At 37.6% G+C, this 62,879-nt stretch overlaps 2 protein-coding genes and 1 pseudogene across 4 annotated transcripts; 1 reads left to right on the top strand and 2 right to left on the bottom strand.

Moving 5' to 3' along the window:
• Window positions 1-11,969: 11,969 nt before the first annotated feature.
• On the top strand, window positions 11,970-13,425 carry LOC137709380 (RING-H2 finger protein ATL3 pseudogene; annotated as a pseudogene). Its single transcript, XR_015958196.1, has one exon. The product of XR_015958196.1 is annotated as an RING-H2 finger protein ATL3 pseudogene (transcript).
• Window positions 13,426-14,616: 1,191 nt separating this feature from the next.
• LOC137709062 (uncharacterized) lies at window positions 14,617-16,153 on the bottom strand. 2 transcript variants are annotated; one of them, XM_088688642.1, is made up of 3 exons: window positions 15,860-16,153; window positions 15,610-15,703; window positions 14,617-15,369 (listed from the first exon to the last, which is right to left on the bottom strand). In XM_088688642.1, the coding sequence occupies exons 2-3, from the start codon at window positions 15,691-15,693 to the stop codon at window positions 14,971-14,973; spliced, it is 483 nt and encodes a 160-aa protein (XP_088544768.1). In that variant the 5' UTR covers window positions 15,694-15,703; window positions 15,860-16,153; the 3' UTR covers window positions 14,617-14,970. The 2 variants fall into 2 exon arrangements, with proteins under 2 accessions (XP_088544768.1, XP_068304303.2); XM_068448202.2 differs by having other exon boundaries at window positions 15,610-15,699.
• Window positions 16,154-19,045: 2,892 nt separating this feature from the next.
• Window positions 19,046-22,743, bottom strand: LOC137707639 (ubiquitin-conjugating enzyme E2 34). Its single transcript, XM_068446554.2, has 10 exons — window positions 22,562-22,743; window positions 21,992-22,123; window positions 21,554-21,608; window positions 21,210-21,248; window positions 21,029-21,092; window positions 20,833-20,894; window positions 20,714-20,753; window positions 20,541-20,568; window positions 20,021-20,112; window positions 19,046-19,584 (listed from the first exon to the last, which is right to left on the bottom strand). The coding sequence occupies exons 2-10, from the start codon at window positions 22,046-22,048 to the stop codon at window positions 19,314-19,316; spliced, it is 708 nt and encodes a 235-aa protein (XP_068302655.2). The 5' UTR covers window positions 22,049-22,123; window positions 22,562-22,743; the 3' UTR covers window positions 19,046-19,313.
• Between the last annotated feature and the right edge of the window lie 40,136 nt (window positions 22,744-62,879).

Here is a 62,879-nt window from a genome sequence, read left to right as displayed (position 1 = left end):
AAAACTCCTATGGCAGCCAAGACCCTAATTGCAAACCGTGCTTTAAATGCACAACAATATGAAGGACTTGGGCAAAGGGACCCCCCGCAGCAACAAGTGAATGAGGTAAGTGCAATTTCTGAAATTCAATCTCAATTAGCTAATCTCACTATGCTTGTGTCTCAGGTGGTCGATGGATCCAAAATGCAAGGTGCGGCCATTTGTGGAGTGTGCTCCATTCAAGGGCATCTCAATGATCAATGTCCTCAATTGATAGAGAATGGAGGATGGGAAAGCGCCAATGCCATAGGTTATCAAGGCCAAAATCAGCAAAGAAATGATCCATACCCAAATACATACAATCCAGGTTGGAGAGATCATCCAAACTTCATATGGAGGGAACTTCAACAACCTCAACAACAAGGAGGATATAGACAGCCACCCCCCTGGGCTCTATCAAAGGCCATACGTACCACCACAACTTCCACCACAATCTGCCCAACCAAACTCAGGTACGTCTTTGGACAATGATACACTTATTAAGTTACTTACCAAGTTGTCTCAAGGGCAAGAGAATCAAAACAAAGCGATGCAAAATCAAGAAAAAAGGGTGGACCAGTTGGAGAAACAAATTGGGCAGATAACGGAGTTTGTAGGACAATTCCGAGACCAAGGCAAATTGCCTAGTTCAACAATTGTCAATCCGAAGGGAGGCTTTGAAACCGCCAATGCAATCACCTTAAGAAGTGGCAAGGAAGTTGGAACCACCCCACAACCACCAAAATCAAGCCAAGAAGAGGATGAAAAGCTGCTGCAAAAGGAAGAGAGCAAGGGCAAAGCCACGGCAAGGGTGGAGCAACCTTTGCCGCAACCACTTCAAGCTCCTAGGCCGTCCAACAAATGTAAGGTAGGTCCAAACTCAATTGTTTCTAATGTGATTCCACCAAATGTGCCTTTCCCTAGCAGGTTTAGGCAATCAAAGGTAGAGGAGGATGAAAACGACATCCTGGAGACGTTTAGGAAGGTGCATGTCAATATCCCCCTCCTTGATGCAATAAAGCAAATTCCAAAGTACGCTAAGTTTTTGAAGAAGATTTGTACAACAAGGAAACGGATTCGGGAGAAAGAGGTCGTACATGTAAGTGAGAATGTCTCTGCAATATTGCAAAGAAAGCTATCACCTAAATGCAAAGATCCAGGTAGTTTCACTATCCCTTGTGTAATTGGTAATACAAGGTTCGAACATGCTATGCTAGATTTAGGTGCATCAATTAATGTCATGCCATACTCTGTTTATGCATCTATGAATCTAGGAGAGCTTAAAAATGATGGTGTTAGTATTCAATTAGCCGATCGATCTAATGCATGCCCGAGAGGAGTTTTGGAAGATGTTTTGGTGCAGGTAGACCACTTGATTTTTCCTGCAGATTTCTATGTGCTTGACATGGAGGATTCAACCCACTCTCCACCATCGCCACTCTTACTTGAACGACCTTTCATGAAAACAGCCTACACCAAGATTGACGTGGCCAAGGGAGCCTTAACTATGGAGTTTGGTGGTGATATGATTAACTTTAAAGTTTCTGAATCTATTAAGAATACTAATGATGTTCGTTCTCGTTTTGCCATTGGTATAATTAAAAATTTAGGGCAGGAACGTTCAGCACCAATCAAGAAGGATGCATCTAGAACCACCATCAAGGAAGGAATTGGAGTGGAGCACAAGGAGCACGCCACTACCCTAAAAACACCCGATATGGCCGTGCCTAGTGATAAAATTGGCGAGATGGTGGCTGCCCTAGGGGCATTGCCACAACATCCTAGTAAGTCTCCAATCCCAATTCCAATTCCTATTTCAACTAATAGGTTGCTACCTTCTTTGGTGCAGGTACCCAATCAATTTCAAGGTGGTGAGAGCATTTACATGGGCTTTAGGAACCCAAACACCACAATCAGGGAGGATCACTATCCCCTCCCATTCATTGAGCCATACTACGAGAATTTCAAGGAGCATACCGTGGAGGACATACCACTCCATGCCGTGAGCCCTAGTGAAGATTAAAAGGAGGTATCGTCCGGCTGGAAGACGTTAAAGCAAGCGCTTCTTGGGAGGCAACCCATGTGTTCGAACAAGGAGATGATGGAATTCTAGCTCCACAACCAGATTTGCGTTCCTAAACCCTACTCTTTATTGCTTTTACCTTGCCATGCTTGTCATGTGTTAGTTGCGTTATTTGTTTATTTGCTTGTGAGTCTATACTTAAAACATTGAGGACAATGTTTGGTTTAAGTGTGGGGGGGGGGTAAACAAGTTGTTTTTGCATGAAAATTCGTTGGATTTTATCAACTATACTTCTAAAGTTGTTTTTCACTGTTTTTAAGTGTTTTTAGTGTGTTTTGAAGTATTTTTATGTGTCTTAATCAGAAAATCCGAAAAATTTGAAAAAAAATCGGAAAAAGTGCTTGAAAAACCCAAAAAGAGTTGTTTTTAGAGTCGTTTTTGTTTTTATGTTTGTTTGTGTCTTAGGGTACCTTCCAACACAATGATGAGGATTTGGTTTTTAATTGCATGACTATTAAAGAAAGTTACAAACATGGATGGAAGTTTGATATGCTATTTAGTTCATGCTTAGTTGTAGTTGACATTTACGAATTCACATGTAATCACAATGAAAAAATCAGTTTGTGTAACATGCTTGAAGGAAGAAACTCAAACTAACGCTACAACCCTGAGAGACTTGAGCCCTAAACGTTCTTTGGAGAGTTATTAATCTTGATTTCTTGTTTTCTAAAGTCGTTGCATGATCTCATTATTCTTTGCTTGGTTGCTACTTAGAATGCGTTTTATCACTGTAGTTCCAAATACTATAACTCATACCCGTTTCATTCAAAACATGAAATTGATTAGCATAACAAATAACAAGATGAAGTTGTTTAGTAGTCACCACCATAGCCGAATAGTCAAATCCACCCTTGTCATTTGTATTGTAGGATTAAACCCCTTTGAGCCTTATTCAGCCTATTTTCTTTGTTAACCACATCACCCTTACCTAGCTTAGAGTAGAACTTTCCCATACCCTTGTTCTTGAAGTATAGTGGAGCATGACTTAGAAGGAATTCTTTTTGAGTGACATTATTGCAGAAAACAAGTGTGGGGGAAGGGATTTTTGTTTGTATGTGTGTGCCTAAGTCTTAAAGGAGGCACGGGAAAAAGAAAAAAAGAAGAAAAAAAAATGTGTGAAAAAGAAGAAAAAGAAGAAGAAAAGAAAGAAAATGAGTGAAAATAAGTGAGAATGAACTCACAAGCGTTGATGGTTAAAGAAAGGGTCCAAAAAGTTGAATATGGCCCTAAGTTTTGTGACTTCCCCTTAGGTGTTCAAAGTTGATTCCTGCATTCTAAAGGGAATTCTAAGTGCCTAATTCATTACTTTGCTCACTATTACTTTAAGAACGTTTGTTTCCTCTCCCTTTCCTTGTTAGCCAATACCTTAGCCCCATTACAACCCTTAGACTTCTATCTTGATTGTTATGTGTTTCAATATGTGGAGTTTAAAAAGGGTTTGAGCATATGGTATCCTTGGTTCTCGCATCTAAGTAGTAGCATTCCATTCATGAGATCATATACATGTCATTGTCATAATTCCAGACAATGCTTTCCTTGTTATAACTTATGTGAGTGTTCGTCTACATGTTTACATCAATCTTCTCACATATACCTAGTGTAGGGAGTGTAGTCAGAAAATCTGTGTGAAAATAGAGAGTATATCTTGTGAGGAATTGAGGGATTCTCTAAGGCATGTTACTACATTCAAAATCATGTTTTAATTGATGAAATGCGAGCTAGTGAGTGGTAACTATGATTAAGTATGTGCTCGAGGGTAGGGATAACTAAAATCTATGGGAGTGATGATCATTAATATGTCATGTTGCATTGGAAATCCTTGAGGTAATGTTGGAAGGTTTAGGTTGTGTTTTGTTTGTTTTGTTTATTTCGTTTTGCTCGAGGACTAGCAAAAGCTAAGTGTGGGGGAATTTGATAGGAGCATATTTATGCTACTTAGTTATGTTATTTCCTTACATTTAGTGAGCTAATTACTACTTATTATAGTGTTTTGAGCTATTTTCGTTTGTTTGTAGATCCTAATGACAAACTTGGCAAGAAAAGGCAATTTTGAGCCTTTTAGAGCAGTTTTGGGCTTATTTTGGATAGCTTGTATATGGAGCAACATGGATGGACGAATTTGGAGTCAAAAGAGGTTAGAAACATGCTACAAATCAGAAAAGGAAAGTTCATGACAAGGAAGATAAGGAAAGTGCAAGAAAAGAGGAAACATTATCCAAAACCTTATCCAACCTTATCTTATCCAAACCTTATCCTATCTTATCCTAACCTAATCTTGTTCCACCTTAATCCTAGCTGCAAGTGGACATAAAAACCTAATTTCTAGAAGCCCTATCTGACCCTAAAAGGGTGCCACACCTTCCCCCCTTTTTAGGCCTTCTAGAACACCCAAAATCAGCCATAAAACACTTAGTTTCTAGAAGGCCCAATTTTGGACGAAAATTCTTAAACCTATTTCTGATTGGATTCTGATTTTATTTGGCCCTTTTTCTCTTGGATTTGGATTGTATAAGTCCATATCTGAGATTGATTGGGCTAGGATTTAATTCCCCAAACCCATGCCACAACTTAGGGGCCTAAACACTTATATTGGCTAGGTTCAACCCTAAATCTGATTGCTAGGGTTTTGCCATGCTATATATATATTAAACCTAAAGTTGCCGCACCCTTGGAGACACCCTAGGCAGCCATTCAACATTCAATTCATTCATCCATTCACATCAGCCATCATTCATTCAGAAATCACATCTTGTGCCGCAAGTCCTAGGGAGAAGAAGGAGTGTCGTGGCTTCCATAGGAGGTTTCCATAGGAGGTTTCCATAGGAGGAAGAGACCTTGTGCCGCAAGAAATCTGCATCCATTGGAGACTTTGGGAGTTCTTTCTTCCCTCGTTTCATTTCCATGTTTATTTTAATTTGCTTCTCAATTGTTATGAACATGTGTAACTAAGTTTTTCTTAGTTAGGGGTGAATTCGAAACCATGGGCATATGTTTTATATGAATTGATTTCCTCCAGATTTTGTTTCTTGAATTGTGGATGTGATTTACTTAATTGATTTATTGAGAACTTGTTCTTGTGTGTTGATTAAGGATGCATACTTAGTTTGCATACATGAATTTGATGCTAGGATATAAGGAAATTTCACCTAATCGTTATGACCTTATATTCATAAGTAGTGGAAATCACTAGTCATGATTGTATTAAGTAAATTCTAGGCAAGCGTATCATGCAATTCATAGTTACGAATGCCTAGTCAATGCTTAGGGTTTTCAAAAAGCTTAATGATCTTTGATTTTATCTCTATTATGCAGTTCATGTAGGGAATTTGATAAGAATAATTTGATTGTCGATGCGTATTCCATCCAATTCAATGAAACTAGGAAAATCTGAGAGTTAATTTGTGCTTTTCACAATTAATTTGGGGCATTGTCATTCATGATTTAAAAGGAATAAAATCTGGAAATCAATTTATGTTACATATGTGCATGTGTGGAGAAGAACCCCCTAACTAGCATTTTTCCCATTCAATTCACCTAGTTTAGTGCCTAATCTGTTTAAATTGCAATCTGTCCATTTTAATTAATTTCGTCCAAATCAATTCCCCATTTTATTAAGTGTGTTAGATTAGTTAGAAAAGTGTTTGAATCTGTCCAGATTAGTGTTTTGAGTCTAAGTTAGTTAAATTTCGTCCAAATCACCCTTTAGAGTCTAGTTTGAGTCTATTTGAGTGTTTTGGGCTGTTTTGAGTCTTTTTAAGTTGTTTTGAGTCATATAGGTCTAGGTAAGTGTTTTAAAGTTTAATTTTGTGTTTTTAAGTCAGTTTAGAGTTGATTAGCATCCTTAGTTAATCCCCGGTTAGAACGATCCCTACTTGCATATATACTACAATTGTCACAAATAGGGTTTAATTTGTGTGTTAACATAATTTTCACACCACTTGCCGCCTCTGAAATTCAAAGGGCTTAGATTTTGACTGCCTGCGCTTTCTCGCAAACCACACCATAAACCCTAAAATAATCAACTGAAAGAAAACCTTAGAAGAAAAAATTCACAACCGACTTCGCTCGATGTTCACCCTCTCGAACGAAAAACCAAAACCCAGATCACAAAACCTAAAACCCAGAAAGAAAAATCAACCGAAATCATATTCCAAAATTCACGAGTGGCTTTGCTCGATCGTTACATGTTTTGAATGAAAAAACAAAACCCAGAAGTCCCTTAATTACTCGCTTAGTCGTCGTTGTGATTGCAAAGAGACAGAGAGATGCCTCAGCCTCACCAGCCTCGTTGCATCAGCTCGAATAATCTCCAAAAAGCCATTTTCTGAGCCTTGGTTAATCCGGCGCGTAGGCGTGCCTCCGACAGAGCTTTCTTATCCAAAACCCAGACGTAGACGGTGGGGTACTGCTGCGCACGCGTGGAATCGCGAGCCTCCTTGGCCCAGTAAAGCTTCCAGAGCAGGGTTGGTCTGGTTGACCCAATCTAAGACACAGAGAGAGAGAGAGACAGAGAGACAGAGAGACAGAGGGGGAGGAAAGTGAAATCGTTTCACAAAAAGAGAAGGGTTTGGTGGGTGGGTGGGTGGAGTCAAAGATGGAGGGGGAAGGGTGGATGTATGACGAGTCAAAGAGGAGAAAATGGAGGGATAAGGGAGGAAGGGATGGTCGGGGGAGGTAGAAGACGACCAATTTTTTTTTTGAATTTCCATGTGGACGTGGCGCCCAATCATTGTTCACATGGACGCCACATCATTAGTTAACGGGAAACTTAACAGCCAGACTAACGGATGTATGAGACCATCCCAAAATTAACACTTTAGGTATGACTCTGGGGCGAAAAAAACTTCATGTACCTAATGTTGAAAATCACGAAACTTGAGGGTAGTAAACTGAGATTTACCCATTTTTCTTTCATATCTAACAAAAAAATTAATAACAAAATAGTTATCAAATCCTTCCAGATTTTTTAACTTTTTTAGTAATATGTGTATGACTAAGCCCTAGTTTGGCATTGAGGTGATTCTGAAAAAAGTAGCTATCAAAAAAAGTTGGGAGCTTTTTTATGTTTGGTAAATATTCAATTTTAGCTTTTTTTCACAGTTTTGGGTGAAAAGAAAGCCAAAAACACAAAGCTGCAAAATCTAGCTTTGAAAAACTAGTTTTTTTTCACATCTGTTTTACATAAAAGTTTATCAAATACTATAATACTACTTTTTTTTTTCTTTTTCAAAAAGCACTTTTACAAAAAGGTTTACCAAACACTCTGCTGCTTTATTTCACAGTTGCTTATTCTTACAATACAACAGAAGTAATTTTTTTTTAAAACACATCAATAACAAACCAGCCCTAAAATCATGACCCCTCAAGCTATCAAATAAAGCCATGCGGCCCGGTGTCAAACTGCTTTGGCCTCTCCCTATGACAGTGATAGTAGAAGCAGCAGCAGCAGGAACTTTTGTAGGCATATATATTCCTGAGTAGTCTTTTTAGATACATATGCTTTGTGAACAAAGTTACGAGTGTGGTACTCATTTCTCTCTGTGTGTTTCTGCTTTCACCAATGAATGACATGAATGGCTATCATTAGTTACTAACAAAAATCATTTCATTTCAATTATTATGTCCATCGATCCCATTTATTTCTTGCTCAAGCGATCATCACTATTAATCATACTCTAAACTCTGATTAAAAGCCTAAAATTATGGCTGCCCTACATTCCTATTGGCATGCTATCTATCGATTTTATCTTAAGTGGATCAATTGCAGGAGCTAGATTGTTGAGTTTTTGTTACTAAGATTATAGCTCAGCTTCTCAAGTAGTTAAAAACTACAAATTTCAACATAATTGTAAAAACAACAACCCGTAATACTAAAAGTAGTTGATTTCACATACCCTATTTAGTCTTGTACATATCTCTCTTATTTCTAGCAATCGGATTAAATAAATTAGACAAAAATAAGCGATAGAGTTGAACAAGGGTGTGTGCATGAGAGGAGCAAATAAGTGTGTGTGTATCGTATCCCATACTAAAATCTTGCATAACTCGTATCTGAGGTCACATAGCTGAAAACAACCAAAATCCTAAATCATACTACCACCGAGAATCAAAGCCGCTCGGCCATATGATTCACACCGCATCTAGTAAAAAAGAATCTGTTAGAACTAATGAGAGGAATTTTATATAGGAAAACGAAAGAGTACAGAAAATTTTTTTTTTGACGGTTCAGATCAATGCAGGGATTCCACCTGGGCAGCTCACATCCCTTTGTTACATGCACGCGTACGAGATTTATTGACAAACTTTTATAAACAAATTAAGCACATAGTATGCCCACAGCCATGACAACTCAACTGCATCGTGCAACTTACCCAAGAATGATGCGAGTTTGCTCTTTTATCTCGTACCTAAACACCAATTAGGATGACTAATTAATTTTTTTTATATTTAACGATATTTCTCTTTCTAATGTTAAAAGAAGTCGCCGCTCATTATTCATTTTAAACAAAAGCATTACCAAGGACGAAAGAGAAAATAAGGGGAACAAAAAGTTGTAAAACATTTGACTCCGACATCAAAAGCAGCTGGTATTGAGCTAACTTTCCGGATTAGAGATTAGGGTTTAGGTGTAATTAGTTGCTTGGAGATTTGCGTTAAGACTTAAAACATTGCTTAGAAACAGAACATATGAATAAATCATGTGATAATGCTGGGGCAGACCCCACACCAGTATTTTTCCCAATAATCTAACAATTCGAAAAATAGACGTGTTGACATTTGAAGTAAAGATGCACTGCTGATGTGGTGTATTATATACACCACGGTAGGCGCGTTATAATATTGTTTCGAACCAATTTACGTAATGTTATGTGAGTTAACTTTTTCATTTGACGATCTATAAGATGTTTGGATATTGACACCTTGAAGTCCTTTCGTATTGTAATTTCTTCTCTCTTGCGACTCAATAATGTCGAACCAAGTTCTTCATTCCAAAGAGAAGGTGCTGAACAGACAAACATAATCCACCAAAGTGGTTGAAAAAGCACAGCTTTGGACGTAAAATTTACACTAACCACCAACTTAGCCACTATTGCAGCATTGACCAGACCTATTTTGCTTCTCAAATGTTCATCAAATTCAAATCTACAAACCTAAGCTTAAGCGGTCAAGTTAATTATTAGTGCTCTCCAACCGATGGTCAAATGGCTATAGGGTCAAACATAATTTATTATTTAAATTTAAAAACTACAAGAACTTAAATTTAAAATTATAACAAATTAAATTTAAAAACTACAACAACTTAATTTTAAAAACTACAACTATAAAAAAAAAAAAAAAATAAACAACTTAAATTTAAAGTTCATAATCAATATCATCTTCATCATCCGCCATTGTAGGAGTATAGTCGGAGGTAAACAACTGCCGCCGGGCCATAATTTTCCTCTTTTTTTTATTTATAATATTTATATCAAAATATGCCTTACTCATTGGACTGTAATCCTAAGCGTTCCTTTGCATATTCCTATCACCCATCTCTTCTGTATTTGTTTGGCCCAATTTTGCTTCGCCATTAATTGCAATGAGGCCACCACTTCCCTTTGAGCGGCGTAATCATCATTTGCCTTGCCCTTTTCCTTCAACCTGCCTTGTTTCGTCCTATAGCCCTAGGTATGGAACCTTCACCCGAAGATGGATTTTCTATCCTTGTTTGTTGAATGGTAGGAGATCCATCTTCATCCCCATCTATAGATGAGGATTGAGTTCCGAACACCGGCGTAGAAGCTACTCTATGTTGAGGTGGATCTTCAAATACACCCACCCTTTACAAAGTTCCCAACAACCGTGAAACTGAAAGGGTTTGGAGCTGCCATCTATATACAATTCCTCTGCTTGGCGTACCCAGAAAATATAATTACAAAAATTAAAGAAAATTAATTTATGAACTTAAATATAATACAATTACATATAATTACAAAAATTAAAAGAAATTAATTTATGAAATTAAATGTAATATAATTAAATATTTAAAATAAATTGTGAAAACACTTACTTTGTCGTAGTAATTGGCGCCGCTTTCATGTCTACTTGTGGCTGCTAACAGTGCTTGATGCCATTTATTCAAACTTGGATGAAGATGTTTCTTCCATCTTGAAGAACAACTTTCGTGGTTTCGGGTATTCGGTGGAGTGGTGCCTTCGTAGAACTCATAGTATTTTTTGGACACACAAGTCCAAACAACTTCACTTGTTTGAGAACTCCCCCTCACACTATCTTCCAAGACCCATCTATAAGCCCTGCAAAGAGGTTCATCTTCTTTTCAGGTCCAAGCCCTACCTTTTATTGCAGATGAGGGCATTTAAAAATTATTGAAAAAATTGAAAGAAAGATTATTAGAAGAGGTAAGAAAATATGAGAATTGAAATGGTGTAGGAATGGTGAAAATTATGTGACAAAATGGTGTAAGAATGACTTAGATATTTATAGGAAAAAATGAGAATTTTTCCAAAAAAAAAAAATTGGCCCAAAAAAAAAAAAAATTCAAATCCAACGATAATTGATGTCAGCTAGCCGTTGTGTTTAAATTTTGTGGCCTAGCCCCAGCTAGCAGGCTGATTCATTTGGGCCAGCCAGTTGGTCATTTGGCTCTTTTTTATCCAGTGGGGCCCACGAGCCCTTTGGCCTGGTCCTCGTTTGGAGACGGTTATCGAACTATTTTCAGCTCTCTGGACCCTTCGGTTGAAGATGACCTTAGTATGACATGAAAAGTTAATACTTGTTGTGAATGAAAAATAAATCCTCAGTTGCAAATCTGACGCCATTTTAATTTATTTATGCTAAAAAACATGAGAGATGTGATGTCACAACCAAGTTTCCTAATAGTGATTAAAGAAGAAACTCACATATTGTGACGATATCTTCGTCGCATGAAAGTTCTTTGTCAGTACAAGTCTACAAGGGTTTATTTTAAAGAAAACTAATGAAAATGACTTGAAAACTTTAAGTTTTAACGTTAAGGACAAAATAAAAGGTAAAGTGAATAGTATTAGGATTGATATTTTAGTGTAAAAATGTGGTTTTTCGTTAAAGTGAACAATACCGAGAGCTTTTCGTTAAAGTTCTCCTTATTTTAACTTGAAAGTGAAACAATGGGAGTAGGATTCTCTCATTTTTTAATCTCTCTCCCCTTTCATCCACTCCTATTTAAACAGTTACGATTACGTTACGTCTATATCTTTTTTATATAGACAAAAAGATGAAAAGAAGAATGTAAGAGGAGGAAATGGAAGATGATGGGTAATAGGACGGGTAAAAATCCTTCTCCGTAAAAATGAAGTCTCAAAGTGAGAAAGTGCCAGAAATGGCGTCAGAGAGGTGGAAAGCACGGAGAAATGGACATTGAGTTGAGAGGTGGGGTTCGAAGTTGGTCCTTTCTTTCGGAAAATGATCCTCGCCAGATCTTTTTTTTAGAGATCTTAGGAATTCCGTAATTGTGATTATTTATTGTAAATCGTGCGATCATTTTTTGTTATATACTATTTATATTTAATTTTTAATTTTTAATTTTGTAATAATTTTTAACTGCACGATGTATGATCATGATTATGAGATCCCTAAGATCCCAAGATCCGGCGAGCATCCTTCTCCCTTTCTTTCTACCGTCTGTTCTCGTATTTGGACCCAATGGATAGGTTGCAGTCGTCTTCCATATTTTCTCGCCGTCCAGTCTTCCCCACTAAAAAGTCAAGTCTTCTGAGTCATCCTGAAACCTGAAAAGTACAGGTGTAAATTACAAATGCAACTCTCTCTGTCTCTCTGTCTCTCTGTCTCTCCACCTACGTCGCTTTCGCGAGTTTCAGAACAAAGATACTTCATCCTTCCTAGTCCTCCCATAGAACAAGTCCAACCTCCTTTCCCATTTTGCCTCTTCAACTCTCTCTCTCTCTCTCTCTCTCTCTCTCTCTCTCTCCTCACATATTTAAGCCCCTGATTCATAGAAAATTGAATTCCAAGCAAAACACAAATATTTCTCATCTGGGTTCTCCTCATTTCTTTAGAATCTCACTACCCTTCTTCAATTTTTTCAATTTTTCAAGTAAAGCTCTCACCTTTAGGTTCAAACAGAAACAATGGGAGACTCCACTTTGCGTCGAACACTCGACGACTCGAACGCCGTAGAACTCACCGGAAAAATCATGATGATCGCCGTGTTGGTTCTCTTTCTGGTAGTCGTCTTCGTCCTCTGCCTCCACCTCTACGCCAAATGGTACTTGTGGCCGGCAGACGATGACCTCACCTCATCAGTTCGCGGCCAGTCCCGACGCCGTCGCCGCCGCTTCGTTTTCGCTCCCGGGCAGGATCCAGTTGCCGCAGTGCGGAAAGGGCTCGACCCTTTAGTCCTCAGGTCCTTAACATTAGTAGTGTTTCCTTCCGATGACTTCAAAGACGGTCTCGAATGCGCGGTTTGTCTCTCCGAGCTCGTCCACGGCGAGAAAGCAAGGCTGCTTCCGAAATGCAGCCATGGATTCCATGTCGATTGTATCGACATGTGGTTTCAGTCTCACTCCACGTGTCCACTCTGTAGAAACCCTGTTGCTCCTCAGAGCTCTGTCGGTTCTAGTTCTTCCGCGTTGGAAGAGAGTGCTGGTGGTGTTGAAATTCAATCACCAGCTGAGAATTTGGCATCTGGGTTTTCGATTGAGGCTCCGATTTTCCCAACAAATGTGTTGTTCTGGGGGAACCAGAGCCGGGTGAGCTCCGGACCGGGTTCGGATTTGGAGGAAGAAGGCCCTTCTTCACAACCCAGCCCTTCTCCATCATCTCTGTCATCTGCAAGTAATAGGCCGGATGGGATGTTGGTCATTGATATACCAAGCGAGACACCATCTGCTTCGCCTTCGCCTTCGCCTTCAAGTAACAGGTTCGCCGGAGAGGAGGACTTGAAGTCACCGGTGCCGACGCGGTTGAGATCACTGAAGAGGCTGTTGAGCAGGGATAGGAGGATTGGTCCCTGCAGTCCTTGTTCTGTGGACGTTGAACGAGGAGGAGGGAGAGGAGGAGGGCAGAGTTAGAAAAGAAGCTAGATTTAATGTTTGCACATAATTTGATAAGGAAAGTCTTAGATGTGCAATCTTTTGCAACCCTGAGAATTTTGGTTTAGGGTTCTTATGGAGATGAAGACATAAGGAATTTCTATGGGGATTTTAAATGGTAATTGTTCTTTTATTCTTGAACAGATGGATCTTGAGATCTCAAAAAAAAGTTGTAAAATATATGTATCGCTTAGTTACTTTAAAAACAGAATAATGTAGGCTCAATTTTCTTAATTATGCCTTAAACACTTTGTGTGTGTTTTTTTTTTTTTAACCTATGATTCTATGAAGAAGAAAGGAAATGAAATAGCAATTGAAGTTCTTAACTTTCTATTGTTTGGTTGTTCCTGAGGGACAGGACTCACCTACACCCGGGGCTAACAAGGTGGCGTTTTAAACCACTAGTATCATGTGTTTTAACTCTCTCACACGGTGTTCTGGAGGTGTAGAAGAGTGTCTTATTCATGAGAGGAAGTTTCTCCTTTAATTCCATAAAATTTTCCAGATTAGTGAGAATCCAATATCATCCCTCTTGTTATTTTTTTTAAATGCCTTTTCTAACCACTTCTAAGGCTTCTGTAATCATTAAACAACATTTTGTGTTGTTATTATGCTTTCAGTTTTTGAGACCAAACAAATGCTAGAATGGTTTGTGATCCATGTGTAGTTTAGGACCTTAGGTTGTGTGATGTAAGTTGTACCTGCAAATCATCCTAAATGGTTCCTTCTTGTAAAGTACAAGAGGGATACATGTTCGGAGATAATCTTTCTTGTAATCGGTTACATATTTTCTTGCATTCCGGAGAGAATCGGCATTGTAAACGCTCATGTATCTCTTTGTTTTTCTCTCTCTAATCATGTGATATTCTTTTGTGTCTATTTCTCTCATCACGTTGTAGATATACAACCGAGCCTCAATGGCATACCATTTCTCCCCCGTTTTTGGGATGACGAGGCTCTTTGTGTCTTAACAAATTAACAGGTGCACACGTATGAGGTAAGCATCATTTCAGATGTATTAAAAGCCCTCATTTGCCATACCATTCCTCTATCACATGAAGGCAAGTTGAATAACCTCAGACACTTTATGTCCTTTAGCAGAAGCAGATTATTGTACATGAAGCTCTGTTGGGCAAGTACATAGTTTCCCTCCCAAAGTTAACTTAAAAAAAAAAAAAAAAAGAAGGAAACTATGATTTGGCTTTCCTGCAAAAAATATTTCACTTTTAACTGCTGAGCATGAAGAATACATAAATAATGAGGATGCAGTTGAAGATTGAATGAAATATAACACTAAAGACGCTTTCCAGAGTGATACAAACTTACGTGCAAACGGGTGTGTATCCCCTCGTGCCTATCTCTCCCCTGACTTCCACTGACACATGACATGAGGCGAGAGATAAGCACAAGGTGCGAGAGCATAAATCATCAAACGTCACTTCTTAATTGCTTCCTTTGATCACTTACAAAGGCTAAGAAAAGGAATGCATATATAGAAGGTTAAATCGACTTGGTTGTTAAGTATTCTAAGTCCTCTTTTACAGCGTTCTCACAAATGAAGCACTATAACATTACACCTAAAGAACAATCTCTCAGCAGCTTTTTCCATCCTTGGATGATTCAAAGCAACCAAGACGGCTTGAATTCCCGGTTTTCTTCCATTTGATGATCCAACTGCATTTCCATCACGGCCAATGCGGAATCCATAAGTTCAAATCCTTCATGGAGCAGAAAGGTTAACAATTTCAATTTTCTATTCCCCAACTTCTTCATGAAAATTTATGTCACCAAATAAACTGGCCCATAAGTTTTTCCAACTTGAGGGCTGCCATTCTTGTCAAGGCACATATAAGGCATTGCATTGTCTTCTCTCTTTGTGGGGTTGAAGAGACTGGCAATAGGCCCCGACATTGGACCCCGGTGCTTGCCATCCGTAGCCTTGCCGGTGCCATACACTGGACCGGAAACATTAGTCCGCATCGCATTAGAAATATGAGATACGGTTGCTGGTTTTGGAGTAGTTTTGTTCAGTTTCTCTCCTTTCAACCACGGAAACAGAAACTTTTTCCATGATTTCTTCTTATTCTTCTTCTCTTGTCCCAATCTTCTCTCTGCACCTTCTTCTGATGGTGCCTGGAAGTCTCCTTCTACTACATAGTGCTTGGCTTCTTCCAAAAACTGATCGAATTAAGAATTAATTAAAACCGGATGAAATTAGTAAATAGAACATTTTTTACATTGAATACAAAACTGTTCTCCAGCAAGAAAGTGACACACTTTAGATTTCAAATCAAACCCTGTACACTACAATGGCTAAAACGACAGTAGTTTTTAAATTTATGTCCTTAAAAGGTGAATGCCCAAAATATCAATATTACGAGACTCAACGTTTCAATGCTAACCAGTTAATAACCTAACCTGATAAAAGTCGGTATGAGGATCGAATCCATTGCTGTGATCATGTTCCATCTCATATTTTGGATGCATAGGAGATTTCTTCATACTTGTCTAACTAAAATGAAAAACAAAAAGATAGTTAGAAAGCGTTTACTCCTGCAGCCGAGGTCTTGGGTTGGAATTCCTCTTCTGCGAATATCGCTTTGCTTAGAAAAAAAAAATGATTTATAAAGATAAGAAAATGAAATGAAATTCTCAACTCTTTTGCTACCTTTCAGTTGAAGAAGAGCAATCAATCAAGCAGAAAGCTATGAAACTACATTGAAGTGGTCCATTTCTACTAACAAACATTGATCAAAAAAGGCAAAATCCAACCACCCTTTTACAGGAAAACCCACATCAAAATATTCTGGTTTAAAAAAACCCAGAAAATTTTGAACTTCTGAAATGGTGGTTGAAATGGCAGTGTTCAGACTTGAGAAGGCACCACAGAAAGCATTGATCAAAAGATGCTTAAAACGGCTCACTTGATAAGTCAAAACGTATCAAACAGATAATCACTTTAAAGGCAAAGTTTCAGCTGGCAAACCCTAATTATTGTTAACCACTATTTAATGACCCTCCTTTTTTTTCTTTTCGAAAAAAAAAAAGATCAATAAGTGGTTTTGCCACGACAGTCCCCTGATCGCCATCATGTGATTCATTACAGTGCTTCTAATGGTCCCATGTCATCATATATTTAAGAGTGATGTCATTGAGACTAAATTTGTACTCAATGATGATGTTATTGATGATTAGATTATTATTAACCATTGATTAACGTGTTTACTTCCTATTATTACTGGATCATTTAATTTACAAATTTAATTTAAAATTTATTCTTCATAATACACCGTGTAATTAATTAATCAACTCTCAACCCCGCAAGTGGTGTATAGCCCTGGTTTGGTTTTTGCCTTCCGCTACAACTAATCGTGTCCTGAATTCAAACTCACTCATTTTCGTTTTAATTGTTTAAATTAAAGTAGTAACACTGCCTATAAAAATAATGAACCGTACCTTTTTGTCATGGGGACTGAGTCGTGATTCACGCACAATGCCGACAAACGCGTAGCAGGTTTCCGGGCCCCCCGGGGAGAGGAGGGGGGGGGGTGGTGTGAATTTGAGGATTTATTTTGGGCAAAAGTTTTAGGAGGGAAAAGGTAAAGCGTCCAACTCTGGCGTGCGGCAAGGAGCTTCAGTTCTGCTAGCCCACAGACAGAACATAAACAATTAAGAAATAAGGGATTTTTTCAACTTAGCATCGAACTTATTATATCTCAATTATTCTTTCAAGTAGAGTAGAGTGAGACCGAGTACAAATCGAGTGTCACTAGATTAACATGTCAAATGACAGTTTATCATATTTTTAATGATGCTTCAAAGTCATTGATGTAGACCTGGTTTGGTACTGAGATGATTCTGAAAAAAACTGGTATCAAAAAAAGCTGTGAGCTGTTTTTGTATTTGGTAAACATTCAGCTTCAGCTTTTTTTCACAGTTTTGGGTGAAAAAAAGCCAAAAACAAGAAGCTGCAAAACCCAACTTTAAAAAATATGCTTTTTTCACATCTATTTTACATAAAAGTTTACCAAACACTATAATACTGTTTTTTTTTTTTTTCAAAAGCACTTTTACAAAAAAAATTTACCAAACACTCTGCTGCTTTATTTCACAGCCGCTTATTCTCACAGCACAGCAGAATTAGCTTTTTTTCAAAGCACATTAATACCAAACCAGTAGTGCCCTACAAAAATTTTCTTCCTCCTTTTATGAGGTGGCATTTGTACTTTAATTGATTATTTATAACATCTTTCATTAAACGGGGGAATTAAGTTAATATTAAGTAATAGTGATCTTTCATTTCATTTTTAAGTGAAATATTTTAGGTTCGACTCTTGTAAATGACGAATTTAATATTAAATTATTATAGTTGACTAATTGTGTGGTTGAGCCAAAATCTCCGAACGTTTTTTAACGTTTATGCAAAATCAAAGTTAACAAGTTCTATGCTATATGTCATATTTGTGTTACTTAGTTCTTGTGCAACCTTATACCCCGTTTAGACCCAAATATACTTAGTAATGGTTTGATACTGAGGTGCTTTTATAAAAAGTGAATATAAAAAAAATTGAGCTCAAACACTTAAAAACAGCTTATTTTCACAGTTTTGGATAAAAAAAGTTGAAAACGTGAAACAGCAAAAATGAGCTTATTCTCATAGCACAACAAAACAGTTTTTTTTCAAAGCACAACAATACTAAATCAACCCTTAACGGCATGATCAAAATCTGAGAAGCTTCATCCTGGCCAAAACAACGTTCAACCACGCTCCTTCTCCACGTACCAGTATTAGTATCCACTGCCTTTTCCGGCATCTCGTCATGGCAAGAGATGGGCTTAAACGTCCATGGAGTTGGCAGCCACGTGTCTTGTTTAATTCTCACACTCATTTCATTCCCAACTGAGTAATACTATTCATACTATATTTTTGTACCACATTTTTATACCACTTTAGGTGGTATTTGATGTGGACAGCCACATCATTTGAATTAATCATATTTTTAAATTTAGTTCATTATTTAATAAACTAATAATTAAGAAAAACTAGTTAATTAAATAATGATTATGGTATACAAGAAGTCTTTTTCATTCTTTTCCTTAGGTTTTGCAAATTTTTTAAATGAAGTGATTGTCCACATCAGATGCTACCTAAGGTAGTATAGAAATATGGTATAAAAATATGATATGAATAACACTACTCTTCCCAACACGGCTTAGAATTTTCCACCATTGCAAAATGCCCTTCCGATTCCCATGATGTGCAACGACCCTAGGAGCATCCATGAACGAAGAATTCGGAAAATATTTGGCTTTCAAAATTTGGGCAAGAAGAGACTCCGGTTCACCAAGAATTCGCCAACCAAATTTTGCCAACATCGCAAGGTTAAAAGAAAACTTGCGATCATGCTCTCAATTTCTTTGGCCAAATTCACTGGGAGCTTGAAGCACGACATTGCATAGTCTGCAAGTGCCGAAGCCACACTTCTAATAAGGACTAGTTTTCCTGCTTGGAATAAAAATTGCTCAACCCACCCAATAAATTGATCCACCACCCTATTACGAACCTCTTGAAACACCAACTTCATCGATGCACCAAAGTCTGACTTTAGGCCATGAAGAAAAAAAAAATTATGAATTAAGGCTGATCTAATTCGAGAATAATTTGATGCAACTTAATACAACACATATATTAGTTGTGTAACAATACTATTATTTATGCATTGAGTAGAAGAAAGAGTAAATTGTAGCTATGATCGTTTAACTTTTAGGTCAATTGTAGCTTTGGTCCCTCGACCAAAATCCGAGCTAAAAACTTGTGTGAGTGCGCATGAATGAGAGTAGCAACCAAAAGACCTAACCAAAACTCCACTCAACAGAAGTTGAAATAACATCACAAGCATGTCATGTTTGAACACTGGCAGGCAAACAAGGACCAAACATTGACATAGAAGGAAAAACATCAGCCAACAGATTCAACTGACCTTAAGTTTCAACCTCCTATACAAAATTATATTAGATACAGAGACAAAACCCTAAAACGAGTATTTTAAACAAGTCCCTCGACTCGCAACAGCTTTTATGTCCACGTACCCCAATAAATTTTCTACTCGGGATGTAAGATATTAAAGTTGAAGTAGCGGCAGCGCCATTACAACGCCAAAGACCGAAATCAGCAAAACCATCATCCAGGTTGGGACTGACTGCCTTTTCTTATTCCCCACCTCCTTTAAGGCATCCACTCTTTTCATACCTCCTGTTGAATCATCAACCTTCTTCAACAAGGGCCTCGAATTCTCTTGAGATGGATCAGACGACACCTGCTCTGTAGTAAGCTGCTGCTGCTGCTGGTTATACTTCTCCACATACTCGGGAAAGATTTTCTGGAATGTTACACTGTTTCAACAGAAAATTGTCAGACAGTACACTAAAGATTGAAAGAGAATCAGATACAAGGGGGGTGAAACACAAGGGTTCCGTGATCAGCAACACCCTTGATGGTTCTGAACAATGTTCTTTACTAAGGAAAAAAAAATCTGATGTGGTCTACTAGGGACGATATATACATTCTACGCAAACAATAGTTGTCTGAGCAAACTGATTTGACACCTAGTATTCTCAACTCACCTAATTCAAGCAAATTTTGAACAGAAGTACAAACAACACAATTGGCAAGTGGTATTAACCAATGCAAATGCAGATGGACATAAAACAGGCATGGGCCACTCAACCACAAACATATTCGAACGTTATTTTACTTTAGCCCTCAGTGTGGCTTAAATAATCTGAAAATAGAGACTAAAACAAGCTGTAGCTGATCCAGTTAACTTACTTCTTAGAGTTAAATGCAAGAGAAGCTTTTGCCAGACGTTTCTTCTCAGCAACAGTAGTGTTCACACTGCCAGTAGTAGGACTGGTGTCCATCTGCGTGAAAAAGGATTATCGAAGCATTAGAGATGCTTTAAAAATAAAAAAATGATGTGACATTTCCAACCAAAGTAACTATTAAGTTTAAGAAAATTGGATTTTAAAATAATTAAATAAACCATGTTCAACATAAAATGATTTGCTTGAACTACTGAATACAGCAGGAGGGCCATAAATTAGCACATTTCATTTTACTAAAGATACGGCTACCCGTACTTCCAAACAAGTTAAGATTCTACTAGGATAGTATCAATAAGTTAGTAGTTTCATTACGCAACTTATTCATTAGGAGAATCTGATGGCACATCAAAAAAAAGTTCCCAGATAGGCCTTAAAAAAAAAAAAACAAACGAAAAGGAACAACAACAACAACAACAACAAGGCGAAAAATAAATTAGCATGTCAAAGAGCCATAAGGGACTCACCATAAATGAAAGAAGCCCCGTGAGTATGCTGCATATTTAAAGAATGGATGTTAATGAAATTACAACTTACCACAAGTATTATATACGTAATTGCGAATTGCTAACAAAGAGAAAGCGTACAAAAACATGTAACATAACAAAACAAGTTTCTAATAAACCCAGATGTGTCTAACCTTGACACGGACCACATTGGATTCCAACTTTCAGGATGAACTGCGAATGTACCACATGAAGTCCATTACTAAAAATACATAAAAAATACTCTCTTCTAAAAGAACCACACAAAACTTACAATCACTCATAGATAAACAAATTTTCTTTTGAGTCATGAATCTTCCATTTGGGGTAGTCATGCTGCAGACAGCAAGGAAAGCGTAAGACGCAATTAGAATCAACAATATAAACTTATAAAGTAAACAGGACGAAATATGTCATAAATATTCACAAATAACATTTCTGGAGAAGTTTGGCATCCAAAAAGTAGATACCTGATTCCTGGCGGTTTAAATGGGTACTCTGGAGGAAACTTGATCTTTCCATAGTAATATCCACCTACAATGAGTAGAGAAAATTCAAAAAATACGCAAGCATTGATATCATAAATTATTTACGCTAAGAACCCAAAACAACATATCAAAATACAATGGCAGTGGGGAGTTCAAGACAAACCTGCAAAAGGTGTTCCTTCACTTCCCTCCAAAACGTAGTCTGAAGCATAAAAAATAAGCAATAAGCATTAAAATCCTGAACTAAAAAGAAACAAGTTACACTATCATATAGATACCCTACCAACGCAGGTAGAAATACTATAGACGCAAAGGATTATGGAAAGGAGTTAATTAGACAGCAAACAGGCCATGTTTCACTTAGCATTCTGCACTTCCGGAAATTACAACACGACCATGAGTATGGTGGCACATTAACCTCTCATGGCAGTAGTCACTCATGAACTTGACATAACCAATAAAAAGATAAAATACCCAAAAGTATGAAAACTGTGTAAATAAACTTACGCCATTCAAGAATATCATTTGGGTGAGGACGAGCCACGATATGAGAAACTGGTTCCTACACATCCGAAAATAAAACTTTTAACAGCACCCAGAGTAAGATAATAAAGTTCCAAGATAGCAAAAAGGATACATCATTTCTTTAACTAATGCACGTATATTTGTTACAGTTATCAAATTTAGCAAGAAAAACAACATTAATCAATCTGTTCAATAATGCAACAAAACATGGAGAGAGGCCAAAACCCTTAACACAATAAGATCCAGAAACTAACCATATACTGACATTGCAGTGAAACATCAAAATTTATACCCCGGTAAAAAAAAGCTAGATAAAACCACAAAGAACATATGAAAGAGAACAGAAGATAAAATTCAGTGCAATGAACAGAATACAAATGAAAGCTGAAAACAAGTTCAGATGAACAAAAGAAGTTGTACTTTGCAGAGTGCTCTATATTCTTTCTGGAGGCGCTTGATACATGATTTCTCTGCCATCTCACGGAAAACGTAATAAATAAAGCACTATTCAGTACTTAGCTCCTTTGGTTCCAAATAATTAGTACCAGTCCTCTGATAAAATAAAAGAAAGTAACACAAATAGTTAGATTCTTGTAAAATAATCAAACACTACAAATTAAACTAACAATGTATTAAATTGGAACAATTCCCAGAAAGAAACACACATTAAAAATTACTGAATCAGTTAAATAAACAAGTCTGTTAATTCAATTTCAAGATTCATTTCCAATTTAGGGTTTTAAACAAAAGTCCCAAAAAAAATTCGCCAACTTCAATTGCAATTTCACCCTCTATTAGTCAAATTACACGAACAAACCTAACCCTAATTTCAACTGCCAAAACTTCAAACCTTCAAATTAAATCAAACAAAAAATTATGCGTTTAAAATTCGAAAAATCGAAAATTACAAACTAAAAAGAAAAAGAAAAATAAACAGCATAATTGAAGAACACAGATCGGAATCAGAAGGGACCAAAATTTGGGGCAAACCTGAGGAGATCGGCGATTGGGGGATAAGCAGGAGACCGCGATCGCACGTCCAATGACAATTGCTGCTTGAGATTTTACGAATCGCAGCCGAGAGAAGCCGACCTACGACGTCGTATCCAGCGGTTTCCCAGTTAAAACGGTGTTTTTCAAAGTCGTTATTTGTTGAGTCAGTCCCCGCAGTCGCAACTCCTACCCTTTGATAGGCTATAGCATAGGGACCACAACTCTACCGATCAAGTTCAAATGACTACTATATCCCGGATCCTCCCTACAGCGAATGAGGTCGGTAGGTTGCTTTGTAAGGGTAGTTTTGTAAATGAATGTGATGCGTGGATTTTTTTGATTGGGTATTTCATTTTTTTGGTGAATTTAACAGTTGGTATGTTTACGCAGGCTTTAATGTTACATTATTACGTAATGTTATAATGATCTTTTATAATACACTAATAATGTTATAACAAAGGTACGTCACCATATTGAAACTAGCCACGAAAACTCAATATGTTATCACTATAATTTATATGAATCAAACATGAGAGACATTTGTTATGACAAGTTTATTCAACATGAACTGGGAGACATGTTTTTTAATACGAAATAGGAGAATGACACATGTGATGCATATGGTGGGGGTTAAAATGGAGTTAACTTAAAGGTATGGTTTGTCTAAAAAAATTTAAAGGTGTGGAACATGAAAAACGCATAGTGTGTTATTTAGGTAACTTGCCCTTAAAATTCAATTATATTATATTATTTGTTGTAGTTATATTTAGAATAGGAATGTGATTATGTAAATCCTAGTGTATCTAGAGACATCTTTGAATATTCATTTTAGTAGTTATTATTCAATTAGAATTGTAATTCTATAAGAGTAAGGATTTAACATATCCTAGTACTATAAATAAAGGTACAATCATGTGATATAACCCACACCTCACAATTAAATCTCTCATCTCTCATCTCTCAATTGTCACCAGCCCTCTCCTTCTCTAGTCCTAAATACAGTTCACTCAAATAGGCCTACAACACCTTATCAGCACACTTTTGCCAGAAGCTAAGGAACTGAAGGATCATAGGCGAAGGTTTTTTTCTACAAAATTCAAAGGCTTTTATTTGTTTTCTGTTAATCAAGTACGCTTTAAATAAAGTAAAATATTTGAAACGTCCACGAAGCATGAAAACACTCCCCATAAAGTAAGATATTTGAAACGTCTACAAAATTTAGTACCTCATAATCATTGTTCTAAAAATCCTTCCCTAGGCCCCGTCTAGGCGCTAGGTGGCTTATCATCGCCCCGATTAATGTTTAGATGTTTGACAATTAAGAAGGGACGCCTAGACCTGCTGAGGCGCCAACCTAGACTGCCTAGGCACCCGTCTAGCCCGCGCAGATCGGCCTAGGCACCCGCCTAAGTTGTGACTTACATAGACAGAAAATAGATAAATTTCATTTTGCATATTTATTTTTTCAATAAATTGTAAGAGATTTGTTGAATATTTAAATGAACCCACATTATATGTTTGTTCCCCATATTTTCATTATGTTCCAATACTTCATAATATATATGTCATTCTATTTTGTAGTTTATATATATTTTAAGTATAAACATATACTTATTTAGGCGAAATATAATAAATTTACTTAAATTCACCTAGTCCGCCTAGGCCTCGCCTAGCTGCCTAGGCGCAAGTCAGGCGGGCTCTAGGCCCCAGCTCGCCTCTTGACTAGCGCTTAACGTCTTTTAGAACACAATAGGCTAGCAATAATATGATTCAATTTCTCTATTTTAAACACGTTCAAAGCATTTTAAGAGGCGTGTAATGCTAGTTATAAAAAAAGGTATTTCGCAGACGGATAATAATATGATTAAATTAGTTGTCAAATGATTGTTACAAAGGTGATTCATGCTTTTGGTGTCACCAAGCTTCAACAAAAATATTTGGACAAAAATGCCCCCAAGACAAAAAACTTCAAAGACATTCCAAAATAATGCATCAAATAAGGCAGATGTATTTTCATCATTTTAATAGTGGTTTTTTAATAATAAATTTTTTTGTGTTAAAAAAAAAAAAAATTAGCACATCAAAATAGGCTAGCAATAATGTGATTCAATTTCTCTATTTTTAAACATGTTTAAAACATCTTAAGAGGCGTGTAATGCCAATTATAAAAAAAGTATTTCAAACGCGGATAATAATATGATTATATTAGTTGTCAAATGATTTTTTTTTTTTTAACAAAGGATATTATCTACACTAAGGGAGAGGGGAGTGTGCTTAGCCTTGCAATGGACTAGCAATAATGTGATTTAATAAATTGTTTATTAAATATTATTTTCTGTGATTAAATTAGTTATCAAATGATTATTTTTTGTTTTTTTGTTTTTTTTGTTTTTTTGTTTTTTTTGTTTTTTTTTTGTTTTTTTTTTGTTTTTTTTTTAACAAATGATATCATCTATACTAAGGAGGAAGGGGTGGGCTTAGCCTCATAATGGGCTAGAAATAATGTGATTCCATCAATTGCTTATTAAATATTATTTTCTCTATTCTTAACGTAAATTCTATAAAGACGGATTTTATAATGTGAATTCAGTTGCTTTAATTAGTTTATGAGGGGTTTCTTCTAGCATGATCTAAGATTATCCATTTACTTCAAATATTTGACTTTCCTTTTGTCAATTTATGCATATAAATACATTTAGAACGTATAAGTCGCACGTAGCACGCCGTGATCCAAAAAATGACTTCTGCACTCGTGCGAGTGCATGCATGAAGGCTAGTATGTGTGTGTGTGTGTGTACACTTTTCATGCATTATGCAATTATTTTTTTGCTATGTGGAATTTGTGAGTCAAACAATATAAATAAATTAGAAGCAATTTAGGGTTCTTAAAACCCTAGAAAAATCGAAAAAAGAAAAATCTGGGAAATATGCAGCATGGCTGTTGCTTGTCGCCGCTAGGCACCATCACCAACCACTGGCCTGCGTCCTATCCTCGTGGAGCACACATGGGAACGACGTCGTTTGAAGCCTTAGACCACACGACAATAGCTCTTTGGATTTTGCTGCTCACGCCAAACAACCCAGGCCCTAGGCCTGATAGGGTAATTACCAGCCTGAAGCCCCCAGCCCAAACCGAGAAGGCCTGAATGCTTTCTTGGTCTTATCTCACGTGTCCCTGGCCTAACTCCAGCAACTTAGAGCTGCTGGGCCTTTCTTGTCCCGTGCTTAGGCCTGCTTACAGCAGCTTGTTGCTTGCTAAGCTTCAACCCAACTTTGGCCGAACTCGACAGAAGCTTATGCTGCTGGGCTTCATGACCCAAAAACGTAGACCCCAGTCTCAACTGGGCTTCCCCACACCAACCTGCAGCCCTATATAGGATGGGCCTACACCCGTGCCTTGTTTTTGGCCTAAAACAGCAGCATTTGCTGCTGGACTTACCCAGACCACATAGCCAGAGGCCTGCAACCCTTATTGAGGACCACTGGCTTGCAACCATGCTGCAGGGCCTATCCCCGCAACGTCGTCAGCCTTTTTTTTTTTGGCTAGGCCGCGTTCTCTTTTTCAACCCAATGCCAATTTTTGGCATTCCCCGCGTTATAAGTCATACCCAAATATTATTTGGGGTACTTTGGGTTACGCCAATTAATTTTAATTTAATTATCACTTGGCCTATCACCAACCGAAGCTAATATGACCCGTTTGTCATTATTTTATTTCCACGATCAACCCCGTTTGGTCCCGATCTATTGAATTAATTAAAAGTGATTAGCAGTTCATTAATCTGATTATTAATCCAAAATTATTGACCTGGATATCACTTTTGGACATTAACGATTCAATAATTTATTTTTCTACTTTGAACAATTGACATCCTTTCGTAGTCCCGAAGTTCTCACACTTGAGTTCCCTAATCCACTACACTTAAATTAGCATATTGCATTCTGTGTTCTTACATGAACCTTTCCTTTATGAACTAATCGTTCATAAAACTAAATTGAACTTGTAGTTTCATATTTAGTGCCTTTGAAACCCAAAGTTTCATTCAAAACTTACCACATGAAACTTGTAGCTTTCATGCTTAAATTAAACCAACACATGTCTATAGAACCCGAATGTTCTACGATGTATGTCTACGGATTACCATATGACTAACTACGTTTTGTTGTACCCTCCGTTTTAGGGACATGTCGAACTTGAACAAGCTTGATTTAACCGCTTTGGAAGTATCTGGAAGAAACTACCTGAAGTGGGTTTAAGACGTGAAACTCCACCTTACTACAAAGGGTACTAGAGCCACCATCGAGGAACCTACCTACGACAACCCCGTTGACGAAACTGAGAGAGCGACTGCAATGATCTTCATTCGAAGACACATTAATGATGCACTGCAAACCGAGTACCTCGCTGAGGAGGATCCACGCACCCTCTGGTTAATTGTTTTAATCACTAGAAAGACATTTACTTGCATGAAGCAAGACTGGCAATATTTACGCTTCCAAGAATTTAAGTTCGTGAATGAATACAACTCTAAAGTTTGTAGAATCTGATCATTGTTTAAGTTCTGTAAAGATGGCTTAACAGATGCAAATCTCCTGGAGAAGACATATTCGACCTTCCATGTTACCAATATTGTCATGCAACAACAATATAGGGCACAAAAGTTCACCAAAATTTTGGATTTGATTTTTGTTATATTTCTCGCTAAAAAAACAGAACCAGCTTTTGATGAGAAATCATCAAGCTCGACCCACTGACTCGAACGCTCCGCCTGAAGCGCATGCGACCAATTCTAGCAGCCATAAACGACGAAAAGTCGTAGTGGCCATGGTAATGGGCGACAAACCCACCCACGGGCCCAAGGTCAACAAGATCCTCTCTGGATCCTTTTTTGGTGAGGATCCTAGGGATCCATAAATTGTGTCTGTTCATCGTATATCGTAATGTCAGTTTTTGTCAGGTCCTGTTTGTATTTAATTTTAAATAAAAATATTTAAAATAATTTCTAACCATACGATGTACGATGAACGGATATGATTTACAGATCTCCGAAAACTTCACAAAGAGGATCCGGATTCCATAAAAGATGCCAGCTTTGCATGGTTTATGAACTCTGCTTTTATAAGTGTCAACCATGCATAGGTAAAGAAGGTGCAGATTGAGACGCTTCAATCCCACAGCTGTGTGCCACCAACTACCAACTGCTTCACTCTCTAGTCAGCTTCTACCATATTGTTTAAACACTTCAGATCCAATACTGTCCTAATTCTAGTACCACTGCCTTATCACTATTAACATTATAATAACCACTCTTTTAGCTTCCCAAAACACAATTAATATTACTATCAATATCAAAATCATGTGCCTCATCACATGACCCCAATTACCAAAAACAAATACATCATCATCCTTTTTCAACAAAATCTGCAGCATGCATCAGTCAAAGTTTGAGCACATGATCCCACTCGTATCAGATCCCAAATGAAATTTTTTTGAGAAACTATAAATACAAATTTTTTTATTTTTCTACATACTCATGTTCAATTGTGTTTGTTATTTTTATGTAATTTATTCAATTCAGTAGTCAAAAATAAAAAAAATGTGAGTGATAGGTGTTTTTTTTCAACTTTTTTTCCAAACAAAATTTGGTATAAATTAAACATTTGTTATCCCATCTAATCATAAGCTTCTTCCAAAATATCCATCTTCACTTCACTCACTCTAAAAGTTATCAAAAATATGAAGAGTTGGTCTAGAATTCTGGCTGCTTTGGCTCTTGCAATTTCCTTGGTATTTTCGACATGGCCTAATGTTGCAACAGCAGAAGCGCGTCCATTGGCTTCTGCTTCGGCAGCTGCATCAGAAGCAGATTTTTCAACTTCGTCACAAGGTCTTAAATATTTGGAGGCAGATAAGAAGAAGAACCCTAATAAGCAAATTGGCTCAAGCTTTAGAAGGATTCCTCCAAGCACTCCAAATCCCACACAGAACAAGTAAAGTAAAACTACTTACTACTGCTTTCAGCGTTTTCATGCCTCTCTCTCTCTCTCTCTCTCCACTATTTGAAGATTTCCCGTAATTGACCTCAACTACCATGTTTTTGTTGCCAGGTCTAAACCTCCGTGAGATTGTTGAAAGAGGGAGAGTACAGAAGAATAATAGTATGCAGCTAGCTTCCTTTTTTGTCTTTCATTTTTAGACTACTTGTAATGCAAGTATAATTTTGCTACCTGAGGTTTTGTTAGCTCTAACTTTTGAGTGTAAATTTGTAGTCTGTTTTTAATGTATATATAGAATAAGACCTTTATATTTATGGTTACAAAAAGGGAACTTTTATATATACCCTTAGCAATCTCGACTTGAAGAGTATGATCAACATCAAACGTTTTCTCCTCAAACTGGATTTTGCACTAAGATGGGTGTCTTACGTGAAGCGAATTTACCTTCATGCGACGTTCCGTTTTATGTAAGTCCTTCTCTTGATTTAAGTCAGTAGGAGCCTATGAGGTTAACCAAATCAACTATCGTGATAATAATTTTCTCATACTTTGACCAACCTAATAAGATTCAATTGTTTTACATAGAATCAAGAATTTTATTGGTATGAATTATAAAATAAATGATTTCAAACCTTTGGTTCAATATGGTCTGTATTCAGTTTTTCTACTCAAATATTGTGTACTCACATGTTTTATTTTCTCACCATCTTATATTTGATTTGTGACTTACTTTTTAGATATAAAGCCGGTAAGAACTATAACAGTTGGATCGGCAAGCAACACTCATTTTTATAACTAATCCAATAAAATTGGGGGAAATACACAGTATTACAAGATCCAAACTTGATGTTCTCATCTTCATCCAAATGAGTATCAGTACAGTAAGCTTCCCAGCAGCTGTTCAAAACCCCATCTCCACGTTGTCATGCTGTGGATAGAATGAAACCACTACCTAGTGACTCACTAATAGTACTGTTATAACGTGCTCGATCACATGAGCCCTGTTGAAATATATATCAAAGTTTTATGTGAGACAGAGTTTAGCACATGATCCATTGATATTAGATCCACAAAAAAAAAAAAAAAAAAAAAAAAAAAAAAAATCCTATTTTTGCAAGAGAAATCTAGGTCTAAATAAACGACTACGGAGCATCATGAATGTCAAGAGTTAACTTTCTTTGTTTCTCTTGAGTGAGAACTAACGAATAAAAAATATTGACCATCACGTGATGAGTAAATTAGGGATAAAAGTACACCGAAAAATACCACAAATATTTCTATCCTGGTATAGACTTCTGATTGCTCTTGCACTGTCCATGACCATGTCAGCCATCCCTCAAATATTTCCATGCAACTACGAAGACTCAGTGTACAAGACGTACTGGAATTTTTAGCCGTTATACTTTGGAAATGACAGCTGCTATAACTATTCATCAACACCTCTTGACAAAAACGTGAAGTTTAGTCAATCAATGTTATATATTTGTAATGCCGCTAACAATTCCCTATATCTAACAATATGACCACCAATGAGTAACCGGCCAATAGCCTCCAACTCCCTTCCGGTTTGAGCAAGTGGAACTGGGTATGGGAGCTGGAAAGCGGAAGGACATCAAACACGGAATCTTGAGTATAGAAATAAATCTTTTTAACCTATTAAGCTACAAACTCCTTATTCAGTGCATCTACACTTGAGTACTCATGAGTGTCAATGTGATATTATCACTAGTAATTCTAAAAAGAAAATTGGGGAGGGGAGGGGAAGAACAAACATCCATTAGCATTCTTAATTTCAAAAAGAATATAATTACCACAATATCCAAGAGCTTTTTGAAAGAATTAGCAGAAAAGATTGAAAAAGAAGTGCTAGCTTTAAGTGCTTTTTTTAAGGACCCAACAGATTGAAAAATTCAAACTTCATAAGTCTACCAATAATTATATCACATAGATTTTGTTGAAGTGAGTCATTAGTTAGTCTTGGAATGTAATTTGGTTTCCTAGATTAGAAAGATTCCTTCCTAGTTTAGGATGCATTCTCCTTTATAATTCCTTGTGCCACAAGGTGTGGATGTATATATATTGTCTCCGACTCTCCGTATTGGAGAGAGAATAATCAATTAACCAAAATATACAAACTTTATCTTGGCATCAGAGCCGGGTTTTTTGACCTGGTCTCTTTCTCCAACCCTAGAACTATCTGTACTGCTGCATCCCAAGACAAGGGATAGACCTGCAGAACGTCCAGGAACCAGGAACACAGAAAACCAAAACACAAGCTTGCTGCGATGGCTGGAGAAGGAGCCGTTATCCCACTGGGAAACAAGGCCGAAGCCGATCCTGGCTTGGCTGCAATAGCAGACCATTACAATGAGCCAGAAACAATTACCGCAAGGCCCAATGGGTCTGGAAATACCACTACCATGGCCGCTGCCCACTATGAAGGGCTTGGCATTCAAAGCACAGCAGCCCACTATATGGGCAACAACACCGTGGGCCAGAAAGTACTTATGGAACCGGAGCAGTCTTTGGATCATGATAATATTGGGCTGCTGCTGGGATTTTCAAATATGATTTCCTCCATTGAATCCAATGACCCGTGTAAAATGAGCACTGCCTTAATTGCTTTCGTTGATCACGATACATGTTAGGTCATTGATTCAGGAGATACCGATCATATGACTTACGATCAAACCCTCTTCAGCTCTATGGTAGCACCACCAAGGAATAACATTATCACAGCAAACGGGGGTATTGCCTCGGTTACAGGGGCGGGCTCTGTAACACTCACCTTTAATCTCCCATTATATAATTATTTGCTTGTGCCCTCACTCTCTATCAACTTATTATTTGTGGGCCAAGTCACTTAGCTTTCGTTGAGAGCGATATACCGCTTCCCCTGCTGCTTACAATTGCAAGTGGTGCAATTTGTAATGCAATTACAACTTTGATAGCTAAGGTTCGCAACTCTGTTATTGGAAACAAAATTATTCATAGTTTTCTCAGATGTGTTACAGAACAATGCCATTCTGTTGTAACTTTGACAACCCCAACTTGAACAACATGAAAAAGTAGGGGCGAAGCTACAGTGGGGCATGGAGGGGCGACTGCACTTCCGCTCGTCTGAAATTAAGCCCAGGACCGATGGTCCACCCTTCTGGTCCTTTTGTAAAATCTACAACTTTGGGAGGGAGAGGAAATGACGTCATTTTGGGACTGGGCTCCATTTGACAAAAATTATCAGGCCAAAACGGCGTTGTTTCGTGCTTGCTAAAAAAAATCTAAAATAGAACGGCGTCGTTTCTCCTTAAAAGGAATTACTTGAAAACCAAAAAGTAATTTACATTAGGGGACGAGTCCCCCATTAACCCTCACATTCGACGACAAACTCTTCACCCATTGGGTCTAGCTCATGCCTCTAGTAGCTAGGCACCTTCTAACAGAGCAGTAGCTTCCAAGCCAGCCCCCAACCCCTCTCAACTGTAATCACCAGTCCCCTACACATTTAAGGTAAACCTAATTTTTTTTCAAAATCAAATTACTAATTAATATATTTAATATGAAATTTTGCTTAATTGATATAGAATTATAGCATAATATGGTTATTGATAGGAATCATATGATTATTGATGAATTGAATTGTTGATCATTGGAATTGTCGAGTTTTGTTGAATTGAATTGTTGACTAAATGAATAATTTATATGATTATTGATTTATTGAATTTGTGGTTTTTAATTAGTTATTAGTCATAATAGATTTTAGTATTAAGAGTCTAAGACTTTTTTCCTAATTATATAGTCATGTAATGGAACGTTACTATAAGAAATACTGCTTGATTCTTCCTTCAAATTTTTCGATTTTGGGTAGTACACAACAAAATGAGGTCACTGAGTTGAATATTGGCTAATCTTCCTACAAACCTTGGACTAAGACCTTGAATCATTAATTATAAGCCTACTTATCATGAAGCAATTAGTGGACACCATCTACAAAATCATCGTCATCAACCTAAAACCCACTAAATGCCAAGGACAAAAGTGGGGACAACAATCGATGTTTATCATTCATTGGTTTGATACTTTTGAGTGGTTGGTGAAAGTTCTAGGATGGGCACTAGTTTAACCTAGAGGGGGGTGAATAGGTTCCAACTTAAAAAATCCAATTCAATTTTCAATTAATTTCCACATCACAACATGTATCAAATTATCCTACACATATGCAGTTAAAACAATAAATAAAATGTGCACATAAGATGTAGAATTTAACGGGGCAAAACCCATAATTGGAAAAATCTTCGGGCTTCCAAGTCAGGACAAACACTAAGAGAAATGAATACAAAAAGGACTTACAAAACTCATCTTACTAGACACTCGACTAAAAGGAAGTTTTGTCTCTGCGCCTTTGCTACTCGATCTCTCTTCAAACTTCGAGTGGAAGTGACACGACACTAACGTGGCTGTCAATCACATTCTCCTCAAACTTTGCAGATACTAACGTGATCATGCAAAATGAATGTATGATGAAATGATTTTTTGAAATTCAAGCAAGTATGAAAATCACAAGGCACATTTTCATAATTGATTTCCAATTAAAGAACAAAGAAAATTCATTGATCAAAAACTAATAATTTCTGTTTGAAAAACATATGAACTCAAATATGATTTTTCTTGAAAACATAACACATTGCTCTCAGTTGCACTTTCCGAAACTTAGTTCATGAAACACCTGAAACAATAGGAAAGCATATAAAATGCCGTAGTCCTCAAACATATCAAGCAAATATGATTTAATACAGTGTGTGTTATGTGCGGCAGCAACAACCAAAACATAAAATCATGTTCTGATGCACTCGGTGTTAATGCTCTGTTAATCTATTATGTGTTATGCGGCAACCAAACCAAACCCTAATCTAATGCATGTTGCAGCAACCAAAACAAAAATTATGATATGATGATCATTTCTAGAACCCTAACGCATGCTCTCGCAAATAAATGACTGCTTCAGTGCATATATATGTTGTGATGCAGTAGCCGCATCAGCGAAAACCCTAAACTGATGTATATATATAGGCTCTGGTAAAATAGAGTGAAGGAGACGTGATCAAGGCAAACTTAATTTTTTTATTAACAAACTAGATAAAAAATCAAGAGATATTATTTGTTTTGAGCTGATAAGTGGGAAAATCCACCAAACATTATCTGTGTGTATTAAACAAATACTAGAGAACATGTTGCCACCTAAAAAAGATAGGCTTTAATTAATAAGACCTTAATTGAAAGTCAAATATGCAAACCTAATCCATAGTTCACGGCAAAAATAAGGATTAGTTAAAGTTTAAGCTCATTTGTAATCCTGCTTAAAACTACAGCCCCAAAAACACTTAACGTAAACCATAATTTCATGAGATGCTATGCATGCAAACATACCTGAGTAAGTGTCTCAGACACCCTTGGTATTCTTGTGATCGAGAGTACAAGAGACAAATTTAGACAAAAACAAATAAAACTGAAAACATGCACTAGTTTAAGACATTACAGACTTAAGCGTTTTGTTAAGAATTGCCAATTTTACTCTAACAGTTGGAGTATAATATAGTAATAGATGCTGCATTTTTTTGTTATTACTATGTTTTTAAATGTGATTTGATGAAGCAGGAAATGTTGACAGTTATGTCTTCACTAAGAAAGAGTTTAAAAATGAGAAGAAATGACCCAATAATTTTTGAGATCATGAGGAAGGTGTTGGAAGTCTTCATAATAAAGCTTCACAACAAGTTAGAGATTTGATGATACAAACGGACCATATTGAAACATTTGTGATTAAGCAAACCAATGAATCGTTGCACAAGATGGTTGTACCAACAAGGTCTTCCTTTTTGTGACCATAATGAATCGTTGAAATCAAGCAATATGGGTAATTATTTGGAGTTTATGCAATTTCTTGCCGATCATGATGAGAAAGTTAGGAAGGTTGCATTTTAGAATGCTCACAAAAATCTTAAGTATACTTCTTGCGATATTCAGAAAGATCTTGTCCATGCTTGTGTTGTTGAAACTACTAATGCAATCACTAAAGATATGGAAGGAGTATTTTTTTTGTCTTTTGGTTGATGAAGCACGTGATGTTTCAATTAAAGAGAAAATAGCGATGGTATTCCGTTATGTGAGCAAAAGAGGAGACAAACGTAAAAGGTTTTTACGTCTTCAACTTATCTCCAAAAAACTAGTAGCAAACTTGAAGAGGACATTGAGAGATTGTTTGCTACAACAAATTTGAGTATGTCTAAGTTATGAGGTCAAGGCTATGATGGAAATAATAATATGATAGGTGAGCTAAATGGTCTAAAAATAAAGATTTTGAATTAAAATCCTCAATCATTTTATGTTTATTTGTTTTGCACACTAACGTCAACTAATTTTTGTAGCCGTAGCTAATGATAACGAGAATGTTACCACTTTCTTCTTAAATGCTAGTAGTTTGGTTATTATTATTGGATTATTGTGTAAGCGTCGTGATGCATTTAGAGAGAAACAATAAGAACAAATTAAGAAATCTTTTGATATTGGTGCTCTTAAAACGAGGAATCAAAAGAGTAATCTCAGGTGTCTTTGTGATACGCTGGAACTCACATTATGGTACTTTAGTTCATATTATTGCTATGTTTCAACTTGCGGTGGATGTGCTTGATTAGATTAAAGGTGATCACAACCAAGCTAATATAGGTGAAAAAAAATAGATTATTCAAAGAAATACAAACATTTGATTTTGTGTTTTACTTTAAATGAGTTATCACAGGTATTGCAAAAGAAAAATCAAGATATTGTGAATGCGATGGCATTGGTAGATGATGACTTTGAAGACTTGGTTTATGATGTACAAAAGTTTTATGAGGAAAATGATACTGATGTTTATAACATGGATGATTTGCATTTTGTGTCTGAAAAATCAAAGTGTAAAGCTCCAAGACTCACAAACCTCCACTATTATCGTGTGGATCTCTATTTTCAAGTCCTTGATATGCAACTCAAACAATGATCGCTTTAATGAGGTAAACACCAAATTGCTTCTTTGCATGACATGTTTGAGTCCGGTGAATGTTTTGCATCTTTTGACAGACAAAAAATACTTCTTCGCATAATTTTATCCTCAAGATTTTTACTGTGTAAACCTCATGATTCTTCTAATTCATCTTGACAATTATATTCGTGATATGTAGATGTATAGTAAGTTTTCATCATTGAAATGAATTAGTGGTATTTCAAATGAATTGGTGAAGACCGGAAGGTGTGAAAGCTACAAGTTAGTGTGTAAGCTTCTTACATTGGCCTTGGTGTTACTGGTTGCAACCGCTTCAGTGGAGAGAGCGTTTTCGAACTATGAATATTCTCAAAAAACCACTGCGTAACAAAATTAAATTATTAATTAGAATTTTTTTGGGGTCAAATTAGTAATTAGAAAGAAAATTAGGTTTACCTCAAAGAGGGTTGAGGACTAATGATGGCGGCTGAAGGGGCTGGCGGTTTAGCGGTTGGCTTGGAAGCTGCTGAGTTGCAGCTTATCTATTGGAAGGTGCCTAACTGTTGGAGTCAGGAGCTGGACCTAGTAGGAGAAAAGAGTAGAGACAATGGCGTGGGGATTGGGGAAGTGTTTTGTCATTGAAAGTGAGGATTAATAGGGCACAAGTGGTTCCCCTTATGTGATATATAATTTTTTATGAATATTTTTACATTTTTAAAGGCGAAACGGTGTCGTTCTACTTAAGATTTCTTTTTCCCAGGCCCAAAACGACGTCATTTTAACCTTGGAATTTGGTTTTTTATTTTTGTTTTTATTTATTTATTTTTTTAAAGGAGTTACATGGAGCACAACGACTCCTTAACGAAGTTGCACGTTTTCTGACAGGACCATAGGGGTGAACCATTAGTCTTAGGCTTTATTTCTGGCGATGGGAGGTGCAGCTGCTCCTCTTTTCCTTATTGGAGCTTCACCCCTAATTGCATATACAACAAAAATTCTACTCCAAACAAGCTACACGACTATATCTCAAACGATAAATAGTTAGCATTTCCAATTAAGTGTGGGCAATTGTGGGCCAGAACAGAACCAATATACGGTAATTACTATTTTAGATACAAGTGCAAGCTTTCCTTAACAGTTCGCAGTGGCGCTCTAGGATTCATACAGTCGACCCTACTTAGTAGGATAAGACCTGGTGGTTATTGTTGTTGTTGTACAAGTGCAAGCTTTCCTTAATAGAGAAAAAGGATTTGACATGTTGAGAATGAATCACATATTGATGAGAGGATGGACCTTGCATTGCTTATAAGTAGTTAGGCTACTCCTCATATTCCCAATTGGTTTATGGTGAGATAGTTCAACTACTTATAAACACATGCAAGATCCATCCTCTCATAAATGTGGGATGCATATTCTCAACAACACACATCTTGATAAGCATCGAAGGACATTCAACTTGATATACTGAAATAGAACTTGGAAAACAGCTTACCCATCAACATCTAGTTTTCGTATGAGATGAGGGCCATGTTTTTTGTTCCAAAGGTCATTTTGCACAGCTTCCAACTCAGTTACTATGGCCTCTCTCGGTGAGATGTTACCCACAGAAAAACACTTTTCAACGGTAAAAGAGCCTCATGATTGCAATGAAAGATCTCCAAAATGTCCATGAAGCCTTCAAAGTATGCAACAGAAGATCAAATTAAATCATGCCTTAATTGCTTGGAACCATAAGACTTAAATATAGGGGCATCATGATACATACACAAACAACGTAAGCAAACAACCTATAAATTGAGCTATATGGCATACTTCATGAATAATTGGCCCTTCAGTTTCGTAGAAGCATCAGAACTTAGTAAAGCTTTAATAACATGAGCACCTTTGGAATCTTTAGCAATTTTGAGGATGCTATCAGCATCGGGGCACGTAATGCTTGTAATAAAAGGCTTTATGAATTCCTGCATGGTGAGATGCATTATACAGTAGATCAGTGTAAAAAAACAGTGTGCATCTATCATAATTGCACAATTTTATTTCCTGAATGTCCTAATTAGAATATATGAATGCATATATGTTCGAGGACCAAGCTCAGTAGAATGCCTTTAAGATGACAAATCGATAATAGATATTCTATTTATGGAAACCAAATGTCATAGACAAAAAAATGACATACAATAGCAGAGATGATTTTCTTTGAAACAAAAAGGGAGTGAAACCACAACAATGGAAAAGCTATAATTCTTTATTTGAATGATCTTAATTAAGAGGGCATCACAATGTGCTAAAATTATACCAGTCAACTTTACTAACTATATATAGAAGCACCACGATACTTGGAAGATCTGATTTAAGTAGAAATACGAGAGAAGTTGCATACACTTTGAACTCTTTGCAGAATCAAAGACCCCACGACGTGCATTCTATCACTGGTTGGCTAATTCCAATTAGACTAAACTTCACAATAGAACTAGCTGTCAATAAACAATATTCAGGGAACAATGCATGTAGAATCTTCATTGCTTGTTGAACAAGTAATGGAAACACTTCATTGCTTGTCAAACAAGTAATGGAAACATAGCAATATGATTAGAATGAATATCTAGACTCACAACCAGAACAAAAGTCTTGTATACAAATATATTCCCTTACATTATCCATCTACTTTTTTCATCAGTAAAATTGTATTTGCACTGATTGGTGGGGGAAAACACTACACAATTTGGCTGAATATTTCGAATTCCAAATACATAAAACACTAAGGTGGAGATAAAGAAATCATGCAAAATAACACAAATTTGATCAACCTAATAAGTACGAATCATTTGACTCGCAGCAATACGCGAAGCAATAATTCCAGATTTTCCTGTTTCGAGCAGATCTTGAAATTTCCAACACAATTCTGTATTGCTTCAAATCTTGTACATAAGAAGGGAAATAATGACAAAATGTCAAAAACAGGATTAGAAAATGAATTTGATGCGTAAAATCCAGACTTACAAAAATCTAGAAATTAGGAAAAGAACAAAGAGCTATTGAATTCAAAAACCCAGAACCTAAATTTTACCGTTAAATTTCAGAAATTTATATTTATCCATGAAAAAAAAAATGATAAAACTTGCTTCTTGTGAACTGGAATTCGCACCAAAACGACCGTGACAGATTTGCAAATGCAGTTCGATTTTGCTGTAACGGCGGTGTTTCAGGTGTTAGGGTTTATTAAGGGTTTAAACCAAGTTTCTTGACCCGACCCAATGTGACGACTGACGAAGTTGAGAGACCGGTTAGGAAAATCATCGAAGCGAATTGGTGGAAACAGAATGTCCTAAACAATCAAATTTTCTCACTAGGCTGGGCCTAACTTGAACATGAAAAGTGACAACACGACAAGATTGAACTAGACAAATGGACAATTGGACATTCCTTGGACAGCCTAGTAGCCTTATCGGGACTAGTGGAAGAAGGTTTCATTGCTGTTTTTTGTTTTTCTTTTCTAATTACAAGAGATATTTTCACTCTAAACTAGACTAAGGAAGTAGAATAGGGCTTGAATTCAGAATGTACTGGGTTCAAACCCCGTTGGTTCCCTATTCTGACATCTAATTTAACAAATCTATCGTTTGAGAAATAAAAAAATGTCTAATTCATCAGGACAATCCATTGCTTGTACATAATTTTGATTGTTATTTATAATCGCATAAGAATAAGATATCATAAATAAGAGCATCTCTAATGTATGTAGTTAAAATTACCCTTCTCTCCTAAATATAATTATTGGAGAAGATAACTTTAAAACTTCAGCCACTTAGTACTACGGTCTAGTGATATTCCTCTTCACTTGTAAGTGTAGATATATTGCTTGTTCAAAAAAAATAAAAATAAAAAAAAAATTTTGAAACTTCAATTTATTAAATTACAAAAGAGTCAATCGCCTCCCACGTGGAGATTTGACAAAACAAATTATGATTTATATACAAAGGGATTAGACTGAGGCCTTTTTGGATAAAACTTCATATCTCTATCTCCAACCGAAGGGTCCAGAGGGCCGAAAATAGCCCAAAAGCCGTCTCTAACAGAGGGTTAGGCCAGAAGGCTCGTGGAATCTGAAGGTCCTCACGGAATCTGAAAGGGCCAAAGGGTCAGAAGGCTGGTTGCATGCAGCCAGCCAGCCAGCCTAGGGCTGGCTAGAAAATAGAGCAATCCTGTCGGTTATAACGGACAAGATTGCTTAAAAAAACTTGAATACAATGGCTAGTTAGCTAGTCGTATTCAAATTTTTTTTTTTTTTTGGTTTTTTGGGCCAGTTACCGTTGTAGTTTTTAAATTTAAGTTTTTGGATTTGAATTTAAGTTGTTGTAGTTTTTAAATTTAAATAATAAATTATGTTTGGCTCTATGGCCCTTTGGCTCTTGATTGGAGACGGTTTTTTTCAGGGTTAAAATGAGCCCTATGACCCTTTGGCCCTCGATTGGAGACGGATGCAAATATGACCCTGTACTGTTCATTAAAATATTAATATCTTGGAGGGCCAGAGGGCTAAAATGAGCCCTTTGGCCAGCCCTCAGATGGAGATGGCCTTAGACCCACTCCAATCCTTGGAGTAAAATTCAAATTTTAGGTTCTAAACTCATCCCACCTTGCTCCAACCCTTGGGTCAAATATGAGTTTCAACTCAAAGCCCATTTTTGGTGCAAATTTCATCCAGGATTCCCCTTAGGTTAGTGGTCTGGCCCACCATATATGTGTACTTTATTTTAGTTTTATATTTATAAATTTATTGAATTCAACGGCCTAGATCCAATATGGATAAGTCCAATGGTAAAAAAAGAAAAGATCTAATGGTCCAAATTTAAATCTAATGACTGAAATAATTTAAAAAAAAAATGTGTTTCATATTCTTTCATGGTATCGGTTTAGTGGTAAATATTTTTAGATTAAAATGTTCAATAAAATTAAATTAGGATAGTCCACATAATTTTTTTTAAGTTACTTTAAGAAAAAAACAATCCTAAATTCATTCTTTAATAATTTCGGGCTAAAAATTTAACCCAGAAAGGTTGGAGCAGAAAAATTGTTCCTGGGTTTAAACCTAAATTTTTCGGTTAAAAATTTTAGATTTTAACCAAAGATTTGGAGATGGTCATAGACTACAGGTGGTTAAATTATGAACAATTTTTGGTGTTGGACCATTTAACCCATTTCTTTGAAACCTTATCGCTACCCTACCCAACCATGGACAATTTTCTATTATTTATGAAAATGATATACTATGAGAGTTATAAACACATGAGCATATATAATACGTCGAGAATAAAAACATGTGATCATTTTTGCTTTTTAATTTTTTGTGTTTGAATCCCTTAAACGGGTAATATAGGCGAACTAAAAATACAATAAATTCATTAAAAAAAATAATTAAATTTGACATGAAATATATAAGCTGATGTGGACACGAGTTAAATGAATATTTTTAGTTTTTCATCTTACATACGGTATTATTAAAAAATGATCTTTTTTAGGGATTAAAATGAAGTTTTCTATAAATTAATTAAATTACAAAAGAGCCAATCGCCACAAATGTGTAGCAAAAAGCTAGGTAGTGTTCATTATGTTTGGAAATCCCACATGGAGATTTGAAAAAACTAATTACGATTTATATACAAATAGTTTCTGAGACCTTTCGAGATAAAACTTCACATCTCTTAAGCTACAATTGGTTAAATTAAGAACAATTTTCGGTATTGGACCACTTGACCCGTTTCTTTGAAACTTTATCGCTACCCTACCCAACCATGGACAGTTTTTTATTATTTATGAAAATGATATAACATGGAAATTATAAACACATGAGCAAATTAAATATGTAGAGAATAAAAACATGTGATCAATTTTATTTTTCAATTTTTTGTGTTTGAATCTCTTAAAAGGGTAATAAAGGCAAACTAAAAGTACAACAAATTCATGAAAAAGTAGTAAAATTTGACATGGAATATATAAGTTGACGTGGACACGAGTCAAATAACTATTTTTAGTTTTTCATCTTACATCATGATTTTTTTGGGGTTTAAATGAAGTTTCCTATAAATTAATTAAATTACAAAAGAGCCAATCACCACAAATGTGTAGCAAACAACTAGGTAGTGTTCATTATGTTTGGAAATCCCACATGGAGATTTGAAAAAAAAATTACGATTTATATACAAATGGTTTTTTTTTCCTAATTAGACCGAGACCTTTCAGAATAAAACTTCACATCTCTTAAACTACAATTGATTAAATTAAGAACAATTTTCGGTATTGGACCACTTGACCCATTTCTTTGAAACTTTATCGCTACCCTACCCATGTGACAACCCGTTCCAAATTTTACGTTTTTATTTTATTTTAAAAGCTTGAATTTACGAAATTGCCCTAGAGGTTAGGACTTTGACTTCTGTTGACCATCGTCTAGAGAGACGTATAATTTATTCTTTTAACATATTCTCGTAATACTCGGGGATGTGAACGCATAGGCGAAAGTCGTTTGCGAGTCCGGATTATAACGGTACAGTTACGGACGTTCGAAATTGGTTATTCAAGGTTTAGTGTTAATTAAATTAAATCCCCAATCAGAAATTGGTTATTTAAGGTGAAGCCTAATCAGAAATGGAGAAATAGAAAGAAAAAAAAAAAAAAAAAAAAACCCAGCTTTCCTGTGGGTTTTTCTAACCCGCAACCACCCATCTTCCAAGGTTGATTCCGGCCAACTCCGGTGGAGTTTTTCGATGCCACCACCACCATCTTGAAGCTCTCATTCCCCTCTACAAAACCCACCCAAGAACCACCTTGATTAACCATGGTATGTGGCGGTTTGAGGCCACGAAAGTTGACGAAAATCAATGGTACTCCGGCCACTCTTTTCGATTTTCCGGCAAATCGGCAAAGCGATGGCCGATGCCACCACTTGGGCTTTGTAGCCCATCATCCAAGGAGCAAAACCCAACCAACCTTGACCCCGTTGGACCACCGTAGACGACGAATCGACGTCGGGAAGTTTTAGGCACCCGCCGGCTTTGTGGGCAAAATTGACCATCTTCCGTCCACTTTTGGACTTCGTGGCAGGTATGAAAGTTGCTCCACTCACTGAGATCTTCATTTCTGTGAAGTTTGAGAATTTTTGGAAATAGTTGGATTTTCCGGCGAGTCGGGGCGGCCGACCGCCACCCGCGGCGGCGCGTGGCCAGTGGGCCGCCAATGTCTTGAATTCAGTTTTGTCATTTGAATGACGTAGGTTGATAGTTGGAACCTAAATTCGTTACGATACGTTACTTGATAAAAATGTGAATCGATGATCCGACCGTTGGATCGTCACCAAAATTGGATACATTATAATACGTAATATTTAAAGATCATAGGAATTTATGGATCGGGAATCCGACTTACGGATCTTCCTGAATTGGATTTGTAAGTTAGTAAAATAAATGTTCACGGCCACTTGTTTTAGGCAATTGGCGAAGATTTGACCGTTGGATTGTAATGAAATTTTAATATGTTATTCTAGAAACATATTGTGGATCGTTGGGAGTTGCAGATTGGAAATCTGATATGCGGATCTTCTGGGTCAAGTTATACAGGGTTGTAAACCCTACCGTCGATCTTTGATCGACGGTTGACTTGTGGTCAATGGGTCCCAAACTATTTTAGAATGTCGTTGAGGTTGTGTTTTATGTGAATTACGTATTCTTTGGATAAGAGTTCTGAGATGTGATTTGATAATTGGTCATAGGGACCAATCATTCAGGACGTCTCGATGTGTGTGCTAGAGAATCATAGCGTGGACTCCAGGTAAGTGGATCTTTTCCTTTTTATCATACATATTGTTGAGAGTTCTATCAACACTTTTAAATTGATTAGGTATATTACTTTTATATATAATTATTGTGAATGCTTGAAGTACTATATGAACTACGAATGGCTTGATCCCTGTTTAGGGTACGTAGGCAGTCTAACGAGACGTTAGATGCAACCATAAAATATTTGAGACAAAAGCCTTGCTTGGGAAATTGAGTAATGCGAAGGAAATTGGTAAAGGCAAGTTTTAGTTTTATGAATTAGTTAGCTAAATTAGTGTTAATTGGGTCGTCATGGATAATTATCCCTGAAAATATGTAGTTTGGGAGTAGGGCGTTATTGATTGTACACTTCACACCGTATTGTTTATAATTGAGAATGTTTCGACATGGTTGAGTATTAGATTGCATCATGGTATATCAATATGTATATTACTTGCATATAATTATTGGGAATGCTTTCAAGTGCAAAGGTGAGCTCAGAACACCCAGGTAAGTTCAGGTGAGTTTATGGTACTAGTTGAATCGATTGCGTTATAGCATGACTACAGTTATGTGTTAGGCAACTTCGATACTGTCGTACTAGTTGCCATGAGTTGCATATGTTATATTGAGATGCATTGAGAGCTCATAAACCTGCACCCCGGTGTTAGTGCTCCTGCCCGTGGCCAGGGCACAGTCCTTTACGTGATGTTCACCTCCCGCACCTTACGCTCACCTTGGATTCAAGGTAGGTGCACAGTCCTGTCGTACAGACCACTTTAGGTGGTTCCGACTCGTAGGTGACCCGCGATTATTCGCCCAGTCTTCACGTGATCGTAACACTTGAGCGTGTTTATTTACACCCAGTCCTGTCGTACAAACCACTTTAGGTGGTTCCGACTCGTGTGCAGGTATACTTATTGAGCTATTGGCTAGCCAGGATTGATGAGATATGGATAAGTCATACAGGTCACTATAGGTGACTTTGACTTATATGCTAGCCATGATTGATGAGATATGGATAAGTCGTACAGGTATAGGTGACTTCGACTTATATGCTAGCCATGATTGATGAGATATGGATAAGTCGTACAGGTCACTATAGGTGACTCCGACTTATATGCTAGCCAGGATTGATGAGATATGGATAAGTTGTACAGTGACCTGATGAGATATGGATAAGTTGTACAGGTCACTATAGGTGACTCCGACTTATATGCTAGCCATGATTGATGAGATATGGATAAGTCGTACAGGTCACTATAGGTGACTCCGACTTACATGCTAGCCATGATTGATGAGATATGGATAAGTTGTACATGTCATTTTAGATGACTCTGACTGATATATCACTTTATATTGATTTAGTTCATTTGGCTTACTTATTAATGTATGGTGGAGTTGATGGAAAACCGTGGTTTTGGTCATTTCTGAGTATGATTTGGATATATGTATATATATTGTACTGTCTTATGGAAAACGATACGGGTTTTACATTTAGGGGCATTACTTTTAGAGAGGTAATAACTTTGGGAAGCTTGGTTTTATTGCTTACTCACACCTTCTGTTTGGTGCCCTCCAGGTTTTAGCTGCTGAGTTTGTATCGACAAGAATCTGTGGCGAATCTTAGTATTGATGGATATTTCTGAGGGTATGATTCTTACCCACACTACTGTACCTTACCTATGCTCTGACATCGCGTGTGAAATGGGTTCGCTCCCACTCGTAGTGCACTCTGGTACTTAGACACTTTTAGATTCAAATTTATTCACTTTTTATACACTATCACATTGTATGGCTTCGTCACCTTCCAGGTGTCGGCCAGCACAGCTCGATTCAGGGTCCAAGTGGACTTTCTGGGTCGGGGTGTGTCAACCCAACCATGGACGGTTTTCTATTATTTATGAAGATGATATGATATGGAAATTATAAACACACGAGCATATATTATATGTAGAGAATAAAAACATGTGATCAATTTTGCTTTTCAATTTTTTTTTTGTGTTTGAATCTCTTTAAAGGGTAATATAGGCAAACTAAAAATATAATAAATTGATAAAAAATAATTAAATTTGACAGGGAATATATAAGTTGACGTGGACATGAGTCAGATGATTATTTTTGGTTTGTCATCTTGCATATGGTATTATTAAAAACATGATCTTTTTTAGGGATTAAAATGAAGTTTTTTATAAATTAATTAAATTACAAAAGAGCCAATCGCCACAAATGTGTAGCAAAAAGCTAGGTAGTGTTCATCATGTTTGGAAATCTCAAGTGGAGATTTGACAAAACAAATTATGATTTATATACAAATGATTTTTTTCCTAATTGGACCGAGGTTTTTTAGAATAAAACTTTACCTCTCTTAAGACTACAGGCGATTAAATTAAGAACATTTTCAGTATTGGACCTTTTGATCCGTACTTTGAAACTTTGCCGCTACCCTACCCTACCCAACCATACTTTTCTATTATTTATGAAAATGATATAATATGGAAAATTGGAAATTATAAACACAGAAGCATATATTATACGTAGAGAATAAAAACATGTGATGATTCTTGTTTTCCAACTCAGTATTGAAGAACACGCATCAAAAGTAATACTATTTTAGGTTACTGCATATTGTTAATTCGTATTTTTTTCTTTTTGCTATAATGCTAAGAAAATCCTTTCCTGGCCAGTTGTTGGCACGTAGGGGGAGGATGATTATCTCCTCTCTTAATCTTTTTCTTATTTCCTCTCTTCCTACTTGTATGGTTACGATTAAGCCACGTCAACATTTTATATTGACTTTTTTTATAGAGACAATAAGACAAAAAACAAAATATAAGAGAAGAGAAGGAAAGGGGATGAGAATAGAAAGGAGGAGAATCCTACTCCCACGTCGGATGCATTGTTGTTAGCCTTTTTAGACCATCTCCAACCCTTGGCCTAAAATCTAAAATTTTTAGCCCAGAAAATTTAGGTTTTAACCAAGAAACAGCTTTTCTGCTCCAACACTTTTGGCCTAAAATTTTAGCCCCATATTATTAAAGAATGAAAGTAGGCTAATTTTTTTTTTAAATTAACTTAAAAAAAATTATGTAGATTATCCTAAATTAATTTTATGAACATTTTAACCTAAAAATATTTAAATTCCGATAAACATTGAAAAATCACTAAACCGACACATGAAACTCAAGAAGAATATGAAACACATGATAGAGATGTATAAACACAAGACACATGAGCAAACACATGGTTTTGGAAGATTGTAGAAAGAAAAATTGGAAGAATTGTAGGAGAAAAGTGAGTTTTGTGTGGATGTTTCAACAACTATATAGGTATTTATAGAGTAGTTTTTGGGTAAATTTTGAGTTAAATAATTTTTTATAATTATTTTAACCGTTGAATTTAAATTTGGGTCGTTAGATCTTTTTTTTACCGTTAGATTTGATCATATTTGATCTCAGTCGTTGGATTCTATAAATTTATAAATATAAAACAAAAATATTAACTAAATTAAATGTGGACTGTTGGATAACCAACAACCCATTTGAATGTAAACCGTTGATCAACCAAAAGAGCCGTTGGACTCAATTTTATTGGTAGACAAGTGAGAGATACAATCATGTGGGTGGGGGCTCCACCACTAAATTTGGCCTAAATCTAGCCTAAATTTGGCTTTTTTTTTTTAAGGTTTTAGGTTCAAATTAGAAGTTGGGTTGGAATGGATTTTTTGTTTTTTTTTGGGGGGGGGGGGGGAAGAAGGGGAGTTATAGGTTCTAGACCATAGGTTGGAGTTGGCCTTATCAAATAATTAAGGGAATTTTAATGAAAAGCTCCTGGTACTGTTCTCTTTAACGAAAAACCACATTTTTACACTAAAAAGTCAATTCTGGTACTATTCACTTTACCCTTAATTTTGTCCTTATTGTTAAAACTCAAAGTTTTTAAGCTCTTTTCATTAGTTTTCCTAATAATTAATGGTTAATGAATAAGTGACAAAGTAGTAGTTGATATGAGATAGATCTTGTCAAACTTGTGTGCTTTCCACTTTTCAGCTTAAAATAGCATATCTAATGTCATAACTTAGCTGTCAGTGTCACTCCTCATCATTTTATTGGTAAAGAAGATGCATATCTATTATCTAACTTAACTAAACTCATTTCCAGTCTGGCAGGGTTTTGTAGCCCCTTCCTTTCATAATTAGTTGTATTCTAGGGTGGGTGTAGACATGTAAATTTCGTTGCATACGAATGATGCATCGCAAAACTCCATGTAACATATGACTCATCACAAATGGACAAGTCATCAATGACATGTGGCACAAATCAACCAAAGAAAGTTTAAAACTTCCCAGAATTCGGCCAAAGAGAGAAAACCTCTTTTAAAAAAAGGGCAAGGGTTCAAAATGTTCTCAAAACCGCAAGGTTCTAAAAGACGCTAGATGCTAGTAGGTTCAGCCTAGCACCTAGGCAGGCGCTAGGCGGATTTAAGTAAATAGAATGACATATATTATGAAGTATTAGAATATAATGAAAATATGGGGAACAAGCCTATAATATGTGTTCATTTAAGTATTCAACAAGTCTCTTACAATTTATTGAAAAAAATAAAATTCAAAATGAAAGTTATCTATTTTATGTCAAAGTGAGTTGCAACCTAGGTGGATGCCTGGGCAGGTGTCTAGACAGTTAGGCAGGCGCCTCGGTAGGTTTAGGTATCATTTCTTAATTTTCAAACGCCTAGGCATTAATAGGGGTGGTGACTAGCCGCCTAGTGCCTAGCACCTAGGTGGGGCCTAGGCGGCGCTAGGTGGAGATTTTTAGAACAATGCAAAACCGGAAAGAAAGTTAAGGCATCTTCATTAATTGAAGATTGCTCACAAAATAGGCAATAAAGCCAATGGAGTAAAGATGGCTGAAATTAAGATACAAAATATCTCTAAATTCTCCCATGGACGAATTAGGACATAAATCAAAGCCAAATCCACCCAAAGTCAAGCCTTGAGAAGCTTATAAATACAAGGTCTTCCCACAAGCATAAGGGTCGAAAAAATTGCACATTAAGAAGAACCTCTGCACAAATCTTTGAAGACTAATATGTTACCAAAGCTCTCTTCAAAGAATGTTTAACCAAAGCCGAAGCTTTCTTTTGACCAAAGCTGATGCACTCCTTTGAAGAATTAACACGCACTTGTGCCGATTCCTTCAAGACTTTGTTGCAAGCTCAAAAATTGTAACGACGTTTGTTTCAAGATCAAGTTGCCAAGACCCTTGAATCAACGAAATCCTGCATCAACATCACCCTTTGCCACAACTTTGAGGTGAAGACTATCCACACACCGTTTCAAGCCTAAAACTTGAAGCAATCGTTCAACCGTTTGTCCGAGATCAAGTCATCGCGAACCTTGGATCGACAATCAACCATCTACATCAAATTTGAAGACTGAATCAGAGGAAAATTGTAAATAAAGATTGTAACTCTACAAATTCAAATCAATACAAATCTACTTTGTACACGTGTTTTCATTTAATTCGTTACAGAATTTTCGTGTTCACAAATTTGGCACACCCAGTAGGATCTCTCTGCCTTTCATCTCTGTCTTCAAACCCGCAAAAAGCACAAATGGCAACAAGAAATGATCAAGTTATTCTTGCTACCAACACGAAGAACAAGGGCATCCTTGCCGCAAATGGTGGCACTTTGGGCGTCACATCCCAAAGCAAGGCAAAAACTCTCTCTGCCGTGACTTCCACCCCTCCATCAACTCTGCTAAAAGAGCAAGAGCACCCGAGGTATAAACCTGTGATCATTCTAGCTTTGCTAAGGGCGCTAAGCGAAGAAAATCTGATGAGGTACTCTGAGTCTTTGAATTATGACGTTGACTCAAACAGCTCGTGTGCTGTAGCTATGCAAGTCATGACTAAACGGAGGAGAATCTAGACTAAGTAACAGCGCTCATGGGATCTCTCTTTATCCAGTAGCTGTAGCACCATCAAGGCACAGTATCAAGGAAGCTCGCATGACTCTGTGCTATACTTAAAGCCTTACTCTAAGAAGATTGACACCTTAAGGATGCCAAAAGGTTATTAGCAGCCAAAGTTCATGCAATTCTATGGAAAAGACAATCCTAAACAACATATTGCCCATTTCATCAAAACTTGCAACAATGCTGGGACAGAAGGAGACTACCTTGTCAAGCAGTTAGTGCGCTCACTGAAAGGTAATGCCCTTGACTGGTACACCGACCTTTAGCCCGAATTCATCAACAGTTGGGATCAACTTGAAAGGGAATTCCTTAACCGCTTCTATAGCACTCGCCGCACCGTAAGCATGTTGGAGTTGACGAGTACGAAGCAATTGATAGATGAAGCTGTCGTCGACTACATCCACAGATGGCCTCCATTAAATCTGGATTACAAAGATCGACTTTCTGAAACCTCTGCCATTGAGATGTATGTTCAAGGAATGCATTGGGGGCTACATTACATCCTCCTAGGCATAAAGCCAAGAACATTTAAGGAACTAATAACTCATTCCCATGACATGGAGCTAAGTATCGCCAATCATGGGAAGAAAGAGCCAATCATCGACTTCAAGAAGGACAAGGTGTTTACTCCGAAGGTAGACAAGACTGGGAAGAAGCCCGTCAAAGAAGCTTTTACCATCAACACTTACCCCATCAAGATAGGTACTAAAACACCTTGAGGGAGCTAGAGTAAAAGACTTACCTTTTTCCGGACTCTGATGTGGTCATAATGCTAGACAACCCAGTTGGACTTGGTTTGACCCGACTCGGACCTATTGACTTTGACTCGGTCAATGTTGACTTTGACCAGTCAACATTGACTGTTGACCTTTTGGGTTTCGTTCAGAACCTTTCCTATTTCAACGTCTTGGACCCATTTATGACGTTCGTTTCTCCAAATTAAATCATTTGAGTATAGTTTTATTAATTGTACTCTTTATGTGCTTAGGTGCAATTACTACCGGCGAATCCATTCTTCTTATTTCGTACGGCTCATCTACGACAGAGTATTTGTGAATGGATCCCTTCTAAAATGCATATTTTAATAGTAGAAATGCATACATAAAAAACATGATTTAATGATCACGTTTTATGAGTAAATTGGATTTACCTTATATGATTATCATGCTTGCTTAGAATATTTTGGAATACCATATATTCTACAGAACCCATGGTTTTGTAGGATATCTGATGGATGACGATATACTATTTAGAACATGTTTTTAAACACTTCTTTATAGTATAGATGATGGATGACTTTATACTATGAAGATGTTTTTGAGATATATATGTACCTATGTTTGGAAAGACTATATTCAATGTTTTGTGCATATCTAGTGATCACTGTTCTGGCTCCGGGCAAAGATACTTATATGGGCTTTCGGGTCGAGTGATGTAGGGGCCTTCGGGTTGGGTGATGTAGAGGCCTTCAGGTCGATTAAAGATTATTATATTGGCCTTCGAGTTGGGTGATGTAAGGGCATTCGGGGTCGATTGAAAGATTTATATATTAGGCCTTCGGGTCGGGTGATGTGGGGGCCTTCGGATCGATTATGATACCACTAATTAGCACACTATATACGAGATATGTTTTATGAAAGGTTTTATGGCATGCTAGGGTTTTCGGAAAAACCTATCACATATTATGCTATTAGTTTTCATAAAACTTTAGGGGTTAGTATGTTGATAACTATTTTATTATATATATATATATATATATCAATTTGGTCCACTCATGTTTGTTTTGCACCCTCTCAGGACTTAGGTATGAGGAATACAACCCAAGTTACGAGGCATTCCCATACCAATGACATAGTGCCATCTTCCCTGCTTGACTGCTCTTGTAATAACACCTTCCACTTGTAATCTGTTTTAGAATATGCTCTGAATATGCCATGCATCATCATTAGGAATTCATTGTTGGTAGTTGAATATTATTTATATCGTTATTTTCACGTTATGAATTCTCACATCTTATTATCTTGCTAGAAATTAGGTGCATGTTCTTAGCATTTACATTCATAAATTGCTTGCGTCACCTTTGGATGTCGGCCGACATGTGACCATCCCGATGTTTGTGGGACATTGGGATTGGGGCATGTCAACCTGCTAGAGAAGAAAGTGATCAAGCTACCTAGATGTAAGCACCTTGAAGAGATGAATCACGTTAATGATCCTAAGTACTACAAGTACCATCGTATCGTGAGCCATCATATTGGCAAATGCTTCGTCTTTAAGGAGCACATCATGAACTTGTCATAACAAGGACCGAATTAAACTTGACCTTGATGACACAGCTGCAACACACACTACTATGATTTTGTTTGGATCATTCGATCATATGCTTCTCTAAGTGACGCATACCCATTCATATCCCTCCTCAAGCTGCAAGGCACTTTCTACACAGCCATTGCTGGGGGTAAGTGACCAAAATGCACTTATTAACGATGAAGAAGGATGGACATTGGTGACCTACAAAAAGACAAGGAAGCTAAGACTCCAAGCTACAAAGCCAAAGGTGGAACAAAGGAGAAAACACACCTCGCCACAACAATATGAAGCCTAAAAAAAACGTAAGAGCTGTTAAGCCAACATATGTTAGGGAACCTATGAAGAAGAGCCACACATTCCCATCTCGTTGCACGAGTACTTCCTGAATGACTTCTTCTAACAGTGCACTACCGTTGCCTGTCACATGGTTGAAGTGGAGATAGAAGAGCCCTCAAAAGGCAAAGCTATTGCCATCAAGGAAGAGAAAACTCCCATACCTGAAGAAAGTCTGGCATCGTACTTTAGCATTGAGGAGGCACTGTGATTGCCCAAGGAGATGTGAAGAGCATTAGTAGCGGTCTTGGTAAGCCTCGATGTCCACGAAGCGCAAGAAAGCAAGGATGAAGGCTTGAAGCTTTGGCTATATGAATATGCCACATGCTGTGCCACCCATGACGCAATCAACTTCATTGACGAAGACATGCTACTGGGATCAAAGCCTCACAACCATCATCTCTTCATCTCTAGGTACGTAAGGACGCACAAAGTCAACCGCATGCTTGTGGATGGTGGATCGACAATAAACATCATGCCAAAGTCAACAATGACTACAATCGGCATCAAGGTGGATGAAGTACCCCGAAGCTGCCTCCTAATCCAAGGTTTTAACCAAAGAGGACAAAGAGCGATAGGCATGGTCCGAGTTGAAATGACCATTGGCGAACTCAAGTCAAGCACGCTATTTCACGTGATTGATGTGAGAATTTCCTACAGCTTGCTCTTGGGAAGGCCTTGGATCCACGAAAATAGAGTGGCGCCGTCCACAATCCACCAATGCCTAAAGTTCTACCGAGAAGGGGTGAAGGTGATACAGGGCAACACCAAGCCATTCACTGAAACCGAATCACACTTTGCAGACACCAAGTTCTACATGGATGAAGAAATGGTGCTTGAAGTTTTTCCAAAAGAGATCAAGTCCACAGGCAAAACCGCACCTAAAAAGAATGAGTGGCAAGCCGTACCCAAAGAGTAAGAAGGGGAAACCGTACCATCTTCAAGCAAAGACGACGATGAGCCTGCTAAGCCCGCAACAACCAAAGGGAGTGCCCTCAAAGGGTCAAACACACCCGTCTTCCGATACATCTCGATGTGGAAAAGAAAGAATGGGCAATCTCCATTCGAAACTAGAGTAAGCAAAGCCGACACACAGCTGCACAAAGATGATGTAAAGTTGTTTAAGACAAATGCAGTGTTACCTCTGACACAGCTTGGCGACGCTAAAGTTTCAAAACCACCACAAGGTTTCGTAAAACCTCTACCAAAAGGGGCGGAACCAAGCTCTCTTCCAACCAAGATGACCGAAGAAGGTTTCGACCCAAATGCCTACAAACTCATGGTCAAAGCTGGGTATGATTTCGCCTTTTTTCAAATCTTGGAAAGAAGAACACAAACATTGTTAATGACAAAGAACGTGACCTCATCGAGACTTAAAAGAAGTTGAATAAGCATGGTTACGGAGTTGATAACAACAAAGCTGGACTTGGCTTCACACCAAATACACCCGCGAAAATCTCAAGAAGAGTGAAGAATGCTAAAGCTCTACATATCCGCGTGAGCATTGAACAAAATTAAGAGAAGCCTAAACATGCCTCTCGAAAATTAGTCTTTGAACGACTGAACCATTCAAAACCTAGGGTTTCGGCACTTGATCACATTGGTGGACAAAACCAAACCTCTGTCTTCAAAAGGCTTAACACGCCAACATCCCAAAGCTTTGTTTTCGACAGGTTGTCAAAACCTAAGAAACAAAGCAATATGGCTAGTTCTCCTTCATGACGGTCAACCTTAGAAAGACTTGAAGAAGCTAATGAGCCTTTTAGAAAGAGGAAGACAACGTCGAAGGAAGAAAACCTCGATGGTTTATCAAAAAAAAAAACGATGTTCGAAGCTCGATTCTTTTAAGGATGAAACGCCAAGCAACCTTGGAGATGGACACAAAAGGACCACTGAAGGTAAGGAGGCGCACCATCATCCACACCGACCAATCTTTATGCCAACAGGCACAAGGGGACGACACTAAGGAGGAGGTCCAAAACGTCTTCCACATCACGATCCAAGAGGACAAAGAAGACGAAGTCCCCAAGGAAGATGTCACATCCACGCCACCTGAACTCGAGGACAGAGGGCGAGCCACGGTTGATGATCTCAAGGAGCCTAACTTAGGCATAAGCGAAGAACCAAGCCTATTTTCTTAAGTGCACTGCTAAGTACGGCCGAGGGTGAAGAATATTAACAACTGCTCTTGGAGTACAAAGACGTCTTTGCTTGGACCTATAAAGAAATGCCCAACCTTAGCCTTACCATCGCCATGCATCGTATTGCAGTCAAGCCTGGAATACCACCGATAAAGCAAACTCAAAAACACTATCGATTCAAGCTCATCCCATAAATTGAGGCTAAGATTGACAAGCTAATTGAAGTAGGCTTCATCCGAGAGGTGAAATACCCTAAGTGGATCTTCAACATCGTTGTTGTCCTTAAAAAAATTTGGACAAATAAGTGTTTGCGTAGACTTCCGGGACCTCAACGATGCTTGCCCGAAGGATGACTTTCCCTTACCAATCATCGAAATCATGGTGGAAGCAACCACTGGCCATGAGGCACTGTCATTCGTGGAAGGTTCATCTGGATACAATCAAATTCGCATGGCTCCCAAAGACTAGGAATTAACAGCCTTTTGCACTAAAAAAGGTATCTATTGCTACAAGGTAATGCCCTTTGGTCTAAAGAACGCTGGAGCTACATATCAACGCGTAATGCAGAAAATGTTCAATGACATGCTACATAAAAATGTAGAATGTTAAGTAGATGACATGGTTGTCAAGACCAAGAAGATATTTGATCACTTAAAGGATTTACGAATGGTGTTCGACAAACTACAGCACTACAACCTCAAAATAAGCTCGTTAAAGTATGCATTTAGTGTTACTTCTGGGAAGATCCTCAGCTTCATTGTCAAGCACCGTGGCATTGAAGTGGACTAATTAAGATAAAGGCCATTCAAAGCATTCCCGAGCTAAGAAACTTACAAGAGCTAAAAAGCCTACAAAGACAGATGACCTTCATCAGACGCTTCATCTCTAACCTCGCTGGACGTTGCCCACCATTCAGTCGACTCATGAAGAAGGACGCTCCATTAATATGGGATAACGTCTGCCGTAATACCTTCGAAAACATAAAAATATACCTGGCAAACCCATCTGTCTTAGGAGCACCCGTGCTTGGAAAGTCGTTCATCTTATACATTACTGCACAAGAAGGTTCTATTGGAGCATTATTGGTACAAGAAAATGAAGACTAAAAGGAAAGAGTACACTACTACCTAAGTAGAACCCTCACTTGTGCCAAGGTCAACCACTTACATCGAGAAGATGTGCCTTAGCTTTGTCTTTGCCGTCCAAAAACTTAGACAATACATGCACGCTTACACCATCCACTTAGTTGCCAAAGATGACTCGATCAAATACGTCATGTCCAAGTCAGTTTTGATAGGGTGACTAGCGAAATGGGCATTGCTTCTCAATAAATACAAAATCATATACATTCCAGTTAAAGCTATCAAGGGACAAATGCTAGTAGACTTCCTTGTCGATCATCCAATCCTATCCGATTATAAAATCTCAGATGACCTGCTTGACGATGAGGTGTTCTATGTCGACATCTTCCCATTATGGACGATGTTCTTCGACAGGTCTGCATAAGCAGACGGAACGGAGGCAGGAGTAATATTCTTGTCACCATAAAGACAAATACTACCCTATTTTTTCCGATTAAGCGAGTTGTGCTCTAACAACGTCGCTAAGTACTAAGTGCTGATCATTGGACTCTAAATGGTGATCAACATGGAAAGTACAACGCTACAATTGTATGGCAACTCTAAGCTCATAACAAATCAACTTTTGATTGAATATAAAGTGAGGAAAGAAGATCTCGTCCCATACTTCCCGGCTGGTAGCTCAAATGCTGTAAAAATTCGAGTCCGTGATGCTAGAACATGTGCCAAGAAAAGAAAATCTAATGGCAGACGCTCTTGCTAACTTAGCCTCAAGTATGGCGCTAGGAGAAGACGAAGCTACAGATGTGCCAGTTTACCAAAGATCGGTGATCCCGCTCGTTGCTGAAATGCTATTAGATGATACAAACGTCATCTCAGTACTTCTAGTCAACACTAAAGAGTGGAGACAGCCACTGATTGACTATTTGGAGTATGGAAAGCTTCTGGTCGATCTTAGACACCGCTCTAAAATACGTCGACGAGCACCTCGCTTCCTCTACTACAAGATAACACTCCACCGACGTTCTTTTGAAGGAGTACTTCTAAGATGCATAAGTGAGGAAGTAGCTAATCAAGCCATGGAAAAAGCACACTCATGCGTATGTGGAGCATATTAGTCTGGACCAAAGCTGCACTTCCAGCTCAAAAGGATGGGCTACTACTGGCCAAGCATGGTGAATGATTGCCTGGAATAAGCCAAAAGGTGCTAAGCCTGCCAATTCCTTGCCAACTTTATACATCAACCACCTAAGCCCTTACACTCTACAGTTACCTCATGGCTGTTTGATGCATAGGGATTAGACGTCGTAGGACTGATCACACCAAAGTCATATGTAGGAAAAACTTACATCTTAGCTGCAACAAATTACTTCTCTAAGTGGGCTGAAACCGTACCCCTAAGGGAAGTCAAGAAGGAAATTTTGTTCGTTTCATCAAAGAGCATATCATTTATCGATATAGTATGCCTCGCTACATCATCACTAACAATGGAAAACATTTCTCCAACCGACTCATAACAAGGAAAAACTTCCATGTATCATGCTTCGGCCAACGGTCTTGCGGAAACATTCACCAAAACTCTGTGCAACCTCTTGAAGAAAGTGATCGACCGAACAAAGAGAGACTAGCACGAAAAAATAAGCAAAGCAGTTTGGGCATGTAGGACGACACATAGGACCTTTACCCAAGCTACGCTTTATTCTCTTGTATATGGTGTGGAAGTTGTTCTGCCACTCGAAAGTCAAATCCCCTCACTGAGTATGGCTATACAAGAAGGCTTGACTGAAAAGGAAAATGCAAAGCTACGACTTCAAGAGTTGGAAACACTCGACGAAATGAGGCTCGAAGCTCAACAACACTTGGAATGCTACTAAGCACGACTATCCAAGGCATTCAACAAAAAGGTCTGCCCAAGGTCTTTCCAAACTAGAGATCTTGTTTTGGCATTATGAAGGCCCATCATCACAACTCACAAAACAAAAAGCAAGTTCACATCAAAGTGGGATGGACCTTACGTAATACAAGAGATCTACATCAATGGTGCCTATCTAATCATGGCAGAACACGGCTTGAAGATCGGCCCCATCAATGGCAGATTCTTGACGGCTACTACCCTTAAAACAAACACTCAATGCTCATCGCCTGCATGAGCCTAAACTGCACATGGCACAAAGCTCTTCACTTGCACGAGCCTAAATTGCACACGACACAAAGCTCCTGGTCCGCAAGAGCATAAATTGTGTACGGCAAAACAAAAATAATAAAAAGTCACAATCAAAATCGGCAAAAACCCATCACTCCCTTGAACTATGTCATGACTTGATCCCTTCTCAATCGAGGGTATGTAGGCAACTTGAAACTTAAAAAACTTCAACTACAGTCACATCATTTTGAAGAATAAAGCGCAAATTCACAATGTGAATACTTTATTTCTTTAAAGGAAGAATTTGACTACAAAGCCTTATTTCAAAAAGAACAAAAGAAAAGAAGGCATAAAGTGCAAAAGATGGAAGACACTACTTGAAAGCAATGTCCTTAGACGATCGTTAAGTAAGCCTTCCAAAAGATGGGAAACAAGGTAGGCACTTCCATGGCTGCACCTTTCCCTTGCTCTAGGTGTGAAATCTCTTCCTAATGCTAAGAAATTGTAACTTCTTGCTTCGAGAAATACCTTGAAGGATGGATAAAGTTGACGTCGTTTTTGGGGAGAATAAACTTACAAAGCCAACAAGCTAAACAAGCGGCTAAGTAAGATTCTTCCATGTACTCTGACCCTACGCCAAGTTTGTCAAACACTTTTAAATCGACAGAAACATGGCACTTAGCTGAACCGATAACACTTGACAGATCCAAGTTTCCCTTCAGCTTCGTCATCTTGTTGTGGCCACTTTTCTTCGCAGGTCTCTTGTACTTCATGGAACCTTGATACCAAAATCGGATCCATAAAGACATCTTCAAACTACTCACAATAAAGCTCTGCAAAGACGGCCTCTCCAGTAGTCGACAGGATGCCATTCCAAGTAATAGCTCCGCTACAGACTCAATTGCCAAAAAGCTTAAATGAAGCCGGTGAATTGTCAAGAGGTCGGTGCGAAGGATTCAAAATAAGAATCCTCAATGTACACGCCTTCTTCTTCGTAGTTGGTTGACCAAAATCTATCACCTCCCAAGACACTTCAGAATACCACAACTTGATATGCATCAAGTTGTCTTTTGCAGGAAGAACAAGCGCCTTAGGGTTAGTCAACGACACACAAAATTTCAAAGTCGTTCCCCTATCTTGCGGATTACCTTCCTTCGCAAGAATAATGATGGTATTGCTCTTAAAGCACATGAAAAACACCATGGCTACAACAAAACAAGCAAAGCAACATAAGCACAAAAGTGGGGTGGCAAGAAAGGAAAAAATTGCTTCGCTAAAACAAAAGACATGCGAGACAAACCTCGTAAGTGTTGAAAGATAAAGATTGTAAAGTCACAATGACGAAAAGAAAATTAGCCACAAAGCTCGAGAAGCACATCAAAGAGGGTAGCTACAAGACGATCCTTCAAAGCACGCTACAGTAGCAAAGAAAACTAAAATGCCACGTAATCGCACTACGCAACCCCGTAGCGATTATGCAAGCAGTTTCTTGCACTGCACGACAAAAAGGGCAGCTCCAAGACGGTTCTTCAACGCATGCTACAGTAGCAAAGAAAATCAAAATGCTACGCAATAACACTACGCAACCCCGCATCGATTAGGCAAGCACTTTCTTGCACTGCACGACAACGTCACCACCGAGGAAAACTGTGACCAAAAGGCACTACACATCATAAAATCGTTGCAGTCTTTTGCATAGCTCCACACGATAAAAGTGTTGCACTGCAACAAGCTTGAAGCAGCTACAACTCGCACCAAACAGCAGCAAAAAGGGCACGATAACAGCAGTTGTAAGGCACGGCAGCAGCAGCAACAAATGCACACATCAATGTCATTACCAAGGGAATATTGTGACCAAAAGGCACTACATATAATAAACACACTGTAGTATTTTGCATAGCACCATGTGGTAAACAATGACGCACTGCAACAAGCTCCCAGCAGCAGCAACAAGCAAAACCTATGGCAAAAGCTCCAAGCAAGCCCACAGCAAGAATTGTGTATTATGAAAAAAATGCACATCCAATTGTCCTATAAATAGGGATCAATTGCATCCCAATTCTATAAGGGAAATACATACCCAAATAACATAAGAAAAATCAAAACAAGGAAGCACATTCCAATCAAAAGAAGGAAGCAAATTCCAAAAAAATGGCAAGTTTCAGCCAGTCTGCGCAAGCAGGACGTTTTTGGTGATAATTCAACTTTCCAAAGGAGTTTTAATGCAAGGTCAATTGAAGAAGGAAGCTAAGTGGCTAAGGATCATTGTATCCAAATTTCATAATTTTCCCTAAAGCCAAACGTTCCAGTTTTCAAAGTTATTCCCGCAGAAGTTGTTTTCCCGTCAGGATTGCGCAGCTGTAGGAAAATGCGAAGTTGAAGGCTTTCCCGATTTTTCCTAGTGGCATTCGATATATGCCTGAAAAGATAAGGGATAAGGCTACCTTTCCCATATTTTTACAGAATTTTCCAGAAGATAAATCAACCTCAAACTGGGCGTACAAGTCAGATGACATGTTTCCCCAACAAAAAAAAATAAAAAAAATAAAAAAAATAAACCCTCCTTGCTATAGGAAATCAAAAGGGGAAGGAAAACTCCTTTCTTGCCATGGGAATCAAAAAGAGGAAAGAAAGTTGTCGTTCTTGCCATGGAAATCAAAACAATAAACAAACAAATCTCATCCGTGCCGTGGGGAATCAAAAAAGGGGAAAGAACACAACACCCTCCTTGTTACAGGAAATCAACAGGGGAAAAGAAAAAGACACCTCCTTGTTGTGGGAAAAGAAAAACAAAGGGAAAGTGAAAAAATGCACATCCTACTACCTTTCCAAAACATTGAAGGAAGTCACAAAAGCTTTCCAACACTTTGAAGGAAGTCATTCTCGTTACCAAAATTGAAGAGGATTCCTACCAAAGGAGGGAAAAACATTTGCAAAATTTATTTCAAGATCAAGCCTATACGGCCCTTGAAGAAAAAGTTTCATTCCATTCAAGATCAGGCCTAAACGCCCTTTGAAGAAATGTTTCATTCAAGATCAAGCCTCTACAGCCCTTAAAGAAAACTTTCATTTCAACTCAAGACCAAGCCTTAACGACCCTAGAAGAAATGTTTCATTCAAGAAATACACCTCAACGGCCCTTGATAAAATTCATCATGTCAACTCAAGAAATACAGCACTACGACCCTTGAAGAAGCAAACTAATTCAAGATTATGGAACATTCACATTGTAGGACTTCAAAATATGTTTCCTACGTGTGGCAAGCACATGCCTACAACGCGCCTTGAAGTGGGGGCATTTGTAGACATGTAAATTTCTTTTCATACAAATGATGCATCGCAAAGCTCCACGTGGCATATGACTCATCACAAATGGACAAGTCATCAATGACATGTGGCACAAATCAAGCAAAGGAAGCTTAAAACGTCCCAGAATTCGGCCAAAGAGAGAAAACCTCCCTTAAAAAAAAAGGCAAGGGTTCAAAGTGTTCTCAAAACGGGAAAGAAAGTTAAGGCATCTTCATAAAACAAGCAAGAATTGAAGATTGCTCACAAAATAGGCAACAAAAACCTACAATTCGGCCAAGGGAGTAAAGATGGCTGAAATTAAGACACAAAGCATCCCTAAATTCTCCCATGGACGAATTAGGACATAAATCATAGCCAAATCCACCTAAAGGCAATCCTTGAGAAGCCTATAAATACAAGTCCTCCCACAAGCATAAGGGTCAAAAAAATTGCACATTGAGAAGAACCTCTGCACAAATCTTTGAAGAGTAATATGCTGCCAAAGCTTTATTCGAAGAACGTTCAACCAAAGCCAAAGAACTCCCTTGAAGAATCAACAAGCACTTGTGCCGATTCCTTCAAGACTTTGTTGCAACCTCAAAACTTGTAACGACGTTCGTTTTAAGATCAAGTCGACCATTGAATCAACGAAATCCTACACCAACATCACCTTTAGTCGTAGCTCTGAGGTGAAGACCATCCATACATCGGTTCAAGCTCAAAACTTGAAGCAATCGTTCAACCGTTCATTTGAGATCAAGTCATCGTGACCCTTGGATCGCCAATCAACCATTTACATCAAATTTGAGGATTGAATCAGAGGAAAATTGTAAACAGAGATTGTAACCCTAGAAATTCAAATCACTACAAATCTACTTTGTGCACGTGTTCTCGTTTCATTCGTTACAGAATTTTCATGTTTACAGTGGGCAGAAGGCCAATAGGTGCCTGCTTAGGCCATCTCCAATTGATCCGGCCAGAGGGCCATATGGCCGAAAATAGCCCGAAATGACACAAAAACCGTCTCCAACCGAGGGCTAGGCCAAGGGGCTTGTGGACCTCACGAGACCAAGACCAGCCAATCAGGTCAGCGGGTCGTCCATCTGTTAGCGAACTCGATAAGCCATCCTACTTTTTTTCTTCTTTTTTTTTTCGGTCTTTTCCATTTGCCCAGCCTACTTTAGGGTTTAGGATTTTTTTTTGCACAGCCCACTTTTTTTTTTTTTTTTTTTTTTAATTTCTAATTTTTTTCGTACACCATTCCTCACATATTTTTCATCATTCCATACTATCTTACCTCATTTTATTTCAATTCTTCACATTCCATATTATAGCCAATTGACCCTCAGTTGGAGATGATTTTTGTCACATGGCTATGTTTGGCTTATGGCCCTCTGGCCCCTCTGTTGGAGATGGTAAGAAATATGGCCCTGTAGCTCTCTGGCCCTCCAAGAAATTAAGGCCATCTCCAACCGAAAGGTCCAGATGGCCAAAAATAACCCGAAAACGATCTCCAGCCAAAGGGCTCGTGGGCCGCACTAGACAAAAAAAGGCCGAAGGGTTGACTAGCCAGCCTTGGGCCGAGCTCCAATTCAAACCTTAACGGCTAGTTGACATCAGTTACCATTGGTTTTTTTTATTTTTTTTCATTTTTTTGTTTTTTGGACCAAAATTATTTAAAAAAAATTCTCATTTTTTCCTATAAATACCCAAAACCATTCCTCACAAAATTTTCACCCTTCCTGCACCATTTCAATTCTCATATTTTCTGACCTATTCCAAAAATATTTCCTTCAATTTTTTCAATAATTTTCAAATGGCCTCGTCTGCAATGAAAGGTAGGGCTTGGACTCGAAAAGAAGATGCAGCTCTTTGCAAGGCTTATAGATGGGTGTTGGAAGATAGTGTGAGGGGGAGTTCTCAAACAAGTGAAGGTGTTTGGACTCGTGTATCCAAAAAATACTTAAAGTTCTATGAAGGCACCCCTCCACCTAGTACCCGAAACCACGAGAGTTGTTCTTCAAGATGGAAGAAACATCTTCAGCCAAGTTTGAAAAAATAGGATCAAGCACTGTTAGCGTCCACAAGCAGACATGAAAGCGGTGCTAATTACTACGACGAAGTAAGTGTTTTCACAATTTATTTTAAATATTAAATTATATTACATTAAATTTCATAAATTAATATTCTTTAATTTTTGTAATTATATTTAATTATA

Source organism: Pyrus communis, chromosome 17 (assembly GCF_041283825.1).
Source record: "Pyrus communis isolate YQ-2024b chromosome 17, ASM4128382v1, whole genome shotgun sequence".
Taxonomy (NCBI): domain Eukaryota; kingdom Viridiplantae; phylum Streptophyta; class Magnoliopsida; order Rosales; family Rosaceae; genus Pyrus; species Pyrus communis.
The sequence above is the reverse complement of the archived record's forward strand: the minus strand, read 5'-3'. Positions and strand labels throughout refer to the sequence as shown.

What these genes read in the sequence shown, in the direction of transcription:
- LOC137709062 (XM_088688642.1), bottom strand. Translation starts at nt 15,693, where the DNA reads ATGAAGAAATCTCCTATGCATCCAAAATATGAGATGGAACATGATCAC. An exon ending in CTCATACCGACTTTTATCAG is followed by an intron (nt 15,370 to 15,609) that starts GTTAGGTTATTA and finishes TAATTCGATCAG; the next exon opens with TTTTTGGAAGAAGCCAAGCA.
- LOC137707639 (XM_068446554.2), bottom strand. Translation starts at nt 22,048, where the DNA reads ATGGCAGAGAAATCATGTATCAAGCGCCTCCAGAAAGAATATAGAGCA. An exon ending in TGAAGGAACACCTTTTGCAG is followed by an intron (nt 21,093 to 21,209) that starts GTTTGTCTTGAA and finishes TACTCATTGTAG; the next exon opens with GTGGATATTACTATGGAAAG. An exon ending in CTTGCATTTAACTCTAAGAA is followed by an intron (nt 19,585 to 20,020) that starts GTAAGTTAACTG and finishes CTGTTGAAACAG; the next exon opens with TGTAACATTCCAGAAAATCT.